We start from the raw sequence: 72,089 nt of genomic DNA on the forward strand, positions 1-72,089 counted from the left end.
ACATTTATTTTCAAGCTTACTTTGTTGCTTACTTCAGCGAGTTTCTGCATTCTGCTTTTGAGGTCTTCTGAGTCTTGTGAGAAAATTACTATGTCGTCGGCAAAACGCAGATAGGTATTCTACATTTATGGGAATCCCTTTGTCATTCCAGTCAAGTTGCCAGAATAAATCTTCAAGGGTAGCTGTAGGTAAATAGTTTAGGTGAGATTGTATCACCTTATCGGACTCCTTTGCTGATAAGAAATCTGCGCGATGGTTTATGGAGATTGACCATTGATATACTACTAGATGAGCAGTTCCCATACAAGTGTCATTTTAAAAATGTACCACAAAAGATCTAACGAATATCGTCTTATAATATTTCCTTGTAGGTATAATGCGTTAAGACCGTTAACATGGATTCCCGAATTTCACCCGTATTGCCCTGGCTGTAAAACTAAATTTGCGTTCTTGGAATAGTGAACCTAAGGGTGGCTGCAACGCAAAACAGACAGAGAAAGTCGTCATGCGCTGACTATTAGTTAGAGTAAGATGCAAGCTAGACCGGGCTTACTCAGTAAGTTTTAACAAAGGCCGACTCGCTGAAAATCGGGCGCCATTTTAAGAAGCATATGATTCATCCAGTAGTATATCAATGAGATTGACAGATGCTGTCGCGCTACTGTATATATTATTGAAAATATTTATTTTAATACGTCATTGCGCCCGGGATTCCTTGATTTCTGAGTGCATCGAGTATTGAACATTTCTTTATGGAATCGAACCCTTTCTCATAGTCTATAAACTCATGCATAGTGGCAGTATAAGTATATAAGATACCTCTTCCTGTCCCCTGGATATCTCAAGAGTACCTAAAAGAGTGACTGCATTACATGTTTTTATTTCTATGCTAATCCGCTGTCTCATGTAGGTACTCAAGTTGAACGGCACTTACATGTTTTATCAGTTAAGGGATGATTGATCTCAGCCACCGTATTCAAAGTAGACGGTTCTTAGGATACAGGCAGTTCTATTTTTAGGGTTTGTTAAACTCAGCCAAAAGAGCTGCTGAACCTGACTATTCAACTGATTTATTCAGATGAGATGCCGCGAGTATATCCACCATAGTGGAATCCCAAAGTACACATTTTCCTTCTCTCCATGAAATCATCGTAATACCTTCAGGTCGCTTGTTATCTTGTCTACAGACACCAAGAGACTCCTGCCTTGACGGAACTCTCGACAAAACCAAAGATCGAGAGATCAAATTTAATCATCGGGTGCAGAATGACGACTGTCTCCCGCCACTCTTCTGGCAGCTTAATCCATATAGACCCATAAAGTCAACTGGTCTTCGCAATTAAATCGGTTTGCATTTTAAAATTAACAGCTGAAATAACATCCAAATTATTTTGGGACATACCCTTTTCAACGGTGAATATCTAAAATATGTAGATTATTAGCTATGAAAAATAACCCTATTCAACAAAACACATTTGATAAATTAGTTAGGAGTATTTTTGTGTGTAGGAGTATTTAAATACGCTCGTATATTGGCAAAATGACACAACATAACATAAATAACGATACATTGAGTGTCATTAATTTTCTCAATATCTACGTGTCATTAAATCTAATCTTAGACTTTCAGTCAATGTCGTACCTACTTCATCACAAGGGTATGCATAGCATTGGGAGCCAGCCAGCTAAATCTTTGTACCTAGTACCTACATATAATAGTGGTTAAAGTTTTTTATATTTTATAATATTATCTTTTCATCCCCAAAGCAATTAACTTTTCGTGGCTTGATGAGCCACGTCAAACAGTATGTCCAATGAATACGACGCCGGCATACAGAAGATAGTCTCTCGCCGATGCGCAGCTCGTGCAGTATCGCCAGCACAACATCTCGAATAGATCGAAAAAATTCTATTATTTGCTAATTATCACCGCCATCTTTAGATTAATAAAGCTTGAGCATAACTTTTTGCGCAAGCAACGAGTGGTCTACTGCCATACTATTTATTGATTACGTACTTGCAAGCAGAGTTTGGTATTCTATAATGACTGAAGAGTATAAATAAGTTATTAGTTATTGTCGTTTAGAATCGACTGTCACATTGATAAACGTCCTAGTGTATTATGATATTATTATACACAGAATAAGTTTACTTACTTTGATCGCCACTCCCAATTATTAATAACACATAACCACTAAATCAGATGAACTCCAAGGTCTCCAAGATACGTTAAAATAATCTTAAAGAAATCTGAAACTGAGAATACTCCGACAAGTGAACACGACAGACGCGTCAGTATGAGCACTCTATAGACAATGGCAGGTCATCCATAGACAACGAGAGGGGCGAAAAGTAGAACCAGTCGTGTAATGTATCGGCTTCCTTCTTCAGTGGGCAATGTCATTATCCAAAGGATTATGAAAATGGTATACACCAAGTATATTTTTTCTTTTTATAGATCTTCCCATGTATTATGTAGATCAAGTTAAAGTACGCGTGCCAAAATTTCCCAAGACTATCTGACGTGCCGAGCATTTTTTCATAGGAAAAACATAGAATTCAATTAAAAAGGCTCAAAAAATATAATTGACTTTTTGACTAACACTGTATTACTTAGTTTTGCTTTACGCACAAATTGTATTTCAAAATTGCTCCCATCAGATGAAGCATTTTCTTGCTACAGCGGTCTCAAGCATTGTAAAATGATTTTAATTCGATCAAACTCAGAGGTTCGCGGCGCGGCATCCCCCGCCGCCTGTTGAAGTCAGTGCGATAATACTATGTGTGACACATAATTCACACACTTATTCTTGGAGAGTATCTCCCTGCTATGTTTTATTTAATGCGATCTGTCATTTATGCTTTAATTTCGTCGTTTTCGTTTGCGCATCGATTGGTGAATATTATTCGTAAAAATATTATTAAAAACCCAAGAAAATCCGTACGGCTATGTCGTCGTTACTTTTTTTAATATTATATAGTACTTATAAATTTTTATTTTCAAAACTTTTAAAATTATTATATCTATTCTTTTCCTTTACAACATAAAATATTCACGTGCCATGCAAAATCATCTCGCATGCAATAGGTTTGCCATCACTGATGTAGATTATAGGTGAAGCCTGTTTTTCTCAGAAACACTCTCATGTACCTTTATGAGGTATGTAACATGTTGATCTCGTCTAATATACCTGCTTTATCTACGAACATACACTTTTTGTTTTATAAACCCTTGCGTGGTTTTTCTAGATGGAGTGGGGCAGCGCCATCTTTAGATTAATATAGCCTGAGCATATCTTTTTGCACAAGCAACGAATGGTCCAATTTTTAGTTGTCAAAATCAGATCCCAGTTTGCTTGACATATTGATTCGCCCATTCTCATTTCAAAATGAATTGTAAAAAAATCTCAAATCAAATCTATGAACTTATCAGTGTTATTTATAAATAATATACATTCCTGTTATTCATCAACCATCAAAGTCAGACTAGTCCTCCACACAGAAACCGGTGGTAATATTGATTTCCAAAAAATATGTTGCATTGATCTACGCATTACATTTGTAGAAGTTGTGTTAATGCTAGTGTATTATTTATCATGTAACTCATATATCCAATTCAAACCATTCCCTGTGTGAACACGACAGACGCGTTAGTATAAGCACTTTTTAGAACAATGACACGTCATCTATAGACAATAACGGGAGAAGCGGAAAAACTAGGACCAGTCGTTGTAAATGTATCGGCTTTCTACTTGAGTCGGCAATGAGTGGGGCAACATTTGTAGCTACACCATTGTTTCCAGCTGAAGTTATTGTCTATAAAGAACTATTGCAGATTGCTAATAATTATGTCTTGAAATTAAAGCCTCAACTTGTTGGTGTTTAGCGCTGTCGAATAAATCATCGACTGCCCGAGCAGTTTGGTATGATTCAGTTTCGTCTCTCCACCCGACGTACAAAAACTTCTAACACGTTATTTAATTTTGATTTTTATAAATCAAACATTTCAATGTATCATTAATTAATTACAATAATTCATCCTCTTTATGATCGTTCATCCATCGGCATGTGTAATACTTAACATCCAGTTTATGAACTTATGTTTATTTACAACCTATTATATTACTTTGCGTATTACTAACTATTTTATACATAATTTGGACAGCCCCTGAAACATACTTAGGTATTTCAAAATCCTTTAAAAACCTTATAACTTTTATCTTTCAACTCGCAACTATTTATTGTATTCCAGGCGAAAGCTTTATCAGTTAATTCACAGACTCATTCGTAAAACGTTCACTCAGAATGCGATAGACATGGAATCGAAACCCATTTTTTTTTCCAAAAAAAGTTCAAGATTATTTTCTGAGTTTCTTCCTAATTATTTATATTCAATGACGAATGTTACATTTAAAAAATGGGAATGGGTTTGTTACGTAATTATTTTATTTTATCTGCGTTTTTATAGATATTTTTGATATTATGATTATTTATTTATAAGAAAATAATTTATGTGTACAAGAATGGTATGAGATAATAATTGCAATTTAAAAAAATAACCTTGTCGACACTTGATCTGAATATAACCTGATTGTAATAATAAGTATTTTATATTGTTTTATTGTCGCCAGTTGCAAATACAACATCCGCCTGTAAATACTCCGGTACCTACTTATCAGGGTTGTATTTACCAGAATATCTGGTGAATCATCAGATATTTTATTAATTAAATTCGTACACATCACGATAAATGATTTTCTGGGGTCCCACTCCAATTTTACAAGATCAGTATAATATACGTCTTTGATCATGATAATCACAATTATTATGTCATAACTCACAATAATGCATGTGTACACTGTAGGTATATAATAAATTAGCCAGTGAATATTGATTTAATCTTCTTACGTATTCCTGAGCTTAGTATTCTACAAAGATAGAATGCATTCTTTGTTTATTGTTTCATTACGACTATTCGCAGTGGCGGGTTTAAGGTCTTGGAGGCCCAATAAACGAGAAACAGGAAAATAAAAAACATAAACAACAACTAAACTAGGCGAGCTTAATATAACATATATTCAGGATAATTTCAGGTTTTGTACCATTCCATAGGTTTTGGGCTTAGTATTCCAGGATTCACCTTCCGACATCTTCAGTGTCTGTGGATATTTTATGATATTACCTACTAATTATCGATATAATTAACCGATCGTCAATAATACAAGCACAAAACAGTGACATCCCACGGGAGTAAAAAAACCATGCACTGCTTAGTATGCGGCATATAAAGGAAGGAAAAATAACAATATCATTTTTGACAGCATATTATTTCGTATAAAATAGTTTGTAAGCCTGTGTGCTCCTACGCCTGCTAAACAACATTGCCTTTCGTTATTGCATTATTATCCATGTAAGGTAGGTACGTATATATATAAGGTATAATTATAAGAAAAAATCCGCACACTTAATATTACAAATTATCGAGCGCTCCGGTTCATAAACTCTTCAATTTCGAGCGCTGAGTAGAAGGTAGTTGCGTTAGTCGATTAAGGGATGTGATTGGATTGATCAAAGAGTGTGAAGGATTTGTGATAATTGAAAGTTAATTATAAAAAACTGAGTTCATTATCAAGTACAAATTACATGACATACATTAATTGTTTACGAGAGAGCTTTGAATTCAAATGAACTTCATGACCCCGGCACAGTGTGCGATATTAACTTTGAATTGACTACATACAAGATTTTAGTGCCATAGGTTTCATGGTTGACTGCGAATGACTTCAATTGCATTGATTGGTAGGTAAATGAAATTAATGTGACGAAATACAAGTAATTAAAAATTAATGATGTTTATATATTTTATAATAATAATTATACATAAAATTATAGTAACCTTTGTTCTTCTTTTATATCATTCGTAACTATTTACTCAATAAAAAATAAATTGCATTAATGTTTCTTTTAATAATAACATTATGCATGCTGTTTGCTATTTTATCTTTGATAGCTTCTAAGTGAAATATAATATACTTATAGTCAAATATAGTCAATTATGACTTTTTTACGACACAATTAGGTACAATAAGTAATATAATAAAAATACTAAATAATATAAAAAATAATAATAATATAATGTAATATAATAAATATTCCATTTTTGTAAATGATAAAAATATTTTTTTTTATTTCCCCACCCAGATAATTTGTTAAATAATAAATTAAGCATGTTGGAATTTATTCAGTAGTGTTATTAAGAACCTACTAATTTTAAAATAAAATACCATCTTTGCTCCTAAGCAAAGCATATGGACACACCCCTTCAGAGTGGTAATTATGAGTATCTTAAAAGACTTCATTTCTTTAATCTAATTGGGTCTTCCCCCAATGAATAAATAAAATAAAACGACTAATAAAGACTACAATTTACAGATGGTATTGGTTAGTTTTTAAAATTCAATTATACCCTGGGAAAACCAAGCCATAATACGCATCTGTCTATGAAATATTTAAAATTATGCCATTAAATCATACATCATTTTAGATATTTAATATCTCATTCGCCGCGGAGTATTTAATTAATATTTAATTACCACATTTAAATAACATATTAATTATATCTAATGCGGACACAATAGATGTGCTGTAAGGATTTTAATAGATAGGATAATATTTTTAACTACTATTGTTTGGTTGAGGCAGGTTTTAATAAATTATAAAAAAACTAACCAACATCATGTGGAATTATTCCATAGATGACATAATTGAATTCCAAATTTGATTTTTTTAAATACTTCTTTGTAGTTGTTCACGCACTCTTATTTTATTGAATAATTAATTATCTAGGCTACTAATTTCCATAGATTAATATAGTCATATTAAACTAACAAAGTTGCCATTGCAAACAATGAAAGAAATTAATACGAATTGTTATAGTAATCAAAATTTGTGATATAGTATAATATCTACCTATTTTTATCGTCCTTATCATCATCAATCTGGACCTATCCACTGCTGGATGAAGGCCTTCTCAGCCTTATTCTACTCCTTACTTACACATGAATTGTGATATTTATCAAAATCAGTGATATTATAATATCTACCTATCTATATACTATAATGCGTTATTATCAAGAGCCTCAATAAATCCACTGCTGGATGAAGGCCTCTCCACGTTGATTGTATTCTTGACAGTCTTGAATTTCTATATTTATTAAAAATGCTAATGTTATTTATCTACATATTCACATCGTCATCATCATCATCAATCCACTGCTGGATGAAGGGTTCCGTAACGTGATTCTACTACTATCGGTTGAACGAATTTGTGATATTATTATACATATTTCTATAATCCTTATCATCATTGACCTGAGCCAATTCACTGCTGGATAAAAGCCTCCCTAGCCTGATTCTACTCCTTTTTGTCATTTGAATTGCTGTATTTATCAAAATCGGTGATATTATATTTATCTACATAATATGCATATCATCATCAACCAGGATCAATCAACTGCTGGATGAAGGGTTCCGCAATCTGATTCTACTACTATCGGTTTAACGAATTTGTGATAGTATACCTATTTCTGTCGTCCTTATCATCATCGACCTGAACCCATCCATTGCTGGATAAAGGCCTCCCTAGCCTGATTCTACTCCTTTCTGTCATTTGAATTGCTGTATTTATCAAAATCGGTGATATTAAATTATATCTATTTATATTGCCTATGTGCCTGAATCATTCCACTGGTGGATGAAGGCCTCTTTAAATTTTTGCATTTCTGTCGGTTAGATGAATTGCTATATTTATCAAAATTGCTGATACTATATTTACCCATTCAAAATATCGTCATTATCATCATCAACCAAAATCAATCCACTGCTGGATGAAGGTTATACCAACATAATTCTACTCTTCTTGGTCATGTAAACTGCTATATTTTTTTTAAATTTGTGATTTTATATACCTACCCATTTAAATCGTCATTATCGTCATCAACCTGTATCAATACACTGCTGGATGAAGGCCTCTTTAAGGTGATTCCATATCTTTAGGTCTTAAATTCCTATTCTTATCAGAATTGGTCTAGGATAGACTCAGATATAACATTGCTTTATTATTTATCAACATTTGTCTCGATATGAATGTCCCGCACCGGGAAACGATATTACTTAAGGTTAATTTTTAAATCAAAATAAGCATTTATTTTTTATAGACAATGAAACAAAATAATGTTTAAATTTATTTTTTATGCTGCTAACCTTTTTCTATTATGTAAATGGGACCCGAAAGAGATTAATATTCACGTTATATTGGATTACCATTTATGATAATCACAAGATGCATAATTATTTATCATATTTAAATGCACATACCTACACATATATTGTATTAAAATTAAAATGTCATTGGTAGCAATCGGCAATTGCCAGCTGTTCTGCTAGGCATAGCAGCCTGAAATGGTGTCAGACGATATTGTGAAGGCCAGGCTCCAGAATAGACTATGCATATGACCCATAAATAATCAATTTCAATCAAGACATTTATTGTAAGATGAAGATAATTTTAATACTTCCATCAATAAATTGAATAATTTCAGACTTAATAAATAAGAAACTACATTACTTAGGTACATATTACGCTCTTCTCAATATTATAGTAAGTCAACTGTTATCTGACAATAGTATCTATCTGCAGTTTTGGCTAATTCTAGGTTATTGGTGTATTTTGTACAAAATGGTGACGGATCGAATGGAAATATTATTGTTCTACGAAAAAAATCCTAAAATGCTCAAATTTGACGTGTAAAATAGTGTATATCTGCATCGAAGTGTCTAGAAACTAAAATGAAATATTAGCTATCTGCTTGATTTATTTTATTATGACATTATAATTTTCAGACATCTTTAAATGACTGTTTTAGTACTAATATTAAATCATTTCACTTGAAAAATAAAAAAAATACTGATACCGACAAAACCAGTTTTTTGAACCCCCTGAAAAATTGACTACAAATGTCAGATAGATACTATTGTCAGATCAACGTCGAAGTATCACACATTTCCATATAAAATAGATAGGTAGTTATCGTGATTCAGTAATAATTGTATTATTTTTACATTTCGGTAGGTAAATAAAATTCATGTGATGTTTAATACAAGTAATTAAACATTAATAATGTTTAGGTATATATTTTATAATAATAATTACATATAAAATTACAGTAACCTTTCTTCTTCTTTTATATAATTTTAGTAACTATTAATATTAATAAAAATTAAATTGCAATAATGTTTCTTTTGATAATGATATTATGCACGTTGTTTGCTATTTCATCTTTTATTTCTTCTAAGTGAAATATATACTTATAGTCAAAAATAGTCGATTATGACCTTTATACGACACAATTAGGTACAATAAGTAAGTACCTACCTGTTTCTTTTTCCATTATTGTACATGATAAAAATAATATTTTTTTTATTTCCCCACAAAGATAATTTGTTAAATAATAATTTTAGCATGTTGGAATTTATTCATTAGTATATTATTAAGAACCATTTAGAAAGTACCATTTTTGCTCCTAAGCAAAGCATATGGACACACCCCTTCAGAGTGGTAATTACGAGTATCTTAAAAGACTTATTATAAGAAATAGTCTGGGTACAATCTAAGGGGATCCCATTGAATAAATAAAACGTATTATATCGCAATAATCTAAATGTATGAAAAATAAGACTATCCTGCAGTGGCGATGGGTGGAGGAAGGCGAGATCCACCATAGATAGTACAGACTAAACTTTGTTAGTTATACTTATTTATTTACATTGAACTAAGACTACAATTTACAGATGGTGTTGGTTAGTTTTTAAAATTCAATTAAACCCTGGGACACCAAGCCATAATACGCATCTGTCTATAAAATATTTAAAATTATGCCATTAAATCATACATCATTTTGGATATTTAATAGATAGTGTCATGTTATTTTAACACGATACACTAAGCCAAGCGAAGTTTTTACGCTGGCAACACCGAGAAGGAGGAGCGAGCAAGATGGCGGCTGGCGACGGATGTTTGTTATTGTTTTGTGGGTGACAAGCGAATTTGTGCGGAAATGGACAATCAATAATCAATTAAGACGAAGAGAGGCTGGTGTGAGGGGCTTACGTTAGTGACCACGGTGGAGGACGGACGTCATGGGGGACCGTTGGCAACCACGGTCCGCCGCAAGAAGAAATGGCGTACGCGTAACTAAATAGGAGAGATTCCATCGACATTAGCCATCGGACAATAGTAAGCTGTATCGTTCCATGTTTTGTCCTACTATTTATTAGACCTATCGCAAGATTGCCAGGTTTTCTTTGTTTCTTGCCAGTCAGTTTGATCCGTTGCGTAAAGTTCTTGTTCTAACCTGTAAAATCCAATGTCCAACTCTGGCGATAATATAACTTCTTTATTTGAATTCAACCATTACTTTTATTTCGCTCCTAGTATCCAAATTCCTTCCTTATTAGATCTAGGAGCTGGCGCCCAGTACATCATTTATTAAATTATGTTTCGACTTGTGGGAGGAGGTTTCGGAGGAGTGAGGCTTTAAGACGGCCGTATGATACTCAAAGCACCCACGGCCTGGGGGTTTGAGTCCTTCTAATACCTGCTAGCCGGCACCTATACCTATTTCTTAGCTTTTAACCGACTATTAAACCTTTTATGTGACAATAGAATAATATTTTAACTACTATTGCTTGGTTTAGGCAGGGTTTAATGAATTGTAAAAAACTAACCAACAACATGACGTGTAATGTATGTTCTTAGTTTAACGAAAATAAATAAGAATGAAAGAGAAAGTGCAATATATAAACATATTGGGTATATTCTATTAAAATGTCAGTAGTAGGAATCGGCGATTTCCAGCTGTTCTGCTAGGCCTATATGGTGTTAGACGATATTGTAAAGGCCAGACTCCAGAATAGACTACGCATATGACCCCGAATCTATATTGGCAGTGACGACTTGCAAATCGTAAAACTGACAAATCAGCGAAATGTCAAACTGTCTGAGGTGAATGAAAATCTATCACGAAGGGACAACTATGGCGCCGCCTATGCATACTTTACAATTATATTAATATCCAATACCGCCAAGCCGTCTGCGAGACCTAGCGAGACAGACTGGCGAGAGCCAGCTGGCTCAGCTAGTATGATATTACGAGTAATACGATGATAATTATATCTAACTACCAAGGCAGTATGATAAGTCAGGTAAAATTCATAAATAAAGTGATAATCGCCAATCTCGCATAATCTCAAGTCCTACTATTTGTTACTGGGCTACATTAAAATTTTCAAGCAGATTAATTATCATTTAGGTTATTTTTAACAGCTATTGAAAGCAGACTACTTTTCGTATTTTTGTAAAAATGGAAAAAGGGGAATTTAAGGTGTTAAAATTTATTTTTTACATAGAAAAACCATTAAACAAACCAAAAGAGAAGCTTGAAAAATAATATAAGGACTCTTCGCCATCGATTAAAATGATTCACAAGTAGTTTACAGATTTTCGTTGTGGACGTTCAAGCACAATAATTAGTGATGGACGTTCAGGATGCTTAATTTAGGTCACCACACCAGAAATATTTGAAAAAATCCATGATATTATGATGGACGACTGATAAGTGAAAATGCATGAGATTGGTGAGGCGATAGGCATCTCAATTGAATGGATACATTTCCTGAGTATTTTTCATTTGGATTTGAAAAAGCTTTCCGCAAGATGAGTACCGCGATTGATCACAATCCACAATAAACGCACACACTTGTGACTAATTCAAAGGCATGTTTAAACCTAATCTAAACGAATTTCTGCATTGATTTAGTTTATAACTATGGAGAAAACATGGATATATCAAGGTAAATGTGGCTAAATCGGCTAGAAAGATTATAGCGACAGATTTTTGGGATGCACGTGGCATATATAATCCACACCGACCACATTAAAATGAAAAAACCATTACTGGGAAATATTGCTGCAATTTCTTGGGCCATTTAAACGACACTTTGACGGAAGAATGACCGCATTTTACGAAGAAAAAAGATATGTCCCACCAAGACAATGCACGAGTGCATACGTGTGTCATTTCCATGACAATATTGCATGCATTGCTCTCTCGTCCATCAAATTCTTCAGATTTAACTCTCTGCGAATTTCTTAAGATTTCCTATATCCGGATTTTAAAAAATAGCTCGGCAAAAAATATTTGGCACTAACGACGAGATCATGAATGAAAGAAAAACGCCTTTATTGAATGAATGGTTGGATACATCATATTATTTGGAAGGGATCACAAAATTGGAAAATGCTGGACTAAGTATCCTGAGCTAAAAACGAGCTATGTTAAAAAATAAAATGATTTTCTTTTGGTAAAAAATCATTCTTTGCTTCATTTTTACCAGACTTATCATACTGCCCTCGTATCTAAAAAAATCTCGTTTCAGACTTGCAATCTTGGTGGTGTCAATTAAATAACTGATCGATATTTTTTCATCACTTTTTATTTAATTATATTATAAGTAGGTACAATTTTTAATCTTAAAATGCTAATGGCTAATTATTATGGTTATCTTATCTTATAATAACCCAGTGACATTGATTAATGGTGATTATTAATTTTATGTAAATCAATATTATTCAATACTAGATTAATCGGTATGACGTATGTATGAAACAAGTACCTAGATGATTAAAAATATAATTGCACTGGAATAACATGGCTCACAAATTATAATTTTATTATAACACGATATAGATTTGACTTTTCGGTTTAAGGAACACCCATTTATTAATCGAATTAGCATTTACTTAGAACAGTTGCTTGAGTCGACAATAATTGAGCTTTAATGACTTTTATTGATTGAATTGGTTATTTTTATATACCTATAGATGTGTTTGTTAACATATTAAGTAATTATAATGTAATGATTAATATGTTCAATTAAATTAAACGATATACAAAAACATTATGCGGTTGAGTCATATCCTACCTTAGAAATTGTCAAAAAGGTCTGGAAGAAGATTTTTCTTAGTCATTTCTTTTGTGTCAAAAGCATAACCTTAAAATTATATTTTTTGATGTTATTATAAAGTTGTAAGGATGTCTTGAGACAAAACGTACACGTAAAAATGTCACGCAACGATGGTAATATCACTTAAAATGGATGTGATAAATTTGGAATAGAATTTAAATGTCACATTGTTACCTAACATATTTAATCGACACTAATGCAATGAGCAAGGAATTGTCCTCAACTATGACAACGATGGGTTAAACATCGTTTTACATTTAAAATATTTATCTTAATTTTGATTTAACATATTATTTATTCTATTACAAATCAAGATTTTTCTTTGTTTAAAAATCTTTAATTTTAATTTTTGATGCGCTATAAGGTAAGTTTTATTTTATTTTCTTTATTCGGAATATTTAGATATCTGTGTACCTACTTGCAATGGCTCGGGATCATTATATTCACTGTAATGGATGGTTAGTAGGGAAGAGGAGCAACGAACTAGATATTCTTATTTTTGATGCTTTACAGTTTAAACCACAAACAATAAGGATGTTCTTAATTATTAAAATAAAAATACTATCTCCTTAAGAGGATACACGAGTGAAACATAAAAATTTACAAGTTTTCGTGATACTTGTTATCATAACAAAGATCGTATGAATAAACCAATATATTATTATAACTATTCCTATGAATCTTAAGTATTTATATATTCGATTACTTATCCAATTTTCAGAAGTTATTTTATAACTTAACGCAAATTAAACAAATTATATGTCGAAATATCAAAGAAATAAAAGTGGTACTAAATTCTCTTTTTTCAAATACCTATCAGTTCAATACATTAATATTTGAAATTATTAATAACATGCTTATAATATTGTTTTTTATTTACTTTATTGTTAAAACCTAAATATTTGCACATACACACAGCAATCGATGTTTTAAAAAATATATATGAAATTTTCAACAATTGTTTTGTCGTCTTTTAGAAAACTTATAAAACTAGATTTTAATGTGGAACTTATTCATAAAATAGGTGCTATCTATCTACAAATAAAAACCAGACTTTAAAAAAACGCATATTTTATAAAAGTAGGTTTATTCTAAATTGTAAGTTTTATTTTTTAATTAAGAATTATAAAAAAAATCTTTTTGATGTTTTTAAATACGTGGTGTTTTTTTTTTAAATAAAAATTAGCTTTTTTAATTGTAGTTTTCTAATTCACTCGCAGCAGCATTACGGTCATCCTTAACGTAATTAAATTCACCTTGAAATAAGTTATTAAAATAAACATTTGCCAGAGTTGATAAGTTTCCATACCACCAGGTATTTCCTGAGATTAGTGATAATTATTATTCAATTAAAAATTACATGAGGTCGATACAAAATTAATAAGTTATCCATAGAGTCTAAACTCTAAAGGTCTAAACTCTAAAACGTGACAAAATACATATCTTTATTTTTGTTTATTTGAAACTGTCTAATAAATTTTCTTTCAGTACTTATAATTATAGGCATTCCGATAATGGCTGCTCATACACGGTGAGTTTCAGCTACAGTAAAAAAGACGGTTATTTTGACAGACTTTTCACAAGGAATATCAGTTCTTATAGATAGATCCACAAGTTGTTGCCCGCTGAGTGAGGGCGCTACAAGCTAACATTTGACATAATACAATTTCATACTTTTTTATACTGAGATGAGCTTGGTTCTAAATTCGAACACCTGCCGATTTATGATGGTATATTTATAGCTAAACATTGAAATTTTTATTTTATTTCTGGTTTAAAATGTGACAATTGTCAGATCTCGTTCGCATATCGTTATACAAAAGAAAACGGCTATAATATTGTTTAATAATTATTGATGAAATTCAATGAATCCCAATTTACGTGTATATAGATAGTATTACGGGCGTTTAGGATTACAAGGGCCTATATGAAATGGGATAGTTTTGAGATAAACGCAAATAAAGATTTTGGTACTATGAAATTCATAAAATAAAGCACATTCCTAACTATATTTTGTAAATGGCTATATATATATATATATATTAATCTAATATATATATTTTTAATTTTGTTGTTGAAATATTTAAATCTTTAAACCCGTTTTGCAATTAAATCCAATTTCTAATTTATAATAAATAGGTACGTATTATAAGTAATGACAATTAAATTTTTTATAAGTTTTTTACAATTTAAGATTTAAAAAAATGTTTGTAGCCCCCTATACCTACACATAAAAACGAAAGGTGAACATCGTGAATTTAAAAACGAATGGACTCATACTTTCGCGTTTATCCCGAACACGGATGACCTCCCGATATATTCATTTGTAAATAAAAATTGGCATATTAACAAGAAATCAAATTTGGAAAGACACTTCACAACAAAACACGGCTCATTTGCGACCGTGTATCCAGTCAGTGACACACGAAAGAAAGCAGTTGAAGAACCTCAGGAAAGTGTTGAAAATCAAGCTTTTTAATCAATTACTGGATACAATCTTTAATTTTGCAAGCTTTATTGTGCCAGGAAATCTCTAAGAGGGGATAATCAGTGACTACACAAAAAGTTGTTTTATAAATGCATTTGAAAAATATTTTCGTGATTTCAAAAACAAAGCAGAAATTCTTTTAAAAAATTAAGGATTACCGTTATCTATGAAAGATAGAATTACTGATATAACCTACTAACAATTCGAAGATGTAAAATTTGCTCCTTATTTATCAATTTTTGCTGTAGATGAGTCTTGCGACACAGAGGACACATATCAAGTTTCACTTTCTATCTGCAATATAACATTTAGGGGTCCAAAAGAAGAACTTTTGGTATTAGAAGTAGAAAATGTAGCAAAGGTTGTCACTGAATGAATGAAAAAATATCTTCTTGCATAAAATAAAATTGTTTCAATTGCAACCGATGGGGAAAAAATTATGACAACGAAATTAAAATATTCATCGAAAAAAATGTTCACAGAATTGACAGACGATCAGTGGTTGCAAAAAAATTATTTAATGAAAGATCATCACAACTAAATTTCCTCAATCATAAACTACAGGGAAAAAGAAACACTAAGTTTTCGATGCTCGAAGAAGTGATCTCATTCGTAAATAAAGTGTTACTTTTCGCTAACGATTAAGAGGAGGGATCCTTGATTCATTTCGAAGATTTGTATAAATATCGCCAAAAAATGCAATGCCCTCATTAGCACTGATTATTTTAGAACATCAATACTAAATATGAGGAATTTTTTATGCTAATATTGAAATAATTTAAAAATAGTCAATAAACCCTACCTAGTAATAATTTGTTTTAAATCCACTCATTGCAAAAGTCGACAAATAAATTTGTTCTCCATTTGTTATTGTGACACGAGCACTTTTGCAATCAATTGGTGTATTTAACGAGTAAAGAGTTATGGAGCTCCAAGTTTGTAGGTCTTGCCACTGAAATTGAAGATTTGGAGATAGAAAACTGCAATTTAATTTTACAACACATGTAGAGGGCTCTCAAAGATCTACATACAGTATATAATATGATTTTTAATACTTGCAATAGCCTTCCGAACTAATATAACTCAACAATTTGTATTTACTATTCTTACTATATTCGGATCTACATAATATTATGTATGCGAATAATCATTTTCAAACATGAACTATATTATAAAGAGCATTTTGAGATCCCAAATAACCGATGAGAATTTGGAGTCGTGCCTCAAATTAAAAACTAAAAGTTGCATATACCAAACACACAGAAACTGTCCAAAGGAATGCAAGGTCATTTTTCACATTAGTTTTAAGGATTAATGCGTGAAAATTGTGTGTAATTCATATTCTGTAAAAACTATAATTATTATACATTTTTTTATAATTTTAACAATAAAAAACATAAGTATTATATTTACATAAGTTTTATTCATGAAATCATCTTCACTTAATAAATAAACAATTAAGTAATTCAATTAAATAAATCATATTTGTAAATAAATTGTATTTGAAAAAAATCTAAACCGTTGTGCAACTCATATTTGGCTCCTTTATTCCAAGGGTTTACCGACCCCTGGACTATATGCTAAAATGTAAATAGACAATTATAATTTAATATGCTCTAAAAGCGCGTTGACACGGTCCAAGTACACTTGGATAGGAATAATTATTAGTATGAAGATGTCTCATACGAGTGCGCTTGGATGGCACTCGGTCCAAGTGTACTTGGATCGTACTTGGACCGTGTCAACGCGGCTTAAGCTTAACAATAATATTAGTTTTAAAATATAAAGCTATTTGACAACTTCTTGTTCGTATTGTTTTGTTAAATTGTGTTCCCGCCGTGCTGCACGTTGTATGTTTTCCCCTTCCTTTTAGTCGCGTTGCCATATTGTTTAAAAATTAGTAAAGGTTTTTACCAATTTAATGAATGGATATTCGACAAAAGCAGTTAAAATAAATCCACCAGTGAATGATAGGGTAACGAATGCCAGCCCAAATAATATCTGGAAAAGTTACAAATTATATATATTATTATAGAATTATTATACCAACAATTGAAATTAAAATAAATTCAAATACATGCGCAATTGATGCTATCTTCCTATTGAATGAATTTTCATCGAATTTACATACTTAAATGTTATACAAAAAATAAATGCTCAAGAAACAATGCTTGTACGCGATTCGGAGCGGTCTTCTATATTACTTTTAAATAATGAAATTCTATAATATCTACGTCAACCTTAATTATAGTTAATATTGATTTAAAAATACCTATCTAACCAATATACTGAATATAGATAATTATTACTTAGACATTTAAAATACTTACAGCAGAAGACGCCTCAAGCTGCCAAGGTTTTTCACTCAAAGTAGTCATAGCGTAAATAATTATCGGATTTGTCAAATATGTACAGTACGATACATTGGAGAACGGCATCCAACATTTGTATGACACAATCTCTTGAAAGATACCTGTAATTATTATAAATGGATCACATGGACAAAAAATAATTTCTGGGTTTTAAGGAGACAGCGGCCAGTATTTTTTTTTTAAATCTCAAATGAGAAATTTCAAACCTTTAGGAGTAAATTCTAACAATGACCGTGAGAAATTATTCTAATGTATAAAAAATTGAGAACTAAAGATGAATGATGAATAAGGATGCTTCTAGTTTCAGATGCTGGATAAAACTCACCAGTGATGGCAACTCTCACCAACATAAATGTCTAAAAATATCCAGGATAAGGAATAAATAAGTAGAAAATATTTTTATTTGACAAGAATAAAACAACATAAATATAATGGTTACTATGCCATTCGATAGCCAAAACCTGTAAAATATGTATGATCCAACAATGCCACGCTAAAATTGGGTGATTAAATAAAATATTTACACATTTGGGGTGATAGTGTGAAGGATGAAAGACTGGTGGTTGTTGGGTGGATTGAGTCCGAGAGTTTATTTACCGAATAAATAAGTAAAATGATAGGTGCGATATTTAAACCAGGGCCAGGTAATAAGCGGTGAGATATCCTCAGCCCGAGACCCGATGATAGAGTACCTTTCCATCAATCGTGATCGCTATTTATTTCCGGTAAGCTATTATTAATGTATGTCACAATTGAGGAATATGCTGTCTGTCGCATTGCTGCAACCTCGCAGCGTTTCGCTAACGTTTGAGGTTATTGACCCTCACCGACGTATGTCACACTTGCAGAATGTGCTGACCGTAGATGAAGTGATACACGATAATTGGGTAATTCGCTAATTCGCCCATACATATAATTTTTGCTTAAGTAATTTAAAATACAAAACATATTTTCAAGTTATAAATCGATCAATTTTTACTCAACCTTTTATTGTTTCACACTATGTACAGAAATAATGCAATGTTTGGTATATGATACCACAATCTCATTGAATTATAACAGCTTCGCTATAATATGTATAGAAAGTATTGTTGTTTTTATTTAATAAAACGCATTTTTTTTTTGTAGTACTTATTCCACTTTTATACAATAGATTAGGACCGGTTTCGTCCGCCTCAGAGGGACATTTTCAACTGTTCCTTCAACTTCAACCTTTCAACCGGTCCTAATCTATTGTATAAAAGTGGAATAAGTACTACAAAAAAATTGCGTTTTATTAAATAAAAACAACAATACAATGCAGTTCCACCATGAATTGACAGTTAACAAAATAAAATAAATGTATAGAAAGCGTTACTATAATGAGAAAAAGGATGACTTCGGCCGTCGCAAGAATTGAATTGAAGAGAAAATTGAATCAAATATTTAATAGTAATATTTAAAGTCTTTATGGAGTAGAATCTTAGAATTATTGCGAAAAATTGTTTTCATTCTTCAAGAACATTTCTGAAGTATACAGGAATTCACATTAAAATAAAGCTTATTTGCATCATGGTAGATACTCTACAAAACAACATTGTTACGTAAAAAAGTAATTCTATATGTCAATAAAAAAATTAAAAAAAAAATGTTAATGAAGAACCTACTATGTAAAATTTAATAAAAATTTAAACGATTATTCCAATCATCATAAACTGTAATTATTGACCTATTAACTGACCTACTAGAAAAATAATCAAGACTATAAAAAGTTATTTAAAGCCTTTTAAAGCAAATTATCTGTACTGCTGTACACGGTTAACCACTTTGGGAAGGCAATAGATATAAAACTTGCATTAGGTAACTATTAATTGGCCTCGCGCTCATGGTCTAACCGGGTCTCCGGTCCATGTCCTACAATTTGGATTAATTTTAAGTAGAGAGAAGTTGTTACACAATTTTATTAAAATGACAACATTCATTACCTCCATTGTCTGTGACACACGCAAGTATCATCCATGCGATACTAAGGCTCCAAACACTTCTGCTTAGTGCCATATAAAGCGTACTCGCTGGTAAACTAATATTTCTGTCTGTGACGCTGAAGAACGTCAATAAACTTAATGTTACTGCGACTATCCATAACAGTCGTACTGCATCCTGGAAAAATAAAATTCATATCATATCGAATTAATGAATCCAGAAAAAGTTTCAATGAATCATTAAGCGCGAACCAAATTGAGGTGCATGTCGCGGACTATCACGTGACGTCACAGTAAGCTGCCACTACGGGAAAAAAGTGTGTAATGTCGTTGTTCTTGGTGTTTAAAGTGTTATCAGACTGATGCTCCCATCACGTAGCACATTTTGAACCTTTAAACGAACATTGTCAGTTGGCAAAATCTGCCGTAATCACTAAAACAACCATGAGGACACCTCACGTTGAACTACACTGCATCGACACCTGCATGACGTTTTTATCATATTCCACATACCTACACTTTTCGATCGTCATGTCAAAATCATGATTTTTTTGTTTGTAGCGGTTGGCACTATGTATTTTCGATAAAAATGTTGTCTATTATGTATGGTGTATGCAGGTTGGGTTTGTTCAAAATATGATCTATGGATGTCATGCCGCAAGTATTTTAACGTAGGTACGCATACGTAGAAGCTGTTAAAATTAATTGAAATTAGCATGGATAATAATTATTAATAATTAAATTACTAATACATTATAGTAGGCACTCTTCACCAGTGTCATTCTTCAGTGAATTTACGGAGATGGTGCACGTTCAAAATATTCTGCAAAATGACAAAACTATTGACTAAATTTTCATGCACCATGCACCATCAAAATGCACCATGACATGCACCTCAATTTGGCTCGCGCTTATTTGTCGTCTTATTCTTACTATGCGTCTCGCCCAGCAGTCTTTTTAAAATAGGATTTTTATAAACCTATCCAGCTGATACAACAGTTTCTTATCACACTCAAGATTATGCCAAGTTTTCTGACTATCCTGCACTCAAAGGGAATACAAAGATTCGGCGCCGCCCGCTGAGCGCTCGCCACTCACTAGCGACGCCAAAACAACTGGAAAACAACATTATTTTGGGCGTTGCACGGATAAATGAAATTCGCAAAGATATATATATCTATTGGTTAAAATTTTAACCAGCGAGTAGACAAAAAAGTCTGATATAAACTATCTCTACCTAAGTGTACAAATTTATTCACCAATTCGACAAAACGACCATCAAATATCTACAGAATTTTGATGAGTGAGTCGTTTTGCTTAAGCAACGTCATAAATTAGTTTTCTTTTTGGATATTCAGATCCATATGGCATGATTTATTTATAATGTTAGTTTTATGTAAATAAATAAATCCTCTACTTATAACTTTAGTTATTAATATGAAAATTACTCACTTTACTAATAGGTAGCTTCCCTTTGAAATAATGTAATATGTAGCCAGTAATAACTCCGATAATGTAAGGACAAATTCTCGTGAAAGGAGAATAGTAAAGTTCCTCCAACGTGAGATATCCCAGGTCTATGCTAAAAACAGAAAACTCAGTCTGAAGTTATCATCACTTTTTAATACAATGACTAAAATATTGTATTATTATGTTGTAGAAGTAAACCGGTAAATTTAATGGTATGTGTTCTTCTTTACAATAAAATTTACAGGCTAGAAAATATTTCAAAATTTGATTCTGAATAGAAAATTATCCAGTTCAGACAAACGAAACAGCCGAATCTCATTTCGAGTGATTTTTTTTTGTTTGGCTATTTCAAATTATTTCTAAATTATTTATTTTACATTTAATACAACAAATTATAAATTTAAAGCGTTCAAGACATGATATAAAATAAGTGTTAACAATTTTTAAAATAAAAATACAGAGAAATGTGAGTTAATAATACAATTAGTAATAAAATAAGAAATAAAATAAAAAATAAATAAAAAAAAGATGGAAGCACACATAATGAACTTTGATAGACCCTATCTTAAAAACTTATAAAACAACGTCCACCTATATTCACTCTCACGTAAGTGAAATATATCAATATCCGAAGCGATTTCATTAAGCATGGTTATTTCACTCCCAATTGGCATTCTAATGGCAGGTTAGTTCTGCACCTTGGGAGAACAAACAATGGACGCCCTCGATTCCTAAGGTAATTATCAGAGACACACAAGCCAACACCACCAAGAATAGCAGAGTTCACATTTACGCCACGTATAAGTCTGAAAAAATATGTAGTTAAATAAAGATCCCTTCTAAATTTTGACCTACAGTATGTAAGCATACCTAAGCGAAAGTCAGTCGGATAGAGCCACGGATGATATCTATACAGCCGAAAGTAAAGGAGTCTCAAAAAATTCTTTTGGACTCTCCACCATAAGACCGTACTTCAACTGATGCGAGGCCCAAACGATAGACCCAGTCTCAAATCTGCTTCTAACTAAGGAGCTACTCAGAGTATATCCATATTTTATAGCCCCGTGAGAAAATCTTTATTTTCTAAGGGTTACGTGAAACGAAAAAATAAAATGAAAATCACTACTTAGGTATAGCAAGTTGTAGGGTAGTGACAACATGCAAAATCATAAAATTTTATTGTTTTATGCATAATTTACAAAAAATTTCATTCCAAATACAGTTCAATATTTTTGAGGAAAGGTTTCCGGAAGTACCTACTAATATTTTATAGTTATTTGATACTCATTACATACTGCCAATACTTTCGATTCGCGGATGGGCGACGCCCTAAATGTTTTTTTAATAAGAAGCGCTGAATCTAGACATATACAATTATTAACTACATAATCTTGTATATAATCTTATAAAATATTATAGCTTACAGTGGCATATGGTCTCTGGAGTATACAAAACAGGCTATATATGCACATGATGCTGTGAAGATGCCTCCGAGTATACCAGCAGCCAATTTGAAGCGCCTGAAAAATGTAACGAAATAAAAAAAAATGAATCACACAATATATCTTAAACTATACTTGAAACTTATGTAATAATATTAATATACCTATTGTATTTTTTTGTATCTAACTTTGTTAAGCACACGTACCTAAATTGTTCTGAAGAAGTACTTATTAAAAATTTTAAGGCTGTTTTGAAACTAGCTGCAATATATATTTTTGAGTTGAATTAATTATTATTTAACAACTAATAAATCGCTGCCTTGGTACAAGGATACACTATTTAACAAAAACCTGTTGGTAGAAAATTGCTGTCAAAGTTTTTGAATAGGTACCAATAAGAGAGTAATTAGATATTTTTTTAAATATAAGTATCCCAAAAAAATTAACATTTTCCCTAAAATTATAAAAAACCACCTTAATTTCCCTTCCATATTTAAATTCAATTTAATTATGCAATAAACTGAAGAACAATAATACTCCTTTCATATTCATGTTGATGATATACAAATTTATCTGAAATATTATGGTGAAATAAATGTCTACAAAAATAGTGCAGTCTTGTCCAGAAACTTCAACTGATTCTCCATATTCTGTAATTCATAAGTAAAAACTGACATATTGTCAAATAGTGTACCCTTGTACTGAGGCAGCGAAAGTATTATTGTTTGACAATTAGAGTTGCGTAGTGAAAAAAAAATGTACGGGGAATATTGACATATTATTATGCTGTTAAGAAACTAGTGAGTCGCGATGATCTCATCGCATGCGTTCGAACAAGTTTCTTGGAACAAGTTTATTGGGCCACACGTACTGAGTATGGGTAGTTGCATGCCGACACTTGACTAGACTTTACTCACCTCTACTGTAAACTATTGAATCTGTGCATAAAGACGTCGTCGGTCGCACAACCATTCTGTTATTACATCTTTCTTAATAGTTTCAACTAAATAAGTTTAAAAATTTGCATGTTTTCTAGGGAAAACACCTGTGTAACTATTACCAATCTCATTTTACATAGTTCAGATTCAATCATAATAGCGCCTGTACAGATGCATGGATTTACTTGCACCAATAGTGTGTATTTTAAACAATCGCGATAATAACTGTTGACACGTAAAAGTGCTGACTGTCTCGACAATCTTATTCTTTAAGAGTAAGCGAGACGCGATGTTATCATTGTTTTGTACTTATTTGACAGGTTGTGAAAATCGATTAAGTAACTTCAAAATAAGTCTCTGCACGGTGTAGTTCGTCTTTTACCGGCATGCTCGCTGCTATCGTTCTACTGCGCAGGTGCAGATATTGCACGGTCCATATGTCACGTGAAAATTCAGAAGCTTCTGAACTTTTTGATTCATGCATGCAATCTTGCTACTTGGACAATAATACGTGCTTACGCGTGCATTTTTTTGGTATGGCCGCGATTGTTCGTACTGTCAGCAGTAAATCCATGCAATGTTAATTGGGTATTATACTCATAATCACTGCAAGCCACCATTATACTGGGATTCGAGAAAACCGTAAATTAAACGAAACACGAAAAATGTCTATAAATCTCAACTTATAACTTGCCTATTTAAAGTTTTTTTTTTCAATATAATATTAATTCATAAAATCATACTCACAATGTTGATAAAAGAATAAGAGCTGTACAGAGTATATAAAATTGCATATCATTGGTCAGATACCAACTCCAGATGAGACATATTTCATTTTGCGAAGAAAAATTATTTATATACAGTAAATTTTTCCACCAGTATTTCGCACAATTTACATCATGTTTTTCTTCTGACCAAAAAGCCGTCTCTCGATATCTCCATGTAGCGTTTATGTAAGCTAAGCAAATTGCCGCCATGTAAGCAGGAGTTATTCTGAAAACAAAAATATAATACGAGTATTATATTAAGCAGTTGGTTTCTAACCCAGTTTGGAGCAGATGTTGCTGCGTTTTGCTTCTTGCTGGTAAGTCAAGCATTTGAATCCCATCACAAGCAGCGGCGGCTGGTCTAACATCATGCAAGTGCACCGCACTGCTTGCATTGCTATGAAACATCGTAAATCATATTTTTTCTTCATAGGTTTTTAATATTATCGCTCACTTATTGTAATGCAAACCATAAACCGATGTGCCCACATTCCCAATCGGCGATAATACAGGCACTATGCACCGTATACGTCATCCTCACTGAAATCGTTTGCGCCCCGGCAATATATTTTGTTTACTTAAAATGAACCCAAACCTTAGTATTAACTAAAGCCATTATAAAACAACTTAAACCGTACTAATAGTTTTCGCCATGCATAAGTTCCAGAATATCGTGCGCCGACCGGGTAAAATGACGTCATATTGTTCTGAGTAGAGAGTGATTACAGATTTGAATTATGGTTTGTTATTATAGACGCTGCGACTTACTGGTCACGCTCAAATTATGTTTAGTATCATATTTAGCAATCTCGTATGTAAAATGCCTGTTAAACTAAATACAATAGAATTCATTATTTTCTAAATTTAAAATGGGTAAAAAATATAATAGAATGTCGGTAAGATATTTTGATTTATGTGTACTTCAAATTAAATCAGTGAAGATAAAAATAATTTTGGTACCTACCGCATTTCTGGAAAATTAATATTTCATTAACCTGTATGTTGACTAAACGCGAAATGATGTCGGTTATTTATAATAGGTATAGAAAATTATTAATTCATGAATTCTAGTGATAAGCTAATAAATCTTAATACTATTTCACAAAGTGCAATTTCATAATAATCATTATTCATACAGTGTACAAATTGCTAAAGATAATGTACTTATATAGAATAAGATGGCTTACGTTAAAAGTAAGAGGTATTTATCTACTATAAGAGATGCAATCGTTTCTTAAAACTAATCCAATAAAGATTTAAATAACTCGCAACATGTTTTATTAAAAATATAAAATATACAGGTAATTTCCCATGTCAATAACGTTTCGTCAAATCAAAAATAACGCGGAATTGATTTCATTTTTCAATAAGGTAGGTTTCCAGCGCACCTCAAAAATTACAATCCAAAAAATCACCGGCCGCCACTGATCACAAGGTACACATTCGGGTAAAATCTATTCGATGTCAACCAATATATTGTATGTCAAATAGCTAACAGCCAACCGTCATAGAAATTCATTAATTACTTTATTAGTCTACATTCTACAAATACTGTATTTACAAAATAACTAAAAAGTTAGATTTTAAACCATTAATAAAAAAAAATATAATTATTGTTTATTTTTACTTTTAGTATTACCAATTTTCACAAATTAATTAAATCAAGTCGATCTGATTTTGTCTGTTTGCTACATGATCCAAATTTTGCGTTCGACAACGTGTATAAAAACATGTCGCAAAATATTTTTTTAGCTACGTTTACTTTAAAACTTCTATGGTGATACAATGTGAGGTGAATCATGTTAATTTATCGGTATTTTCATTATTTAAAAATCAAAAATATTATATTATTTGACAGCAGACTGCTGTCATCTTATGATGAGAGATGTGATAATTATTATAGGAAACACAAATAATTCACAAAAGTATTTTGGAATTTTGGTCATTGACTCAATAATAAACCAACGTCTGTGAATCATGGTTTTAGATGTAAGCTTAATACACACGAGTCAGGGGCTGCATGTGAATCAGTTGTACACCAGTTTCTATTCCATCTTAAGCCTACGTTTCCACCATCCAGCAAACGTTTTTCGTGAACCCTCTGAAGCCAGGAGGAAGTCACAGGGTTTTTCGCGAATGCTCTGAAAACAGCTGTAGTCGTCGGGGTGTTCTTTGTGAACGAGTTCGATGAACAATATTTTTGTTTTTCATGATTCAAATTACTTAATCAAACGAGACATGAATTAATGTAATTGACGCGAAGACTGTCGTTCACATTTAAATATATTCGCCACCGTTCAAATTAATTGACACGTTGATCATGATCTGTGCAACAAATTGTAATGAAAAATCTGCATTTATATGGATAACAATGCTATGCATAAAAAATGTAATTTGTTGTTGCTGATTTATGTCACAAAAAGCATACAATTTATTCAATAATCAATGCAAGTATATAATATATTTATAAAATATTTTTATTTAACTTTTTATTCATATTATATATTTATCTATGCATACAAATTGTTGATCAATCAACTCGTTCAATACTTTTATTTTGTTAACTGTCAATTCATGGTGGAACTGCATTGTATTGTTGTTTTTATTTAATAAAACGCAATTTTTATGTAGTACTTATTCCACTTTTATTCAAGAGATTAGGACCGGTTTCGTCTGCCTCAGAGGGACATTTTCAACTGAATACATTTTTTTAAAACAATATTTATCAAACAAAATCCAAAGCGATAGAAATAATATAACAATAGGTACATAAATAATAATCCGTCCAATAATACCTTCCCAATAACCGATTAATTTAAAACTAATGAGGTTGGACATTAATATTTCATACTACGTCAGGGGCATTAAACAAATTATTTTAAATATTAACAAACCACAAAATATGAAACAATCTTCGCTTACAATAACATTAATTAATATCAACAAATAATTATGATAGTCAAAATTTACAATATAAATTTATAAAAAATAATAAAATAAACAATATTATCAATTGGAATGAAATCGAATACAAAAACAAATCTTCATCTATCACCATTGATAATATTGTTTATTTTATTATTTACAACGCCTCAGTCCTCCGCTTACCTAAAACCGTCACTATGTACACTTAAAATTTAACACACATTCAGTAAAATCGTTATTTATAAATACAGAAATGCTTCATACCTTAAGAATCTTTTAGTCGTTCGTCTTATAAGTGTTATTATTTGGTTTTCATTAGATCCAGAGTCTGATTTTTTATTTAAACCCTTCAAATGTATATATGATACCAAAAATCCACTGAAAGTAAAATTTTACTACATTATTGAATATTATTTATATTTCTGAACACATTTGATAATAACTGAGGACCCGACAAAACCGCCAGAGCCAACACCGCCTGGACATTGACGCCCAGGCATTGCATAGAATAATTGAGAAATATCTCTTAAGGGCGGACATGCTCAGCGTAGGTCAAAATGGAGCTTTTATTGTATTTTCAAAGCATGATCCTGGAGATTCCTTAAACGTTGTAGATAATCTATTTATATAATTTTGAAGCTTTAATATCCTTTATATTTATTTTAAACATTTCATGACTGCATTAAGTATTTTTATTACATAAAATAGTATTCTTTTAAACCTCTCGCTCTAATGTTTTAGAATATAGTCATATTTCAGTACATCTATGTGCAGTGGTGTTAAGATTTTTTACATTTATTAATTTTTAAACGCATTTATAAAATTATTAGTAAAATTTATGTCAACATTATTATAGTGAAATATTTACGATAAAAAATTATATTGATAATCTCTGTGATCCCAAATTTGACAAGAATTAGGCATTTTATTATTCAAAAAATGGGCAAGATTAACATATTTGAAGATAATTCTAAAGATATTAATTATAAGCTATGTCTTTGACCATTCAAGTGTGATAAACATTTTACGAATAATGATTGCTTTATAATAATTATTGACCTAAGAATAAGGTAGTGTTTTTTTGAATTACGCCATTTCTTTTGGCCTTCCCCAGTGGTTAAGCTACAACATACGGCCGTAGCCATAAATTGACCAACTAAAACTGAAGTAGGGAGTAAGATCATGTTAACGCGCGTGTTTGAACATGTAACTAACCGAAAAAAGGTCAATAATTATTATAAAGCAATCATTATTCGTAGGATGTTTATCACACTTGAATAGTCAAAGACATAGCTTATAATTAGTATCTTTAGAATTATCTTCAGATGTGTTAATCTTGCCCATTTTTTGAATAATAAAATGCCTAATTCTTGTCAAATTTGGGATCACAGAGATTATCAATATAATTTTTTATCGTAAATATTTCACTATAATAATGTCGACATAAATTATACTACTTAATGGTTTTATAAATGCGTTTAAAAATTAATAAATGTAAAAAATCTTAACACCACTGCACATGGATCTACTGAAATATGACTATATTCTAAAACATTAGAGCGAGAGGTTTAAAAGAATATTATTTTATGTAATAAAAATACTTTATGCAGTTATCAAATATTTAAAATAAATATTAAGGACAATAAGGCTTCAAAATTATATAAATAAATTATCTACAACGTTTAAGGAATGTCAAGGATCATGCTTTGAAAATACAATAAAAGCTCTATTTTGACCTACGCTGAGCATGTCCCCCCTTAAATAATAAATCAAGTACTTACCCAATGGTGAAGAATGTATCTACGCAAAAGTGTGCGTTGATGAACACTTGCACGAGTGTAGTATCTGATGTATAATACATCCCAACTCTGTTTTCAATTTGGTCAGCCATAAATGCTATGCTGTGAGACATTAAAATATGAACTGTCGTAAACAACCTGAAAGAAATATTAATTTTTCATTAAACGTTCGTCGACGTCAGAATAGCGGTTGGAGTAGTTGGGATGGGTAATTAAAATAATGCGGCTATCCACTAGGTATCAAACAATGATTATCAGGCCATATCAATAGAGGGCGCAGGAGGGTCAGCTGCTATAATACTTTTAAGCCCCTTAATTTTACTTTTAATTTTTAAATATATTTAATCACTCACAGTGCAATACGATTTTTTTTAACATGTATATGTTTTACCGCTCGCCGTGACTATTAAAATAAAATTTTGTGCACAAATTTCAAATGTAACGCAGAATGTTACCAGCTGAGCGCCTGATGTTTCTCTTCCGATCACTGAAGTTAAACAACATTGCGCGCGGATATTAGTTGGATGGGTGGCAGCTTGTTTACGGTATAAATATTAACTGCGAACGTTCGAATCCTACAGCTGACAAATATGTTTATATTTTTTTTATTACTAATATGTATTTCTTAAATTATTAATTTATATTTTTAATCTTAGTAAGACAAAAATACACGTTAATAAGTGAATTAATAAGTGAATTAAAGCGATTATAAAGAATGTCGTTAGTATCTCTGTGGAATGCGGGGTCTCTTTTCATGAACGCAATCTCGCATTCCACGAGATAAATAATTACTACCGAATTACGAATATAACTACATAATAAATATCTTTCATAATTTAAAATTATTACTTAATACATCAGGTACCTACTTTGAAATAAATAACAAAGTTTACTAAACAATTGTTTTCAAATCCTCAATGTAGATTTTGTTTAATTAATATGAATAGGTTTATATCTTGTCCATGCGTTGATGTTCCTCCCTTACAAGTTGTAAACCTATCCCGCAATATAGTTTGGAAAATGCAATGTTTTCACATGTTTCAACTTGTCAAAATATTGTCTTGAAAATAAGTTATGTTACTAGGTAATGACATTTATACAGTAGGTAATTTTTACCAATTTAGGGCATGTGGCTGGGCGGTACTATTTTTAATATAAAAATGTCGATTACCTAGTTCCTAGTATATGGTGTTAACTACTATATAAGTGTAACACAGTGATTTCCAAATCGGGGTTCTGCGGAACCCTGCTTGTGCGGGCTGTTATTCGACAATGTGAAACAGATTTTTTTACGTCACACTCCTATTTTTGTATGGCTAGCAAACTTTTTAATTTTATTCCATATGGTCTGTGCCCGCTTTGGCTATGCAACTGAATATAATAATATATACGTGAATTTAATAAAACATATTAAAAACTCACCTCATTCCACAAATTGGCTGTAATATATCTGGTTTCGTATCGCCCCAACATAATATTTCTTTAATGTTTTTTGACAAACTAAAACATTGAAATATCTTCCCCCATATGGACAACTCAACAGTTTTAATGGATTTTTCTCTTTGTTGTTTCCCCGGTTTCAATGGAGGCTTATTCGGTCCTTTGTTTTTTACATCTAAAACCAGATATGATGTATTATTTTAATATTTTGGTGGGCAGAATTTTCAATATAAATATAAATTGCAACATGTTAGTTAAAATGTTTCTTGACCTCATAGGAGATCTAACGAGCATTTTTGACCATTAATTTATTGTAAATTGTCTTGTACTGTACTCTTGTCTCTGTACTTTTGTCATTAAAAAATAATTGGTGGTAACTATTGGCACCATCGTAAATAGTACACGGGTAAGAAGTGTGAACTGATATATTATTGTAACTGTGATTAATTAGTTAAAGTTTTGTTTTAAATTCGCGCTTTTTAGCAAGCGGTTATCATAAACGCTTTCACATTCCTATACCTGTGGGTCTAATCCGTACTTATCGACCGCCAAAGTGATACATAATATTATCAAACTTAGGGTAGGTGTGTATCAAAGTATTAGCACGTATTGTATTGATTACAATAAGTTGTTTGTAATTGTTGCAATAAGTGCTATATTTTAACAGCAGCAAGAGAGGTGCTGTTAATAATTATTGGCTTACACAATAATTCTTTTTTATTTAGATTTCGAAGCTACTCTTAATTATTCCAAGGATATAATTAAATTAATATTTCCTACTCATATTTATAAATGTTATTTTAAAATTTATATAAATCACGTATTAACATATATTTTAACGTATATTTGTCTTACTAAGGTTAAAAATCATCAGTATCCTGATGATGAGTACCTCCACTACACGGAAGTACATTGGAACATGTATATGTCTGAGAGCGATTGAAGACACATATCCACATTCCAATGTACTTCCATGTAGCGGAGGTACTCAGCATTTACCCACTAACCACATATTTTTTTCAAAATCAATTTTTTTACCCAGTCCCTCAAAAGGTTACCGACCAATGATGTAGATAGTGTTTGTTACTTTTTTAAATTCAGTAAACCCTAAATCTAAGTCTTATTAGACAATAGTCAAAAAATATTAATTTATTTATTAAATACGTATCTAAAATTATGCCATTAAGCCATACAAAATTTAAGATATTTTATAAATAGAAGAATATTTTTTATCGTCAATTTGTTCAGTCTAGTATTCACTTATTAACGTATATTTGTCTTACTAAGGTTAAAAATATAAATTAGTAATTTAAGAAATAGATATTAGTAATAAAATAAAATTTCGTATTATAAAATCAATCATGGTATATATTCGTATATTAGTCAACTTATTAAATATAAACATTTTAATTAACTTACCCTCCAATATATTAGCGGACGAGTTGGCTGATGAAGATGGATAAATGATTGAATCATATACTGTGCCAAATATACACATTATTATAAGAGCTCCAATGAAACCTCTGGAAAACAACCATATAAATCAAATTATTTGGCACTTTAAATTAACAAATACCCATGGATCTCTAGAAATTTTACTTTTCAGCGAAAGTATGTACAACTGTGACCATAAGTTTAATATGTGATCCATAAAATTTCCATATAATTATTTATTTATGACTATATGCAAGATACTATACTAATTTCGTTTTTTCTTAGTATTCGAATACATTCCGTTCTTTCATGTGACACCACACTGTGAGAACAACACAGTGACCCCTCCAAACCAACCCGCCCCGCACCACCCTCAGTCTTAATCTAGCGTATCACGAAGTCCTACGTTTGGTGTGAAGCATCAGAAGTTTTCTTTTACGCCTGGTAATATCTCAGGAGTAGATATCAAAGACTGAGGTCACCACGCTCTCAAATGAGCTTTGACTGAATTTACTTTATTTAATAAAAAGTGCCATGAGAGAAAAAGCACGAAGAACTAACATAAAATAAATGAATTTAATTGTATACGTATAACACAAAAACAAAGCTAAAACAATACGGACATTCAAAAATTTATGTGAAGAGATCTTCACGTCCACAATTAGACATTTTTTTAAACGCAACAAAATTGGCCTTTGTGGCGACCAGGTCAGACGGCCCGATGGGGCCAACAAGTGGTTAAACCGACTTGACCATCTCTTCCCTCTCGAAGCACATTCTCGGAAATTCCCAGAGAATGTGGCTTTCATCCCGTACTTCTCCACCACATGAACATGTTGACCGGGTGACAAGTCTAAGCTCAAAGAGCTTGGCAGCGAATCCACCATGGCCAGCCAATATCTCACTGGTATGGTAGACAAGAATCAATTTGGTTATCTCCAATCGCCATTGTACATTTGGGAAAAACAAATATATGTGCCCGCCCATGGTGGAAGCATCCCACTTTCGCTGCCAGGTCTTCGACGCCACATCCAGCATCATGAGACATGGGTACTGTCCGCTTTCTCAAGAATACTTTTTCACCGTCAAGGTTTGAAGACGTAGACGTGAAGAAGTAAGGTGAAAGTCAACAAGATCGGCCTTCTCACCTTTGAAGTGCGTCGTGGACGCACCGCGTACCTGTATTTATATATTATATTATAACTTATAATGATGCTAGAACTAATTAACGAGAAAATTGAAAGAATTTACAAACATAAAGGACTGAAAACAATTTTACTCAACTTTTGGTGCTGAAGGTTGCTGCATATGTGCTAGATATTACTATTGTAGTCAACCCTACTCATATTTATATGAGTCAGCCCGATAATGCTTACGCCTCTTTAGGCTTCTATGGAATTAGCTACTTATAAGATGACCCTTTTAACGTTATTAGTATGTATAATATAATATATATGAAAGATTTGTGATAATTCCTACTATGATTACAGAAAATAAGATCATTTATCGATGATTTCAGCATTAACAAAAATATTAAGTGGAGTTATATTAAATGAAAATATAGCATATTAAATAAACTGTGTAAGGTGACTTGACATTCGAGATTTTTCTGTTATCTCTTCCATGATCGCAAAACCTTTTCCGTTTTGTGCTTCTTTTCATACTTGGGAATAGAAAATAATCGCAGATAATATTGTTTAATGACTATAGTGTTTTTGTTATGCGAAGAAGTTGTCCCACGATCAAGGTATTCAATAAACAAATGGCAATTAAAAATCATTTATGAACTAAGGAGTATAATATACTATCATTGTATTCAACCGTGCTTCCCAAAGTTTTACATAGCACGGCGTCTAAAATCTGAAAAAATAATCCCCGGCCGCCCTCTGCCGAAAAAAGTTCCGACAGAATAGCAAATCGTCATAAAGTTGAAAATCATACCACTAATATCTAACTAAAAATAAAAAAACGTACGTGATTTGTAATATTAGTAGATTGCAAAGAACTTGCTTTGTTTAATCCGAAATATTAATTAATTTTTAATATTGTCTCCCATGCATTCAATTTTTATTTTGTATTGTATTATTTTCGGTCAATATAAATGTTTAAAAAAAAGTTTGCATAGCTGATGTGTTCTTATCTGATAAATAAAAATATATTTGTATATAATTATTGTAAACATTATTTATAAAAAAAAATACTTGTAGTTCTACTGAAACATTTTGCGGCCCGTGAGTTTGGGAAACACTTGAGTATAAAACATGATAATAATATAATATTTGATTACAGCTAGTAGTATTATAATGGCATCCAATAAACATGTACTATGAAAATACTCACCCAGTTATCATGAAACCCGTTGAATTCAACCAGGAATAGTCGACGAAAACTTTTTTTACTCCCACCAACTGAAATGACATGTTATAGAGCGATTGGTGGTAGAGGACACCAGAATCAAAGTATTCCTGGAGGAGACCTTCCACTTCGGACTCCTGGCAAGATGTTGGGATGCATAAACCTAGCGTGATCAATGTCTGTAATTGTACCATACATAAATTAGCATAATAGTGATCCATAATCACTTTTCTAAATGAAAAATCAAAATCTGCAGTTAATGGTATGTAATAATTTATAAAATTTAAAAAAAGAAAAGAAAAAATAGTAATTTACAACAAATAGTTATTTCTGCCACAATTCAACAGGAACGCTTTAAGTACTAGTTCATAAATTATGCGAACGGTAACCATTCGTATTTTGTTATAAAGGACGGTTCAATCTTACTTTAGGGTTCGACGGTCAATTCTATGTTCATTATTAATTTATGTACTGACATACATTATAGTGCAGTTGTACGAGACAAAAGTCATTCAATCATTTTCTCAAACCCATATCACCCGCCAAAATGAACATAGAAATGCAAGAACTAAACTGCAGCTAATCTTTCTTCTTCTTCTTCTAGCTAATCTACTAATCTATTATTTCCCGCAAAACAATCAGTATGTACCTAGAGCTTCCCTGATCAAGTAACAGGTTGAGAGTACAAATTAATACACTGATAATTTTCATTTTAAATAGACGTACAAATCTAAGATCACTAAAATATTTAGTTAATTCAAAAACAAATGCTATAAAATGTAGGTTCGTTAAGTGAATCCATCTTATTATTACAAACGTACCTATTAATTTATGATTATTTTTACGGTTTAGCGATCACGGCATCAACATCAAAGCTTTAATCGATATACATAGTGGCTCTCGTGGTGCAGTGGGTAAGGCGCTCGCCTTCCACCCGAGAGTTCCTGGGTTCGATTCCCGGTCATGACAAAAACATTTATGTGTTTTTCTCAAAGCCTGGGTGTTTGTGATTGTTCAAAATTACTAACAACCACCTTGTACGAAAAAGCAAGACATGGTTATTAATAATTCTAAAAAAAAAACTATATACATATATGTATCTACGTTAAAACTATGAATAATTTAAAAAAATCTTTCAATAGCATGAAAGAGAAGTTAGTGAAATATATTGTAATGATGAAAATGGTGATAAAATATTATTATTTAATAAAAATATGAACTCATTCAATGAACACATATTTATAATAAATAGCTTCTTTAAAAAATGAATTTTAGGTTTATTTTTGAATTTAATGTTGTATGCTATGTTGTAAAATTGAATTGAAATATAAAAACAAAATTTTGAAAAACTTTAGAAAGATAGATTTTTAATATCTAGAAAAAGTTGCACCAAGTTCACTTTCACTTTCCGGGTGAATGCCTTCGCCTCTAAGCTATCGATTTGTGTTTTAACTGAGGTACGTAAGTAGGTAATTTAAATTACACAAATCAGGAACCCATCTGCTTTGTCATCAAATGACATTATGACGCATTATGTTTACCATTTACTGTTATATTATTCAAATTCAAATTTATTTATTTTATATATAATGAACATAACAAATTATAAATTTAAAGCATTCACGACATGACGTAAAATAAGTGTTAACTATTTTTGAAATATAAATATAGAGCAATGCGAGTTAATAATACAATAAGTATCCAATAAAATAAGAAATAAAATAAAATAACTTAACATAACATAAATAAAAGTAGATGGAAGCACACAGAGTGAACTGTTGATAGACCATATCTTTAAAACGTATAAAACTACGTCTACGATGTATCTATAGTCTATGACGTCTACCTAAATTCACCTCACGTAAGTGGACTATATCAATTTCCGAAGCGATTTCATTAAATATGGTTATTGCCCTCCCAATTAACATCACTAATGGCAGGTTAGTTCTGCATCTTGGGAGAACAAACAACGGATGGCCTCGATTCATAAGAGATACATTCAACTTAACCGCAAAAATAGAATTTTATTTGTCAAATAAAACCAAAAATACGTATTGAAAAATTTCTCACTTCATTTCTCCAATGTATGAACACCTGCATTGTGGAATTGTGGTTGAAATAGGCTGCATAGTAATCTACTGCGAATGGCGGGATTGCGTCTGGTGTCTCCATAGTGACAGGTCCTGCCTGAGCACTGATATCGACCTGTTTAGTCGAGACAGAAGCAACGCATTGTTTTTTGGATCCCATCCAGTAAGTGTTGCCCCAATATAAGCCTGTATTTGGTACGCCAGATGCATCCATCACTAGAAGAAATATTATACATAGGTGACCAAGTAAAGTAAATCGACTCAAAATTTAGTTGTTTTCTACGCACATTTTCAAAGAGCAGTTTTTATACAGTCGAACTTGGTTATTACGATCGCGGAAATATCGAGATCTCGGATATAATGAGGAAACATTCGTTGACATTTTAGTTTATGATTTTCTCCATACATTTATTCACTTTAATAATGATCTACTTCTCGGGTATACCGAGCAAAACTGTTAATGTGTCGATCGTTTAAAAACAACATTTTCGACCCTAAGCAATACAATCCGACCGGGCAGTTAACTAGACCGATGCCGCCGGGATCGGATTACGTTTATGATACGACACTAGTCAGGTGTCTAAGTACCTAATTGGTGTTTTCGCAGACAACATTGAAAAAGTATCCCTGCATATGGTTGAAATTGCATGTAAAAAATCCAAGCTTTGTGAAGTCAGTAGGTACCTACAAGCGCCGGCGGCTCAGCACTTTATTACAATAAGCAACTTCTTTTGTAGTTTATGAATGCCATGCTTATTTCGGGGATTTTTACGATGGTTTTCAGATTTTTTTATGTTCTATGCTTAAATAGAACGTGGTGCGAAAAATGTTATATAACAAGTAATGCTTATAACGACCAAATTCAGTCGGTCCCATCTTCGTCGTAATAACCAAGTTTGACTGCAGTTACTTTATACAAAGCAGATAGAACTTTGTTTCACGCAATTCACACATTACCGAAACTAACCAATCGCTTACTTCAGCCACCTACAAACGTAACCGCATACTTGAACGGTAGACTAATTTCACATATTTTGCTCAAGTCATACTATATTATTTAAAGTACAATAATAAAAATAATTTTGATTCCGGTAAAAATGTAAAAGTGTAAGTTAATACAAGAAATGAAAATATAATTAATATTAAATTCTACAGGTTTTTAAAAGGTTTGTCGATAGCTATTTCGGTTGTAACACCATTATCAAGACTTTTATCATTATTAGTCTTGATAATGGTGTTACAACCGAAATAGCTATCGACAAACCTTTTAAAAACCTGTAGAATTTAATATTAATTACATTTTCATTTCTTGTAAAATGGAATTCTACCAAGTAAATGCTAACTCAATTAGTAAGTTAATACCTTACTACACCTTTACGTAAATATGCCAAAAATACTACAATTTTGAATTATTCAATACGTAAAGTTTCCGTTTTTTTATTTTTATTTTTATTTTTATTGTGTCACCTAGTGATTTTGCAAGATGGCGGATGTTTCTTCAGTATGACAAACGTCAAACACCGTATATTTTGAGGTTATGAATATTGTTATATTATTATAATTGTTTCTGAAATAATATTTTTTTTACATCTTTGTATAATCAGCAAAGAAAAAAATAACAACACTGCGTACATATAAATATACATAGTCAATGTCAGTTTACGCTTGACCCATTGTGCCGAAAAACGTTCCTAACGAAAAATGCGCGATTGATTCAAACTTGCACAAGTCATTGATTACTACACGCATTAAATTATACCTGCCCAAGTACAGAAATTTCAACATTTTCACGTCGTTTTCAGCCTACAACACGTTGAATTTCTCAAAGTAATTTTGTTGTCATTTACATTGTAACTTACTGTAATTCCGCACAATATAGTGTTAGTGTGACATTTTTGGTGGAAAAAAAGATCTGTTTATCGCATGTAACAAATTATTAATTTCACTCGACTTTAGGTAGAATAGCGAAGTGGAGTTTCTGTAAATATGCAGATGCTGCTTTTTCATTCGTTTCGGCTAGCCGCGTGACTTTACTATCCCGGCATGGTCTCGCCCATGTCTCGCCTGTGCGCGCGGATGAGAATTGTAGGATTGCTGGCGTTTTAATTTATGACCATGTTCCAGTCGAGATGATGGGCCATATTTTCATACACACGCTCGTGTATACTTATGCAAATGTACAAATATAATATCACTCAAGTGTGCAGTTGCGTGTGTAGCTGACTTAATCCGCTTTAAATGTTTTATTTAACTGCAGACTTTAAAATTCAAAATCATCTCAAATTTCTGCTCAAATGTTTGCAAATTTTTCAATTGAAATAATAGCCAGTTAGGTATAACCGGGACCTAAGTCAAGTAAATAGACAAGATTATACAATTGAGTAATATTTTTTCGGCCATACAGTATTTCACTGTCACTTGCCGCAATTCAAACTTTGTAAAAATAATTACAAGATAAAAACAACTTTTTATATCTTACAACTTTTTTAAATTTTCTGTTGAACCATATAAACTTGACTTGACTAGCTTAAACGATCAAAAAAAATTTTACTTGTCATGTCATATTGATTTCCATAGTAACGCACGTGTATATTAATAATTTTGTTGCTAGGACCCCAGACCCCTAGCAACCAATAATGTTGTCGAAATAACTTTTCATACAAAACAGAATTAACTGAAAATGAATTCAATCCTACTTAAAGATGGCTAAAAGTGCATTGGCATCGTGTTCTGATATATTCTAAAAGTTTCAAATGTCTAGCTAGTCGGGAAGTTAGTTAAAAATCGATTGCAACCACCGGACAAATAAGAATACGAACTAAGAAAAACGTTGTAATATTTCTCATGCCCAATTCTAGTTCAAATTATTAGCCCAACTGTTTCTTGGTTAATCTGCAATTCTTCACCTATCAATCTCACCATTGAATACAATACATCTATATCTCAGCTAAAATATATTATATAATTCTTACAATTAATTGTATTTTTATGATTAAGTACATAATACATAAATTTATTCATTAACTTACTTTTTATAGCCCATCTATCGAGATTCCTAACTCCATTCTCCAATATAGCCAACTGCTTCACACACATACTTGCAGGAGCTTTCCTATTGGCAGCAGTCAGTGCAAATCCATAAAATATGGAGTGAGTTTCCAGGTCATTTTGTATACTAGAACTACAGCAGTGTATGCACACAAATGCAATTACAATATATATTCCTGCCACTGCCTTTGAGCCCATTATTTTACGATTCTTTTTTACTAGTAATTACTTTGTACCGAGGTCCATTCCATTATGAAAATTGTAATAATCAAACACTGAAATCTGGAGATCGTAACGATAATATTTAGATATTATGCAGCGTTGTGAAGTCAGCAGTTTTTTTTTTCTTTTGAATATGCCTGAAAACGTAATCAAAAATGTTGAAGAAACATTATTCAATAACGATGGAGCCTAAGCATATGGAAGTGAAGGAAAAAGGGACATAATAATAATATTACTATAGTCTAGCGATTAGGTTAGATATGAGTTATTTTGCATTTCAGGTTCTTGTGAAGCGAACTTTACACTTTTACTACATATGCAATTTCCCAATCCCAATTTGGAGGCTGTATCAAAAGACAATATGTCACAAAAAGTAGATACGCACCCAATAATACAATACTACATTCTTGATCATTATTACATTGTTTAAAAAATATCTGTGAAATAGGTAGTTTATTTCCGCGAGTATGTAAACATCGTAAACACAATGACCACAAAATATTATAAAGACTCTTTCTATTATAGTCAAAATCAGTGACTTCCTATGGGAGTAGGCAGGTCATGCATTGCTTGGCACATTATTAAGTAACGAGAACAAATATTTCAACTTTTTAGAGCAGTTGGAGGGTTTCAATAGAGCAAATGGTGCAGTTTCTTCATTAGAAAGTAACGAAATCTTAGTTTTAAAAGTAATCAAAATATAAATCCTGACACCATTACTATTTTGTATTGCAATACCCATTGTAATACATATTTAAATGGCGGTTTAGAGCACGGGCAAAATTGTGTGCTTCCAAACCTGCCAGCGTCACAGACCTCTGCATACCTAAAATCACCGCTTTTTGATAGTAGGTTTTCTGAAAGTACTTTAATTCTCAAAAGAATGTGTGTTTGTGAATTTAAAATTATCTGTTTAATATAAATACTATATATAAGTAGATAGACAACAATTAAAAATGAAAGGGAATGGCATTCTAAGTCTGTTTAAGAACGGCACTTTGCCTAGGGATGTCACTGGTCAAAATAGTTCAGACGGATTTATGTTAAATCTAGTGTTTTTGACACCGCTTTATTCTTGACGTTTACAGAAATAACTTGTGTTTTTGTAGAAGACAATATATACATATTCATATGAAATTACGCACACTCTAGTGCACGCCAATCAGGGTATTGGAAAATTGCTTGAAGGCTTGCGTTGAAGAATGCATTGCGTTTGTTACGACATGGTATGCGTCTGCATAAACAGTTTGAAAACCAAGTATAAAAATGCTAAAAGTTTATTTTCGTGAGGATATTTTATCGCCATTGAAAATTGCATCAATACGATACTTCAACGTACCTAGGTATTTTTTTTTATTTATCACTAAATATATAACTTTTGTTCCCGTCAAATAGTTTGATTCTCTTATCCCGTATGACATATAATTTTTTTCAGCAGGAATTTTCAACACTGCACTTAATAATGTCGGTTCGGCTTACCATGCTATTTTACACTTTTACAGGATGAACACATTAATACACACTTTATATATTGTAATTTAAATAACACTGCAATACATTAAATTTGACTCTGCAGACAAATTTAAAAAAAAAATATGAAATACGAAAAACAGTTTTTAAATTTCAACAAAATACCACCTTGTCTACTTGACGCAGGTAAAACTGAGAATTAATTCATAAATTTTTTTGCTATCTACGATAAAAAAAACATCTACATTCTAGTTTTTGAAACGTGACTCGAAATGGAAAAAATACGAACCGGTATGCTATATAACTTAGTAACTTCAGTTTAAATATTTGGTACTTCTACTTAATTTTATCTGGATTTTAAAGTTAATGTTTTTGTAATTTTTTAAACATTATCTCTAATTCGGCGATTCAGAAACTGTGGAAGGAGTACTCCTGCGGTATGCGAATGATTTGAAGCGATACGGGATTTGATTTGAGTATTGGGCGACACAGATATATAGAAAAAGTGAAAGCTCGGTGACGAACACGTGTATAATCACCTATCCGATAGGTATCGATCAGGTGACATCGGTGGCAGCCATACACACGCTGCGAAGCGTGCCACTTGGCAGAGCACCGCTCGAAGCCCGCCTATTGTCCTACCGTACTTCATCACATCCACCCAGTAACGGTTTGCATAAAGCAGATTAGGCAGTCACAAACTATTTAAATTTCGTCTAAATACGTCTATGTTTTGCATAAAAATCAATCATGATAATAAAATAGTCCTTCGGGTCTATTCTATACACAAGCCTGCTTTCGGTCCGCTACGGCAACTAAATAGGGTAGGAAAGTATCGAAGTATTAACACTTATTGTAACAATTACAATAAGTTAACCGTCTGAAATCTCAAAAATGTCTATCTCGGTCTAAAATTTATCACAGCCAAGAGAGGTTCTGTTAAAACATAGCACTTATTGTAACAACTATAACTAAATTATTGTAATTGTTACAATAAGTGTTAATAATTCGATACTTTTTTACCTTATTTAGCTGCCGTAGCGGATCGAAAATAGCCTTGTGTATAGAATAGACCCGCTGGTCTTATCAGTGATTCACGTAGTACTTTCTGTGTAAGTACCTATCATATTTTTAGTTTTTGAAGTTATACTTCTTTTAGCGCGTTTTGGAAAACAGATCAGAGTGTATTTTTGGCGTGTAACGAAGTTGCGCCGCCGATGTAATACATAATTTATTATTATGATTACATTCATTTCGATATCAAGGGTACATGCAAATGCACATAGTGTCATTTAGTTAGTCGTTCAATATAACCAAGTAAACAGCACGTGTTGTAAACATAACCAATATTGTGTCATAATAAATATTATATGTTTATAAACAAATTTCTGGAGACTAACATTCTACACTGTTAATTTATATTCATTAAACTTTATTTATATTGGAGTGTGTATTTATTTTTCATTGTAAAGATTGTGTCTCAAGATTTGTGGCTATATTTATATACGTAAGTATTATTTATGAGTAAAATTATATATCAATAAATAACTAAATTTTGTGAATGTTGAGTTGGTAAATAATTCAAAAAATATATTAAAATTTGATTTTTTATTAATTCATCATGGGCACTTCTGAATCGATTATAATCGCTGTGTGCCAAAAATGAGTTTTGGTCCAATGCAATAATTAAATTACAATTATCATGTATTTATGAGACACAGATGAATCGCGTACGTTTTCGTCAACCTAATCCACTGTAATATTAATAGACTCTGGTAACGGCTTATTTTGTTTTGTTACGCCAAAGAAGTATAACTTCTAACGAGCGTACATAAGTAGGTACACACACCGATTTTTTTATCGGAAAAGTAATACAATAAAATTATATTATGTAAGTAGGTAAGTGTATATACATATTTGACGAAAAAATTAATTCCTAAATTTATTTTTAAAATATCATGAAAACAAGTACGTTTATACAAAATAATATAGGAAAACTTATTTCCTTCAGCATAGGCCATAGACTATAATATATATAATATTATTATATATCGAGGTTGGTAAGACAAAGGACCTAACTGACAATTTGAAACTTTCAAACTATCAAAGGAGAAGAATTTCAAATTACAATTTTATTGTTTTTACCTACGTACATTTTGTTATATGAAAAAATATTCGTAGCTTCGTCACGGCATAACTTTTCCTGACGCGCTTTTAAGACGCCGAAGATGACAATCTAACCACAAAAATAATATTGTTCGCAAAAAATTATAAAAATTAATATTTTAATAGTAATTTATTAAAAGAATATTTTAACTTTCATCTGCATTGTATTTATTATAAATTCATTTAGAAAAATAGGCATACCTCAATTAAAAAATAGTAACATACGTCAGTATATACCTACCAGAATTTATAAATTCAAGATTTCCCAAAAGAAGACATGCTTTCATCGTTATCGTACTAAATATAAATCTTTTCTTATCCACAGTATCTAAAAAACGGGACGAAATCGGTGTAATTATACGATTTATTTAATTCATCAAATGACAGGATGGACGGGGAGTGCTCTTAAAATGGGAGAGTCCCTTTCCAAACGGGACAGTATAACTATAAAACATAATAATATATTACCATCAAAAATGTTTTAATTTCATTTAAATAAACCATAATTAACGAACCAAATAGCCGAAAAATATTTTTCGATCCGGAACCGACAATCGGAGAACTGGCAAACTCCAATAATATTAGGAACCGGTGAAACAACTTCCTTCGTTACCTATTAATTTTCCATACAAACAATTCATTATACAAATGGTGTATAATTTACTCTTACACACCATTTAAATGGCTTATACACAAATTATTATCGACTTCATATTGCACACTGTATCTGAAAAATATAAGGGACATCGTAAACGATACTTGCAAGTATCGATCCTTTTTTTCAGATAAATGATACCGATACCAAGTATTGATATTTTTATTTCATTATAACGACCGTATATAAAATAATATATTCGATGTATGTATGTACATAATCCGCTTATTCTCAATTTCGTTCCTTTTTCAAATAATTTGTGTATGCATGTCAGGATAAAATATTTGTTGACAATTTTTACTAAAATACCTATAAGTATGTGGGCTTCTTCTCTATCGTGTTGAGTTTTCAGTGAATACTAGGTAATCTACTTACGCCTTATGAACTTATTGTGCTGACAACTCTACATAATATTTTGTTTATTATCAACGTACATATTATTATATTGATTTGCGAAATATTACATGTTTTTTTCGAGAAATTATTTTATTTCACAATTTATTATTTTTCCCTATGTTGGTGTAATTGTTCAGGTCTGGAAAAAACTAGGTATATGCGTTACAATTTAGTACTTAGTTATAAAAACTTTTTTCTGTAGCCAAGCGATAAGTATGATCTGTTTGTAGCTGATATTCTCTGTTTTTCTACATCAAGTTCCTCGTTTTCTTCAAAACCTTCAAACTCAAGCCGTATTGGCCCATGCGCTTACACACACCAAACCAGTTATTGAAATAAATAATTAAGCTTTATGAATAGTACCTATGTATTATAGTTCTTGATTTTCAAAAAAAACAAAATTCTAGTTTGAGCACAGTAATATTGTTGATGTTTTAAATAACATTATCATTCTAACATCATGACCGTAATTAAAGTAATACAGGTATTTACGCATAGTTGTCTGTAGGTACCTACTTCTACTACCAAGGTATCTTATTTTTCTGACTGTCTGACTTTGCATTAATTTCTATTACTATAATTATGTTTTTAAATGAAATAACCAGTTTAATAACTACTATCGTATTATGCACGTAATTACATAAGTAATTTAAAATATAAACTAACGTCAGCTGCAGACTTATTATACATATTGTTTGAGTGTATGACATTACTGCAAAAGCTTTTGGCTGCTGTGCAAATGACAACACAAACAATGACCCCTCCAAACCAACCGGTCCCGCACCACACTCGGTCTTAATCAAGCGATCACGATGCCCTAAGTTTGGTGTAAAGCATCAGCAGTTTTTTACGCCTAGTAATGTCTCAGGAGCAGATACCCAAGACTGAGGTCGCTACGCTCTCAAGCGAGCTTTGACTGAGTTGACTTAAATTAAGAATACGTGCTACGGGATAGAAAACACAAGAACTAACCTAAGAGAAAATTAATTTAATTATAAAATAATACAAAAACAAAGGTGAACAATACGGCCATATAAAAACTATGTGAATATATTATCTTCACGTCCACAACATTTTTTTTAAACTATAAAGTTGGCCATTGTAGCGACCATATCAGATGGGCATAACAACTTTTTGGACCGACTTGAGCATATCTTCCCTCTCGGAGCACATTCTTGGACATTCCCAGTGGATGTGGCTTCACTTGTAGTTCTCCGCCACATGGACATGTCGGTCGAGTGACAAGTCCAAGCTCAAAGAGCTTGGCAGCTAATCTACCATGGCCAGTCAAAAACTGACTGACAGGAGCCAATTTGGTTATCTCCAATCGCCATTATACATTAGGGAAAAACAAATACGTGTGCCTGCCCTTGGTGGAAAACGACAACAAATTGTTTGATTTTTTATATCTACTCTATTCTTTAAGATGTAGAGGCTATATTGCCGTACCTAATGTATGCTAATGCAAAAGAAATGCGTCAATATACCTCTCAGGTATGCAGTTATGTCTATAGACAATTGTTTTTTGTAAATATGTTATCTTTTTATTTATATAATTATTATTATTTCTTGCTATGCTCTCATAAGTTATACTATATAACACGGCGTAGATTATGATTTATGCATATTTTTATACTATACCTACACCGATTAGACACAGATTTTTTGCAACCTATGTTTTAAAGTAACACATTAAAATAAATTCAAAATAAATAGTACGTACCTACCTACCTAAATCCAGATAATTTAAACTAATCAAAGAAAACTGGTTTAATAGATTGGGTATGTTGAATTTTTACGTGCTTGGCGAAAAATCTGTAAATATTGTTTTATTCATTTTGGCTCTATAAATGAATGTGGGCAACCGCCTTTATCAGGGGCTGTTGAACCTCTATTAGACTTCTAAGTATTTCAATTCAGACTAATAACATAAAACAGGTAGGTACCATTAAAATAAATTAATAATTGAACAACGATAAATTTTTCTGGGTTCTAGTGTTTCTCTTGAAAATATTGACCAAACTCAAATTTTCAGATCCCTATTTAATAAAACTAAAAAAAAATCAAGTACTTCTTCTTGGTCGTTCCCACATGACTAAGGATCATGACCAGCTTTGTGTTCGTCATCTTTTGAGTGACCAAGATTTTCCACCATTCTCAAACCTCTGCTTCTCTCAGGACAGAGTGAATACTGCCCCCCAGTCAACTCCTTCACTTGGTCACTCCAGCGCGCCGATGCTTTTCCCCTGCCTCGCCTTCCCTGGAGGCCACTTAAAGCCACCAGTCTCTCCAGGTTGTCTGGTCCGCGCCGAACATATTGTCGAGAGCCGTTCCTTTATTTGCAATCTCTGGATAATTGACTGGTTCGTCCTGTGCTCTGTCCAAAAAAAATCGGTGTGTGTTAGAAGTTATACTTCTTTGGGGTAACAAAACAAAAACAAAACTTGTGATAAACTAGATTCTTTGACTAGCTCTTAATTATCTTGTTAAACTACACACTCAAGAAAAAGGACCGCTTATTGGAACGCCGTTGGTTTAATTCTATACACTTTAACTTATATTACTAAATTATATAATGGTTTCTCGCTGTTTTTGTTTTTAAAGTACCAACCGTCACTCTGACGTTTAAAAGTTTGTTTACGTAAGGAATTGCAAATGGCCGACAATAATAAATTCGCTGCCTAGGCAACGGAACAATTCTAAACTATAATATTACACTGTATAATCGTCAAGATTGCAGTATCATACTGTGGCGTAAAGGTAGTGCGTTCGGCTGATAACCGAACAATCGGTGGTTCGAATCCAATCGAGTGCGTTTTTTTTCGTGTGAAAAAATAAATTATGTATTACATGTCACACGCCAAAAACACACTCTGATCTGATATCCCAAACGCCCCAAAGGAATATAACTTGCTTATTTCCATTGCCTTCAGGGTCCATGACTCGACACAGTATAAAATTATGGAGAACGCTAATGTTTGCGCAGGCATTATTTTTGTGGCAGTTGGAATTCCCCGATTCTTCACATCCGCCTTTTCCACTAGTGGTCGATCCCTCGTTCATTGTTTCTAGGTTTTGGGATATACTTGCTGCCGGTAAAAGGTGAGCCCGATCGACAACTATTAATTTGGTCTTATTCATATTAATAAGGAGGCCGTATTTGCGACTCTCTCTTATTTCCAAATTGGTATTAAATAAGTGAACGAATAATTTCACACATGAACATATCCAATCGTTTTTTTACAAGCAGTATAATTCTATACTGACAGCATGCGTTTCGATGTCTTCACATTTGTTTTTGAGGAAAAAATTCTTGTCCCATCGACAGAGTCGCTGAACCAATCTGTTTTGTTCAGTGTACTTTGCATGTTCCATGGTTGAATTAAGTCCCTTATTCTTCAGGCTTTTGTTTGGCATCCCAAGTTTCATCAGATATCCAGATCTTGTGACGTTTTGGGTTTTCCTGACTATTATTAAATTTCTGGACTTTCTCCATCGCACATGATGATGGTGGCATCCTTCAACTTATTCCATATTGTATCGACATTGTTGCTGGGGTCTAGTATGTTGAACTATAATCATCATTAGATATTGGTTTCGAATTACGGCTTGCTTTTTAGATTCATTATAATTTATAATGATACTAGATTTTTTTGGGGTTGCTTCTAGGGTAATTATAAAATTTCTCGGGTCTTAGATATTGCTATATCTCGTAGTAAATCCTGCTCATATTTTATGAGTAAGCTCGATAATGATTCCTGCCTCTTACGGATCTGGAGGAGATTTTCCTAAAGCAAGTTTTCCCAACCGGTCGATCGCGAAGCAAAAATTGGTCGATCCCAATTTACTATTATGAATTTCGATAATTTAAATGTTGTAACCATGGATGAAAAAAATAAAATCCCGATCGAAAATTTTATATTTTATTGGAAGAAGTGGTTTAGTAAATGATATGTTCTTGTTAGGTTAAAAGAGACCTGAAATAAGATCAAAGATTTTTAATTGAGCGAAAAGATAATAATGCGACATATCTTCAAAACAAAACAATACAATATGGTTTTTAAAACTAGCAGAAATAATAAATTCTGAAATCAAGAACCATCACCGATGTGATATCGTCAGTCAATTAGTTCAAACTAAAATTATCACAATGCATAATATAAAAACTACGAAAAACTGGTAAATACTCATTTTTTTAATTCTAAAGATTGGTAGTATTGATTGGGTTCATAAAATTACGAAGATTATATCACTATATTAGAAGAAATATTGGATTAATGTAACAAGAGCTTTACTGATTTATATAAGATTTATAAAATCTGCAGTTTCTTATCATCGCCTTTAAATAAATATGAATGAAAATGATGTCGAAAGTCTAACTCAAACCATCACAAAGATTTTCCTAATTGATGTGTGTATTTTCGAATTATAGTTGATTGAATTGGAAGATGACATTACGTTGACACAATTGAAATCTTTTGATGTAAGGAAAGTATACTGAATTCTGAAAAATATCTCATAATCAAAGGACGTCTATATCCGAATTTTATCATATTTGGGAAATACATAATAATGGGAATCTTCTTTTTCTCATATGAAATTTATCAAATCCAAATATCGAACATGTTTGACCGATGATCACCTTGATGACTGTTTGCGTTTTGCAACAAGTAATTATAAGCCGAATAATTTGAAGATTGCTAATGACACACAATGTCAAATATCTCACTAATTATATAAGATATTAAAAAAAATTGAATTAATTAAAAGCTGCCAGAAGTTTATTTTATGCTTCATCGCTTCCACATATCTATAACAAATACGAATATATTAAAATTATTTTGTTTTGGCAGATATTTAACGATATAATAAATATTATCTTTTAAAATGAATATTTTTACCTTTTAAGAACTAAAAAAGCAACAACAAAATTCCTATAAGATTCTTAAGTCATGAAAATTAAGATAATAATTACAAGATAAAAAGAACTTTTCATATACAACGTTTTTAAATTTTCTGTTGAATCATATAAACTTGACTTGACTAGCTTAACCGATCAAAAAAATTGTACTTGATAGAAATACTGAATAATGAAATGTCATTTCATATTGATTTTCATAGTAACGCACGTATATATTATTTAATTATTTAGTTGCTAGGACCCCCTAGCAACCAATAATGGTAGCGAAATAACTTTTCATACAAAACAGAATTAACTAAAAATGAATTCAATTCTACTTAAAGATGGCTAAAAGTATTAAGAAAATGCATTGGCATCGTGTTCTGATATATTCTAAAAGTTTCAAATGTCTAGCTAGTCGGGAAGTTAGTTAAAAATAGATTGCAAGATTTGTACCGGACAAACAACCACCGGACAAATAAGAATACGACCTAAGGAAAACGTTGTAATAAAAAGTAGCTCCCAACCTCAAAAAGGTTGCGTACCCTTGCAAAAGGATGAGACTTTTGGCGGTGTTAGAAGTATCACTCTACTCTGCCTAGTGACAATGTCGAAACAACATGGAACAAGTTGAATGAAGCCACCTTATGTGCGATGGAGGATGTCCAGAAACCCAATAATAGTAAGAAACACCTGAAACGTCGCAAGATCTGGATATCTAATGAAACATCGGAGGCCATTCAAACAAGAGCCGATCTTAGGAATAAGAGGCTTAATTCAACTATAGAACATGCAAAGTACTCTGAACAAAACAGAGTTGTTCAACGACTTTGTCGACGAGACAAGAATTTTTTCCTCACAAATAAAATGTGAAGACATAGAAACGCATGCTGTCAGAATAAAAACACGGGATATTTTCAAAAAAGTGAAAGAAACCACAGGAGATTTCATGAAAATGAACTGGGCATCGAGGAAGAGGTTGGCACACTGATTATGATTATACTGCTTATGAAAAAACGAGTGGTTATGTTCATGTGTGAAATTATTCGTTCACTTATTCAATACTAATTTGTAAATAAGACGTGTTTTTAAAATTATATATTATTATACGAGCTAGGTGTTGATGATCATTTTTCTTTTGTTTTAGGTATACTGGCTAAAGATATGCCAACATATCCAACGTATTCATATTCACGTCGGGGTCACCACTATCGGAAGTGAGATGGAATAAGGAACAGGCAGGGTAGGTTGGTTTGACTCCAATAATAAGAAGATTGATGCGTGTATTAAATGAACCCTGGTTTTATTATCTCCTTCCAAATAAATATTAATTTAATTATTACAGCTACGTTTACAGATTATAATTTAGATTGCGTGAAATCACGGTTATGCGTTTTGACGAATTGCGAAGTCGATCGGGCGGAGCGACACGATAACCTTACGGTTAAATCTTTGATAACTGACTGACATATTATTTTCATGTACTTAGTGTTTTTATAGTGATTCGATACAATAGAAAATGCTGCTATCACTACTTGAATATTTTGATAATCATGCTTTGTTGTGTAATTCATGGCTCGTTTATAAATAATTGATTTTAATTTGAACAATTAAGCAGTTTTAATAATTAGGCAAGATTGATTTTCATATAAACAATTTCTATGCATATTATCATGATACATCATTGAATTATTTTGCTAAATTAGCTTTCTGTTAAAAATTGATTGATTCACATAAATCGCTTATTTTGCTATTTCAACAATAGGTATTATGTTGCAAGATACATCGTAATTATAAATTAATGGTTACCTGCCGATTCATGTGGATGGTAGGGTATTGACCTCCCTAGACGTAATGATGGAAGATTATAATTATATGGTTAAAAAGTGTATTATGCTTTGAAAGATTTCTTCGAATTGTATTAATCAAAACGAACAATATAATAATTTCGTTATTTGCTTACAAAAAACTGATTTTATGTGAGCATTTTTTTAGTTTTAAATTTTATTAATAATTATTATTTTGCATTATTGTCTATAATATACTAAGATTATATTTTCTTGCTACAGTGTTTTCCTAGGTGCCAGTTTGTACAAATGTTTGTTTGTGTAAATGATGGTAAAATGTTTGTATCCGCTTTCTTCTATTGTAATATTTAAAGTTTACATGCAATACTGTCATTTGCTTAGAAAAATAATGATTATTTTTTAGTTTAAAATTTTGTTCAAAATTATTATTTCGATTATTTGTCAATAAATTGATATACTTACCGATAAAAAATTTATGAAAATGGCGGTTAAGTACCTAACATAATTTGGGAGCAAACTTATGTTTGCATGTAGAAAGATATGTGTACTGTAAATTTCAATAAAATATGATGCATATTTGCATCATTATGCAGTCAGGCCATTTTAATAATATTATGGTGTCATGAAGTTATCATTTTCCTTTATTGTTCCATATTTTGAATCGAATTTATTGTTCCAGAACAATAAAAATATCGCGTAATTTTTGCTGCACATTTATTATTGTATTTGAACAATTATTTTGATAATATTTTATTATTATTTCTACCTGTTATATAACCGTGCCATGTATGTATGCATAATAAATTTGAAATGCCATCGTCACACTGAACACGAAATGGCGGCAAATTTTAAACGGTCAATTCTTATTGATTGATAAACCCTATAATTAGACAATATTAGTCTATAATATAGTAAATGTTATTCTACAAAGTTACAAATTGCGTCATAAATTTAAATTCGATAATGAAGATTTTGGTACGCACCATAAATTTGAAGCATATAAGTGTAAAAAATATGTACGTTCAGTTATAATACGAGTAGGTATGTATAATGATTTCATTGTGACTTTGAAGGGGAAGCATTACCCATTCATTTTTACCACGTTTTTCTTAGCTCGTAATCTTGTTTGTCCGGTGGTTGTTTATCCACTACAAATCTTGCAATCGATTTTTAATTAACTTCCCGACTAGCTAGACATTTGAAACTTTTAGAATATATCAGAACACGATGCCAATGCATTTTCTTAATACTTTTAGCCATCTTTAAGTAGAATTGAATTCATTTTCAGTTAATTCTGTTTTGTATGAAAAGTTATATCAGAAGAAATCCGGGTACCTACTGTTCGGTTATACGGAATACAGCGGAAAACGCATTTTGAAATTAGTCGATAAACTGGATTATTTGTTAGTTTGGGTTAGTTTAGGTTAGGTTAGGTTGGGTTAGGTTAGGTTAGGTTAGGTTAGGTTAGGTTAGGTTTGGTTAGGTTAACCTAACAAATAATCCAGTTTATCGGCTATTTTCAAAATGCGTTTTCCGCTGTATTCCGTATAACCGAACAGTACCGAAATCCGTAATCCAATCCACTATTATTGGTTGCAAGGGGAGGGGTCTGGGGTCCTAGTCCTAGCAACTAAATTATTAATATATATATTAACGTGCGTTACTATGGAAATCAAAATGTCATTTCAGTATTCTATATTTGTTTGTTTGTTGCAAAATAGCAAAAAAATGATTTGTTGACAATTGCCTTATTTGTCCTAAATTATTAATACATAGAATTGTCAAGTTTATATGATTCAACAGAAAATTTAAAAACGTGGTAAGTATATAAAAAGTTCTTTTTATCTTGTAATTATTTTATTTCCTTAACCAGCTTACCAGAATGTCATTTTCAAAATGAAATAGGTATTTACAAATAGTGAACTTGACAAATTTCAACTTCAAAACGTTCACAACATAATCATGAGGAAGCCCGCGTGATCTCGTCGTATCACTTGATTCGTACTGCATCACCCATACATAGCTTGGCGACTATATATAAAGATATAGGTACCGTTAATCGACATCATGGATACCATAAGTAATCAACCATGCCATATACTAAATAGATGATGAATCATAAAGACAACATTTTTATTAGGTTTTAAAGGTAATTCATATTTAATTTTTCTCATATTTTATGTGACATTTGGTATAGGTTACAGAGAATATTATATATTAACTTAATGTATATAAAAATATCTAAATCATTTGCAAATAAGCAAATAAATAAATCTGCAGCGGCCAGTGAGGCTCCGTGGGGGTAGGCAGACCATGCGTTGCTTAGGGGTGGCAAACTATAAAGGGCGGCAAATTAATTAATAAATAATTACTACATATCATTACAACTTTTGAAAGCAGTGGAGAAACCATGGTGGTGGAAACCATTAAGCGGGCGATGCGAACGCTTCGTTGGAAAGTACCGACATTTTAGTTTAAAGATAACACAAGGGGACCTCCAAACTGTTCAGTGTTTCACGTAACTAACTAAAATTATCGCTGCTTAAGAATATGTTTCGTAAAAAAGTTTTAATGCTATGAAATATGCTATGAAATATGCTATGATAATATTATGAATCTACATCATTTTTTTCAAGATTTTTATTGCAATTGTCAGTTTAAGATAGTAACATTGGCAGGTACACAATCCTATATCCTGATTATAATGAAAGGGGGTGCCATTCTAAGTCTGCCTAAGGGCGGCACTTTGCCCAGGGACGTCACTGGCAGTGGCTTTAAGTATGCTCAATCGATTTACAAATATTATTTTTAAGTTGTTAAACTGTTTGAAAATGTCTTCATATTATTTTGTAAATTTGTACTGCGCATTGTACGTCTTTCTACGTCTTCCTCTCTTCAGTTCAGTTGCGTAGTCTTGATTGATTATAAATTAGTAAACGTCTTTACCAATTGAATAAATGGATATTCGACAAAAGCAGCTAAAATAAATCCACAAGTCAATGATATGGTAACTAAAGAGAGTCCAAATGAAACCTGTAAAAGATACAATAGACAATTATTAATAATGCAACACTTAATGTTCAAATAGACTATATGACGATCGGGCACATATATGCTAAGAGCGTTTTAGTGTCTATGATCAAACCTATGCCATTCCGACATATTATACATACTTACATATTGTATGACAGCTATGACATCCTATTTACACTCTGTGACACAGGACGCCAACATAAGAAACGGGTTTTTCGACATATATATGACCGATCGTCATAGAATGTATTTGAAGCATTACTTTTCGAATAAATAAAATATAGACTTTTATAATGTTATCACGAAACGAAATCTATAATTTTTTTTTTTAATTTAAGAAGATTGTAGGATGACATGTAAACTGTAAAGAAATGTGCTAACTGCTATATTATACCACATTAGTTACCATCACAATAATAGATCATTGTCAAGGCGTGTGAGGGGTTATTATAATATTATGTTTGGCCCTACTTGCCAAAATAGTAGCCTATATTTTCAATTTCATATTTTACGCGGTTTTAGGACAAGTAAGGTTCGACTAAAAACCAACAGTCGTCGCCCAAATTACAATGGATTGGTTCACCCACTAGCCGACCGTGACAATATCTACTCGTGTGATCAATAATGGACATTTGATTAATTTTAATAGTTTAAAGCACGCCATTTTTATTGTTTGGAACATAGTATAAGTACTAGGACAATATTCAACCATTTGTATGTGATTATATTTCTGTTTATTATAATAATCTTCGAAAAAAAATGTTCGGAGGGATTTCACGATAATATGAATAATTAAACAATTGTTATCATTTTTGCCACTTCACTCCTTAGCAATGAACTTACAATAATTATTCATATTTATATCTCTGCCGCCACCCATTAGAAAATACCTATTGATATTTTATTAACGATGCATGTATATAAATATTTAAAAAATAATATCAATTACAATTTTATTATTTTTTCTGCCAATGAGACGTTTTTTATTATTTGATGTTTCAGCACAGAGTCATTTTTATTCTCAAGTTAATAATATATTAATTTAAAAAACATAACTTATTAAAAAATGAACGGGAAAAAACCGTTTGGTTCCGTGGTGATTCCATCGGATCCAAAAAACATCATTTTGATGTGGTGGAGTGGTTTTATTCTCAATATTATCTTACCAATTATGAAGACTAAATCTGTTATAAACTTAAGCATATTGTAACATATATTTTAGAAATTAAGTAAAATTATTTCATACAATACTGATCCCAATAATTCATTATTATGAATGCTCATCGAAATTAAATGATGTATGAAATTTGACTTTGTTCGGGAAACTGTGCTTGTATGACAGTCAGATATATTTTTTAATGAAATTACATATTCATTAATAGTAGGTAGGTATAGAAATCAAGAAAACATAATATAGGTTATACCTACTCAATTAATTTTTGTGGCCACTAAAGATCATTTTATTACAAATATTTTAATACTTACGACCTTACGACAGACGAAATTTCAAGTTGCCAAGGTTTTTCATTCAGAGTAGTTAAAGCATAAATAATTATCGGATTAAGCAAATATGCAGAATACGATACATTGGCGAACGGCACCCAACATTTATAAGACAAAATCTCTTGAAGAACACCTGCAATTATAAATACATCACATGCTAAAAATATTTTCTGATGATTTTAAAGAGATAGCAAAAGTAGTCAGCTTTATCTTGAAAACTCACTGTTTGTAAAATATTTGCTCTAAAATGAGTAATTTTAGAAATCTAAAAGGAAATTTTACAATCACTATGAGACATTACTCAATATGTATAAAAAAACTAAAACTACTACCCCGTCCCGTTTACACGTGCATGGATTTACTGTTGACAGTAAGAAAATGTATGGGTGAAAATGAAAAAATGAAAATGCATGCATGAATCAAGCAAGTTTGGAAGCTTCTGAATTTCCATGTGATATGCGCTTGCGCAGAAGAAGGATAGTGGCGAACCTGCCGACAAAAAAACGAATTTTCAGGTTGACCGATTTTCACTAGCTGCCAAATAGTACGAAATAGTACCATAAAATGACAACATCTCGTCTCGCTCATTTAAAGAATTAATTGGAGAGACAGTCAGTACTTTTACGTGTAAACAGTTATTGTCGTGATATTTTAAAATAAGCACTATTACCACCAGTAAATCTTTGCACGTGTACAGGCGCTAGACAGACAAGCGCGCATACAGAAAAATGGTTTGGAGAGTCGATTTTGAAAAAAAATCCGTAATATTTTTTTATTGTTTTTTAAAGCGGTGGCAGAGGATGGGGTAAACAAACTCCAAAAGGTCCTACTGACTTCCATATTTACCCTATGATTCAGGTCGCTTCAGTCGCGGAATATCGCACTTTTCCGGGTAAATTCCCCATACGTCAACACTCCTCACTTTGATTCAATCAATAAATACCTGGTCTGGCGGTATAATAAAGGTGTTCACCTACGAGTTATTGCGGGCTATCGCATCCACAAGTGGTTATCAAATAAGCGTCGCTTAACTGTCATAATAATTGGGATCGGTAGTGTCCGTTTGTCTTGCTTTTCGACATGTCACATGGAAATATTAAAGCAAATATTGGATGGCTCAGATAGTTGCACCAATTTATCGTTAGTGTCGCGGGTTTTCCAATGATGACAAGTCTTGATGGCCGAAGAAGTAATTTTAATTTTTTCCATTTCTGGGGGGTCCGGACCCCTTAATTTTTGTATTAGGTACGTCAGGGGCGTATTTTTTGTTACCTTTCCTGACGCTAAAATACCCTTAGTTAGACGATAGATAAACAGAATTGAATTGAATGCAGGCGAATTGTCGAGCCGAAAGTCTGTGGACAATAAGCTGCCCAATTTTTCTGAGTTTACTACTCACCAAATGGTGATCAATGAAACCAGTAAAATACTTTGACAGTTAGTTAGACATGCCGTAATATCTTCCAATACCTAGCCCTGAAATTTTGTGTTATTTACGTAAAGATTTACATAAAGCAATAAGTCAGTCAAAACAACACAAATATTACGTTGTTTTTTAAAAGTTACAAATTCGGTTTATCTCCATTTTCAAATGATAATTAATATTTTTTTTAATCTGGACCCATTACATATTTGTTTCGGTTTGATTGATAGTATTGTAGTGGTTCACGGATAAATTCTGGTGACTCAGCGAGTGCTTTAAATCTAACGGATCTGTGGGTCTATTCTATACTTATCGAACACTAAAGTGATAAATAGTATCAAACTTAGGGTAGGTTTGTATCAAAATATTAGCACTTATTGTAACAATTACACGAAGTTGGTTTTTATTGTTGCAATAAGTGCGATATTTCAACAGCAGCAAGATAGGTGCTGTTAAAATATAGCACTTATTGCAACAATAAAAACCAACTTCGTGTAATTGTTACAATAAGTGCTAACATTTTGATACAAACCTACCCTAAGTATGATAATATTTATTACTTTATCACTTTAGCGGTCGATAAGTATAGAATAGACCCACTGGTCAATCATAATATAAACTTGATAATTCTATGTATTATTAAATACTTTTTTTGTACTGATAGAAATACTGAATAAATATAGAATACTGAAATGTCATTTTGACATTTCATATTGATTTCCATAGTAACGCACGTATATATTAATAATTTAGTTGCTAGGACCCCCTTAGCAACCAATAATAGTGTTTTACTTTTTACGATTTTTTTTCCGAAATAACTTTCTATACAAAACAGAATTAACTGAAAATGAGCCTTAAAGATGGCTAAAAGTATTAAAAGAATGCATTGTCATCATGTTCTGATATATTCTAAAAGTTTCAAATGTCTAGCTAGTCGGGAAGTTAGTTAAAAATCTTCAATCGTCCAATACAAATCTTGTACAAGAAAAAAATTGTACTGGACAAACAAGAATACGAACTAATAAAACGTGGTAAAATGTGTCGACTGATAAAGAAAAACCTCATTGAAATAACTATTCGTCTATTATTGCCGATTCGAAATCGGCCATGAAACCGTGCAAGGCAAGGCGGTAGTGTCTGATGAATATTTTGTATTCACTAGGAAATGAGCTCTGTTTTCTATAAACTATGATTTTTTACATCTGCACTGTTTATAGTTTTTCCATGTAACGAATATCACATAGAGGCTAATACGATGCTGCAGAATTAAAATTTGTTATCTATATCAGAAACACGAGAGTTTTGCATTAAAAAAAAAACTTATAGTAGATACCAAAAAAGCTCAATCCAAACAATTGGAGATCCCTTGTCTACTAATCCGATTGTCTTTTCTATTCACAGCGAGTCCGCAATACTGAGACGGCGCCACCCCGAGGTGCACTTCAAGTGGATAAGGAGACACACCGGATATAAGGAAATGAAAGAGCCGACAAATTGGCTCGGCATGGTGCCTCTGAACCCAAGACCGCGATAGCTTCTGACAAATTTCCTCTGAGCTACGCGAAAATTAAAATTTCAGATTTGGTGAAAAATGAATGGAACTCACGATACCTAAACTCTTCGACAGGGGAGTTGACCCAAAAGTATTTACCTTCAATTTCAGCAGCACGAGACGTCAGGGTGCATAAGTGGCTGTGTTGTGAGATGACTCAGATTCTTACAGGTCACGGAGTCATACGAGCATACCTGCACCGGTTTAAAAATAAATAACATCTGATGGAAAGTGCCCATGCGATGACGGAAGTGACCAGGACGTTCTACATTTACTCCTAGATTGTCAAATCTTTAGCTAGGAGCGGCACAACCTAAACTTTTTATTACAGATGGCAGATTCGGACATTCGAGACCTGCCGGGGACCATGGCAAACGATGCCGGAAGAGATGCACTTTTTAATTTCTGTATTGATGTAATAAAAAGAATCAAAATAATAAATGGTGACATGTAATAATGATACGTGCCTTTCAGATCCAGTGACTGCAGTCATATAAGATAGGATAAGTATATTGCTCAGAATATCAGTCCTACATATTATATATATGGAGAGCATATAATGCGAAGAGCCCTAGATCATTGGCAAGGCGGAATAATAATTGGTGGCCAGAAAATAAATAACTTAAGATTCGCAGATGATACCACACTAATCGCTGCTGATGAAAGTGAACTCACAGAGCTGCTACACCGGGTAGAGGAAGAGAGTCGCAAATACGGCCTCCTTATTAATAGGAATAAAACCAAGTTAATGGTTGTTGATCGGGCCAACCTTCTACCAACACCAAGTACACTCCAAAACCTCGAAACAGTCGACGAGTTTGTATATCTTGGATCGACCATCAGTGGAAAGGGCGGATGCGAAGCGGAAATAAGAAGGCGCACACAAATTGCAAAAAGTGCGATGACACGCCTTACCACTATATGGAAGGATCGGGGAATTTCGATTGCCACAAAAATGATGCTTTGAAATGTCCAGTGGTATCCAAGAAGTACAAAACGTCCGCCAGGTAGACCTAGAGGCCGCTGGATCGATGAAATGATCAAGTTCTGCGGAAGTACGTGGCAAAGCAACGCACAGGACCGAGAGAAGAGGAAGCAGCTTGAAAAGGCTTTCATCCAGCATTGGATAGATTCAGGCTGATGATGATGATTATCAAACTTAGGGTAGGTTTGTATGCTATATTTTAACAGCACCTATCTTGCTGCTGTTAAAATATAGCATTTATTGCAACAATTACAAACATTAAACATTAAATGAAAAGGATTAACACATATTAAAAAAACAACATGTATTTTTTATCCAGTCACGGGATTGAACCCACTTTTTATATGGAACCGCTCTGCCAAGTCGGATATCATACCTGTATTATCAGGATATGCTAAAGTTAAAGTACCTATGTAGTAGTACCTATCTATAAAGTTGCAAAGATCAATCATATTCAAAATGCATTCAATAAATGCAGTCATCTATATAAGTAGGTATATTTATTTTTAAGTTCGTATTTTCAATAATATCCATTTATAAAAAGTTTCAAACCAACATTGTCCATAATATTATTTTAAATAATAATCAATAAAAATAATAAGAACACACATTTTTTATAATACTATAATAAAATTACAACATATTTGGTAGTTAATTAAAATAAAACGCAATAAGCCACATTAGACACGTTTTAAAAAACAACGTGTATTTTGGTACATCCAAGCATCCAAGGGATCGAATCCACTCTTCATAAACGACTGCTCCCCCAACTCGGGCACAAATATTTAAAATTAAAGTAGGTACGTACTTATCTACAAAAATCAATAATATCCTAAATGAATCAAACAACAGCATTTATCTACATACCTATGTACCTATATACATTTTTTTTTAATTAAAGTAGGTAGGTATTGCCATCTTTGTATTTTTAATAATGCCTACTTAAAAAAGGTTTCAAATCGACATTGTGCACACGCAAAATTTGTATGTATAAGAAACATTTGATCTGTTTTTATATACAAATATAAGTATACATATTAATACAATAAGAGAACATTTTTCACGTAATTTTTTTATTCAAATGTTTTGGTAAGATTATAGAATTCTGAATAAAACATTTGAAACCATAATATTCTAATAATAAAGATAATCTCCTAATATAATATTTTACCAATTACCACCAATAAATAGCTGTTGATAATTAATACCATTAAAGTGCAATATTACTTACTAATATACTAATACTAGCTAATACTAATATATTACACAGGGAATTATAAATATAATAAAATTTATTAATCATATTTAAAAAATATATCTATTTCGGTAACTGACAATACTAATGTCTAAATAAAACACTTAAAACAAAACCATCGTAATACAAGGAACACACATTAGAAAATAGGTAGGTAAGTAGATTATGAATACAATCACATCGTATAGGTATATTATTTATGTAGTTTCAACATTAAATTATTTAAAACCAATAAAGACATCTCATGAAATTCGTATTGAATCTAATTGGAACAGCAAACTAGCGCCACATGTTGTAGAATACGTATTCCACGGTGAAATGTTCAACGAAGAACTCGTCATTTGATAAAATGTTATACGAACTCATGTTTCACGTACTGCGGCGCACGAATGAGTGTCCCACGAACTGCATACGTACAACTTACATGTAACCCCATCAGCGGGGTCCACGACAGCGATCACCCTCTCGTCCAAGAGATCATTTCCTGACTATTAATTGTAGATTGGTGCTCCAATAATCGTGTGTTATTTGAACTGTTTGAATTAATTAATTGCGTGATTGAGTTATTCCTTTTTCTCCCCTAAGCGAAGCAGATCCTACCCCTATGCCTATTTTCCAACCCCAACCGTGAACGTAAGAAGGTAGAAAAGGTGCTTGAGTTGTATGGCTCATCTGAACTCGTCTGTGAAAAAAATTGGCGCATGGTATGCAAAAGGTTGGCCACCCCTGAACTAGCGAATACGTGGTCTTCTAACAAATTCTTTGTTGATTTTACGATGATTGAGATGGTTATGCTGTCAGCTGTTTCGGATTTTAAGCCCATCGGTAGAACAATTCAGATATAATAATTTGGCCGCTTAATACTACAATCTATAGTATACATGAAGGCGTCCCCGGAAAAGGGGTTTACATCATGTCAAAAAGTGATTTTATTGACTAAAACGGGTCTATATAGCATTGCTCACGATATTGGAAAGTTTTATTATTTTAACTGCCCCACTTTTTCAGATATTAGCAACACTAAAATGCTTACCGTAGAAAAGGGGTCTATATGATTATTTTATTATCCAAAATAAAAAAAAATATATAAATGATAAAGATAATGTTTTCATGAACATAATTATTATCACAGATATACTCCAAAAGTCCCCATGATCGAATAAAACGTTTTTTTCCTCTCCTGAACAATTTTGTTTTTGCATATTTCTTCTTTCTTCTTTCGACCATGTCCGATCCTAATAGGATCATATGGGCCTCCACATATTTACGGGTAGGATAATTAATTTTAAATGTATTTTTTAATATTCGATATGAAGAAAAAAAATATAGATGTAATACCTATAAATCTCGCGGGACACATCAACAAGTCACGCGAAACATAATTGGCCCGCGGGACACACTTTGTTAACCTCTGCACTAAAGGGATATCATATTTTCAACATAATATGAAATGATTTATTTTTTGAGGCATTACTAAAATTAAGTATTTAGGTATCGAAAGATGTCGTACACATCAGTTAAAGTTAGACTACCCCATAAAACGCCCCACACCTCTCAGATCGATGGAAACTATTTTGGCCAATAATGATGTCGAATGCTACATTCCTGCCAAACTTCAGCTTTTTTCCTCGGACGACCAGCAGGCCTATACGATTTTGCCAACCTCGACTAGCCTTAACAAAGGCTATAATTTGAAAATTTACCATGTCAGTCAGAAATTTTCTTCATAAAATTAACTCAGTTCGCTGGCCAGTATAAAACCATATATTTTAGCCTTTTAGGTATATATACAGTATACACACCAAAGTGAAAGGAAAGTTTATAGCATCTCATATTTTTTTAAATACAGAGAAGACAGAGGTTCGTGTGCTTTTTTATGGGGGCAATATTTCTAGCTACGCTACCATGAGGTATACGTATAACGTCTCCATAATCTTCTTCCATCTTCCACCCTGTCACGATCCAGCATTGGGGCATAGGGCAAGCACAAGTTCGCGCCACTTCCCTCGGTTCATCGCCAACTCTTGCGCCTCCCGCCATGTCAGGCCTGCAGCACGTATGTTGCTTTTGTAGCACCGCTGCAGGGTGAGGGAGGGCCGGCCACGGCAACGGCACCCTTGATGCTGTGCCACAAGGGTAGGAAGTGTCGCACTCTTTGGCGGCATCCGGAACACGTGTCCCAGCCACGTAAAGCGTATCTTCGTAATAACCTCAATCAAAGGCCAAAGGTTGGTATGACTTCAGTGGGGTATGCCTTGATGCCAGATCAGGTGTCCTTCCATTTGAAATGCTGAGTATGTCGACTATCCATGATAGCTCTGCCAACAAATCCTACCTCTAACCTCTCCGCGGGGGTCCCTAGGCAATGAAATATTTACGATAAAAGAATATATTGATAAGAAACAAGATTAACACATTTGAAGATAATTCTAGATAAGATACTAATTATAAGCTATGTTTTTGACCATTCAAGTGTGGTAAATGTCCTACGAATAATGATTGCTTTATAATAATTATTGACCAAAGAATAAGGTAGTGTTTTTTTGAAATACGCCATTTCTTTTGGCATTCCCCAGTGGTTAAGCTACAACATACGGCCGTAGCCATAAAGGACAAACTAAAACTGAAGTAGAGAGTAAGAACATGTTAACGCGCGTGTTTGAACATGTACCTAACCGAAAAAAAAATCGGTACTGTTCGGTTAAAGCGGATACAGCGGAAAACGCATTTTGAAAATAGCCGATTTTTTTTAAACGGTACATGTTCAAACACGCGCGTTATCATGATCTTAGAAAGAAACGAAATCGATAGCAATACCTATCTAAAAAATAGGTCACACAGGAACAGTCAGTAATTTTGTTATTAAGCAGATAGGTATGTACCTATGTAATTAAAATTGAAAATCGATTCTGATCTCAAGAAGAAATTAATAATACAAATCAATAATTCCACCAATTTTGAACATCGGGGGACGGTGGCGGCATTTTCAGTACCTATGTCTAAGGGCGGTACTTTGCCTAGGGACGTCACGATTCACGACTAGGTAAGTAATAATACAAATTCTCAAGATTTTCTTGCTTGTCTTTACTGTCTACCATACAAATATCGCACTCACGTCAAACTAAAATCACTCTTCACCTACTTAGTATGGTAATTACTTAAGTAGTTACGAAAAATTATATAAAATATTAATCGACGTTTCGTTTATTTTTTAACCTTCTGGCTATGTATATATTATTTCATTTTCTTTTATTTGGCTTCATTGAAACGTAAAATTGTCCATTTGATAAACTGTGTATAATTATTATTATTCTTTGGAATAGTTTTTCTCTAAATCTTGTGATTATGTCATTTCTGAAAATATTTTCCAAGTAGGTACCTAGTCGCGGAAATCATTGATGTCGATTTCGTAATGAAAGACTTAATTTAGGTATGAAAATATATTTTTTTTAATATTGCATCCATAGAAAAAACTGTATAAATACACGTACGTTTATGTAGTGGCAAAAGTTTATAAAATATTATATATATGTAATTATTTGTTTGCGGCCAAATTATGTATATTGGTCTGGACCTTCATCCTTAACATTATAAAACAACGACCATGGCACTATCTGTGGCTGATAATAACTTTTTCACAAAGGTCAAACACATGTGGATAATTAAAACATAATAAATAATAATATGTACATAATGTATGTACCTATTTATTTAAATAGTTTAGATTATGCGCTTATCTAAACATGAATTCATAATATAACATACAGATGTTTCCTACTTACGTCGACAGTAAATATTGTACGTTAATATTTAAATTAGTATTATGATCTTCCGCCAAAAACTAAAATTAAACGAAATTCGAAGTTGGAACGATAGACATAATTAAATTCAAAGGCATCTTACATCCTCTACTTATAAAACTTCTTTTAATAATTATAGTAGATACATATCTACTGAATTGAGTCCAAATATGTTCAAAATGAATATTTCGCTTTCTTCTTGATTCTATCAAACATTTAATTAATGATCATAATGGCTGAAAATATCACAATCGTACATAATACCTAAATAGCATATGAAGGGTCTAGTTGCAAAAGCGCCACTGTTTACTTTTTGTGAATTTTTAGAATCAAGAAAAAACGATTCATAGGTTTATTTTGAGGGAAAACCAAAATACCATAGGTTTTATTTAAAAAGTGTATCTCCAATTTACCGTTAATAATAAATATAGAATATTATTCTTTTACAAGCGGCCTTGTCAATTAGTACCAAATGTGTGCTACGTCCATATAACTCGTTTCATTTGGCAGTGTGACGTACCTAATACATTTTTCAAGCTCCTAAGATTTAATATCAGCAAACACGCTAGCAAGATATATTCTCGAAATTGTACAACCTATGTGACATAATTTAATTTTAAATGGCCGTAAAACTGTCGTTTTAGCTTGAAGCGGTCGTAATTCTTTTTGGAATGGCGATAAAAACGTCGAGAATCTAGCGAGTGCTTGTCCTTGTCGCGCGACAGATGACACGCCGCGAGTAGGTGCGGACGGCTCAATGAGGTCACATGTACCTGGAATGCTGGCTAGTTTTTGCATGTGAGTCAAATCGCGCCATCTGGACAAGGCCTATGACACAGACGCAAAGGGCATTCGCCAAATTAACATGATAGGTCCTTGTTAAAGTTTCCCAAAAATGTTGATTATTATTCACAAATTGCAGCCATATTTGCAGAGATTGCAGTAGATTCGATAGTCGCATATTTTGATAATATACAACTAGGTAGGTACTTATCTCACCCCATTCCGTCGGCTGATTAAAGTTTGCATTCTGAAGATGTAATAGAAATAATATGCTGCATAATAAAAAAAATAGTTCTTGGTACTTTTATTTGCTCACTTGACAGACAATTATTTGCTTCATCGATGTAGGATAATAATTTATTGTAGATGGCATTGCTTTTTGAGCCCCATACAAAAATTATTTCCCCAATACAATCCTAAAATTGGTACACCAGATGCGTACCATCACTTGACTGTAAATTTACTTATTTGAAATAATAAATCTTATTTTGTTTTATACCCAGCGTTCGAAACAGAATATTTTATGAACCGGTGTTCTCGATAATTTTACGAAAATATTAACATACCTACCTACCTACCTAGTTATTTAGTTGTATGTGTATTTTATAGAAATAAGTTTGTTAGATTTTTATATTATACGCATATCTAGCTCAAACGGTCAAATTAATATGTCCACGAGACGGAGCGATAAGTTTTGGGATTTTACGAACTGGAACGGCACTCCGATGCGCTAGGTTCTTTTCGAGCCCTGTATTTACTCGGAGATAGTTACTAATCCTATAACGTATTTTAAAATTGTGGTTCGTTTTGTTACCGAATTTAGGTAGGCCGTGATATGTTTGTGAAGTATAATAAATCAATTAGATTTTTTCAAATGGGTATTCAAGTACATAAAAGTAGGTAAATTAGTACATTTTGTTAAAGTATCCATTATTTTCGACTTTATGGTCTACTTTTATCCACGCTACAATTTAAACAAAGTAAGTCTATGAATTAAACAACGGCAACACTAGGTTTCATTGGGTTTATTTTGACGTTTGTCGTTGTCATATTTTTGACGCACCTGACGCACATGGTAAGGAGGTTACGAAGTACGGGCAACTACTGACAAGGAATTTTTATTGCGTTTGTTGCAAGTGCATGCATCTTCTGCACTTGTTATAATTCAAAATAAATAAAAAAAAATATCTCGATAATCTAAAATGGACGCAACTGGTGATGATGTTATTAAATTGGGTCAATATGTTATCATACAGCGCCAAGAGTATACAAAACTACATAAATTCGGAAGCATAACCTCCAGCGCCAGCCTCGGAAAAGAACAAGTTGAATTGGCAAATATAGAAAACTGCAAATATTATACGACATTCAAGATGGTTCCTAAAGGTAAAGGGAGGAATAGAACTTGCACTTTGGAAGTGGCTGATGATTCCGCTTTTAGCTTGAAAGACAACTTAAACATTGCTGAGTCCGGAAAAGACAACAGAAATATAACAGACGATGGCACATCGCAGAAATTAACCACCGATCAAATAGTAGCCTTGAGGGATAACTCTTTAAGCTCCACAGACATTGTGGGTACCCTGGTGTCAAATTCAAACACTTTTAATTCGAAAACAGAATATTCTCAGGAAAAATATTTAAAGAAGAAGCAGAAAAAGTATTACGAATTTTTGCAAATCAGGAAGCCTACTATACGATTAATTTCTGACGTTATGTATAGGCAAGATCCAGGTAAAGTTTTGGGTGTCAGATCCGACACTTTGGCACAACTGCTGGCTTATGCCAATGTGAGCAGTGTTGGTAATCATTTGTTATATGATTCTGGAACCAATGGTCTAGTATCGGCGGCTATTCTAAATTCCATCGGCTCCAATACAGAAGGACAGCTTATTCACATGCATCCTGGCAATTCTGCTCAAAAACAAGCATTGTTGGCCATGAATTTTAAAGAAGAACACCTTGACCGTTGCTTGTCTGTTAATTTGTATTCAGTTCTAAGACATTATTATCAAAATAAAGCATCGGAAAATGGTGGTGTTGAAGTTGACTTGGAGTCCATTGAAAAGTTAGAGGAAAATGTTGTCTCTGATGCAAGTTCATTACAAGTGAAACAAACTGATACAGATACTCTTCAAATGTTAGATGTAACTATGGTAAATTCTGATGATTTTAATAACGGTAAAAGGAAAAGGACAAATTCTGATATCAATGGCGACGATAATGCAAATAAAATGCAAAAAGTTGGTGATAATGATACCGATAAAGGAATACTTACTATTGAGGAAACTGTACTGCCAAAAATTCCAAAATGGGAGATTGAAAATGAAAAAGCGTCCAACGTATTGCGAAAAAAAATGGACTCATTAATTATTGTGGCGAAAGAGCACCCGTTAAATATATTCAAATGTCTCTCTCCGTTTGTGGGCTGCAGTAAACCATTCGTTATATTCCATAACTACCAGGAGCCATTGCAGGAATGCTACATTACCATGAGAAAACTCAACTACGTTACAGGAGTGAAATTGACTCACTCCTGGACTAGGGGATATCAGGTATTTGTTTATTTTACTTTCCTATGCCTATGGTGCAACCATGGCATTAGCGAGGAGTCCAGCCGCCAATGTGCGAAAGTATAATTCCGCTCCATATGGGCTATTCAAAAAATCTTGCTAATTTATCAGCGACACACGAGTAAGCCAGCTTTACACACTTAGACATTTTACTCCAGTATGTCTGTATAGACTGAGATTATATTATAATATTAATACTATCGACCGATGGTTCTTGATGGAATTTAAATTCTAATGGATTTAAATTTTGTACTATTCCATTTTTGAATCGTTTTTTGCGACCCGGGTATCGTTTGTTATATTTTTTATTGTGACACTTGACTTGATAGGGAGTTTTTACCTACTTTATTGTATTGATTGGTTATATAAGTTAGAGTTAATAGTATTCATTGTCAGTGTTTATTTGCCTTTTGGTGAGTGTACACAGTGCCCGAAGATGCCGAAAAGCGAAACCTGGGTCGTAAAAGACGACTCAAATGGAATAGTACATAACTTAAATCTATTAGAATTGAGATTATATCACAAGCAGAATGATTAACTGTACGAGATAATCATTCGTTACTAGGCTGATACACAAGTAACCATCATAAATTACGTATTGTTAACTTCACACACTTCAATAATTCAAATTTTAATTATATTTAGACTGACGTATATATTCATACTTGTATATGTTACACCGAATGTGCGAAATTAACTATTACATGAAATGGGCAAAATTTTGGCTAATATATGTAATAGTCAAGCCTGTTGCCTTATTCATGAATTAGGTAAATTTTCTGCTGAGTACATGAATTCGCCAGGGTATGGAATTCTTGAACTGTCAACATGACAGAAGAAAAAGTAAATTTAATACGGGTGGTTTTATTAGTTATAATTGGACATAATATAATATTATTAGGTTAGATTAGGTTTTGTAATTCTGAATTAAATTATTTAACTGAATGTCCATTTTGAGGTTAGCTATCAAGTGTCAACAAACTATCGCAAACATTCAATCGACCATTGCACGTTTGATACCCAAGCACGAATCAAATCGCGAAAATACTTTTCAATAAAATTCTTCCGTTATCATATTATAGTTCTAGATTTTTTTTGCGCATAGTAAATGGATATGAATGTCACTGTAGTTATTGATTGGTATATTTTTATATTATAATCAATGACATTTGACACATTTGTTTAGTTTGATTAGTTGCAAAAAACACCACCGGAGCGTGATCATCTATTTTGACCATAGATAATATATGTACATTTTGACCAATGCATGAGCATTTGATACATTTCGTTTAGCTGCAAAAAATACCACCGTAGCGCTACTATCTAATTTGTCCAATACATGAACTAGGCAGAAAAATTACTGCCGAATTCACGCACTCTTCAGATATTTTGTCTAATTCATGAATAAGGCAACGGGCTTGCATTTTTCATGATTTAAGCAAAATTTTGCCCATTTCATGTAATATTCAATTTCGCACATTCGGCGTAACATATATAAGACCTTAGCTTGAATTATTGAGTGTTCAACCGCCTCTTGGTATTGTTCCCCGTGTGTGCCACATCCATTGCATTGACCCTGGATGTTTGTCATATATATTTCCAATTTTTATTGTCAATATTAGTTCCAAACCATCATTCAGAAGCTATTTCAAAATAATAACAATTACCTAGTCATTGAGATATTGAAGAACGTTAATTGTCATCAATGATGCTATGAAACAATAATCGTGTATTGAGCGATTCTGTATTTCACCACAAATAACATTTCGTCAGCTGAATGCCGACTATTCTAACTCACATTTGAAAAAACAAACTCACATTTTTTCTTTGAAACAACCTACTTAAATCATTTATTATTTATATAAATGTTTACATCATATTTTAGTAAAACTATTGATGAAAATAATGATGCATAAATGTGTCTATATAAATAATAAATAACTTAAATAGGATGTTTCAAAACACACTTGTAAAATATTTCAAATGCGAGTTAGAATAGTTCTGCATTCGCTGACGATTTGATAGTGCAGATTGGAGTGTTTCCTTTGTAATTTTTAAAATTTCGAGTTTATAGCCAATTAAAATATCAGCTACATTAGTGAATTTTTCCCTTCATCTATTCCTGAATAATGCAGCAACATAAAAATAAACAGCAAGTTAAAAAAATCCTGGAATTGACATATAACTTGTTTTTCATTTTTCTGTCTATGACAGTTAATTTTCCGTGCGCCCCTAACTATACATTCCAATATACCAAATAGACTGTTTTTTTGTTTTTTTTTATACTTCTCCATTTCTTTATGTTGACTTTTTTATTTCAGGTATTGCCTAACAGAACACATCCTGACGTGTTGATGCAAGGAAACAGCGGCTATTTACTAACTGGATGGATAGTACAATAATCTGGTTGCCAGTTCTGTAACTGTGTTCATATAAATTTCACCGAAGGGGTCGATGATAACACTGATTTGCTAGCTGAGGCAGTAAAAAAAAATAATAATGATGAAATTATTATAAATTATTCAGCACCGAGCTATGAAAAAGTGAAAAATTTTTAATCACAGGATTGCTTATCTTGACAACCTCATGGCCAAAAGATGTACTAATTGACCATTTTTGCATTATAGTTAGTTTCATATTTTTTTACCAAATGTCGTGAAACCCAGGGCCAACCTCGAAAAACATTCTAGTATTTTTTTCTATCAGTAAAATAATGAAAGATGGGTCGGTTTGTAATTTTATTTTTATATTTCGCCTGTATGTCAAAGAAATTTTTATCACTTTATATTTGCCTTCAAACCGAGAGACTGGCAACGTAACTATTCTTGACATGCCAATATTTTTTTATTTAATAGTAGGTAAGTGTAATTTTTTTGCTGTAAGTCATTTGAAAAATATAAATGTATATTATCAATTTGAATATACTACTTGAAACAAAACACCTGCATTACATATTACACACTTTCCTTCGGTGCAAGCATTCCTAGGATTCAGTCAGTTCATGTGAGCCAGCAACTACAATTTCTGACCTTGCTGAACCACTCAAGCCTATAATACAGGTTGTTGTAAGACTTTTTTACTAAGAATGTTTGATATCGATTCACCCAATCGATTGTGTCCATGCTCTGGATCAAACTAGTTACTTTGCAGAATTTTAATCCAAAGGTTTAGTTTAGAGGTGGCCTTATTTTATTTCTACTCTAACTCAATACAAGAACCTATTTAACTAGACGAGACAATTATGAATACAGTAGAACGATTTAATCTTGAATGTGCGCAGACGTGATTCCTTCCAGTGCACAGGATTCATGGACTAATGTGAGTATTGTTACGGTTGCTTATGTGGATTGTACTTACATCAACAATATATTGCATCACTTGTATTTCACTCGGGGCCTTTCAAACTATGACTAGTTTTGTCATAACTATCAAACCTCATACGAATGAATTGAATGAAGATATACATATTTAAGGATGGAGGATACAAGAAGTTGATTTGTCTACTGTCCGACGAGAAGATCTAGGCAATAACCGGAAGTCGCTAGTGTGGTTAAAAGTAGGAGCTTGTTAGTTCACAGTTTTAACATGTGGACAACTCGTCGCTAACCGGAAGGCGCTTCAATCGAAGTGCGGTTATAAATGGGAGGAGTTTGTTAGTTCATAGTTTTAACACGTAGCCAAGAAAATCTTGTTGGACAGTAGTTTGCAGCATCAAATTTGAAAGGCTTGTTAACCCAACTGAAGAAAGGTAAAACAGGACTAAAATAATAATCAACAGTCTTGTATTAAAAATTTATTTGTTTAACGTTAAAAAAATGAGTACATATTATATCTAACTAGATTTTATTGAATAAGAACACCTGTTAGCACAATAATTAAATGAAGATTAAACGTTGACTGCATTATGTAAGTTTTGTAAGACTTCCCATGATGTAGTATGATTTCTGAGCTTC

General features: G+C 32.3%; 2 protein-coding genes across 3 annotated transcripts; one reads left to right on the forward strand and one right to left on the reverse strand.

Moving 5' to 3' along the window:
- Nucleotides 1-16,972: 16,972 nt before the first annotated feature.
- LOC147071760 (nose resistant to fluoxetine protein 6-like) lies at nucleotides 16,973-41,518 on the reverse strand. Of its 2 annotated transcripts, none has more exons than XM_085947133.1 (14): nucleotides 41,314-41,518; nucleotides 39,594-39,971; nucleotides 36,545-36,780; nucleotides 34,460-34,653; nucleotides 32,105-32,208; nucleotides 30,668-30,860; nucleotides 29,228-29,383; nucleotides 27,711-27,824; nucleotides 24,502-24,747; nucleotides 22,799-22,894; nucleotides 21,357-21,486; nucleotides 19,908-20,082; nucleotides 17,902-18,044; nucleotides 16,973-17,572 (listed from the first exon to the last, which is right to left on the reverse strand). In XM_085947133.1, exons 2-14 carry the CDS (start codon nucleotides 39,808-39,810, stop codon nucleotides 17,462-17,464), a joined length of 2,115 nt encoding a protein of 704 aa, XP_085803259.1. In that variant the 5' UTR covers nucleotides 39,811-39,971; nucleotides 41,314-41,518; the 3' UTR covers nucleotides 16,973-17,461. The 2 variants fall into 2 exon arrangements, with proteins under 2 accessions (XP_085803259.1, XP_085803260.1); XM_085947134.1 differs by having other exon boundaries at nucleotides 41,174-41,498.
- Nucleotides 41,519-66,602: 25,084 nt separating this feature from the next.
- On the forward strand, nucleotides 66,603-71,075 carry Trmt6 (tRNA methyltransferase 6 non-catalytic subunit). The gene is made up of 2 exons (XM_085947102.1): nucleotides 66,603-68,118; nucleotides 70,458-71,075. Exons 1-2 carry the CDS (start codon nucleotides 66,766-66,768, stop codon nucleotides 70,536-70,538), a joined length of 1,434 nt encoding a protein of 477 aa, XP_085803228.1. The 5' UTR covers nucleotides 66,603-66,765; the 3' UTR covers nucleotides 70,539-71,075.
- The last annotated feature ends 1,014 nt before the right edge of the window (nucleotides 71,076-72,089 follow it).

The sequence above is a fragment of the Rhyacophila brunnea genome, unplaced genomic scaffold (genome assembly GCF_057557595.1).
Source record: "Rhyacophila brunnea isolate RB1 unplaced genomic scaffold, BYU_Rbru_1.0 scaffold_2, whole genome shotgun sequence".
Classification (NCBI taxonomy): Eukaryota; Metazoa; Arthropoda; class Insecta; order Trichoptera; family Rhyacophilidae; genus Rhyacophila; species Rhyacophila brunnea.

Excerpts from the sequence above, each read along its gene's own strand:
- Trmt6 (XM_085947102.1), top strand. The coding sequence starts at position 66,766 with ATGGACGCAACTGGTGATGATGTTATTAAATTGGGTCAATATGTTATC. Across the intron at positions 68,119-70,457 it reads CCTGGACTAGGGGATATCAG|GTATTGCCTAACAGAACACA; the intron begins GTATTTGTTTAT and ends TTTTTATTTCAG.
- LOC147071760 (XM_085947133.1), bottom strand. The coding sequence starts at position 39,810 with ATGGGCTCAAAGGCAGTGGCAGGAATATATATTGTAATTGCATTTGTG. Across the intron at positions 29,384-30,667 it reads CAGCCAATTTGTGGAATGAG|GTTGTTTACGACAGTTCATA; the intron begins GTGAGTTTTTAA and ends TATTTCTTTCAG. Across the intron at positions 22,895-24,501 it reads CTTATTCTTTTATCAACATT|GCGCTTCAAATTGGCTGCTG; the intron begins GTGAGTATGATT and ends TACATTTTTCAG.